This window comes from Prenolepis imparis, unplaced genomic scaffold, assembly GCF_030444845.1.
Source record: "Prenolepis imparis isolate NDT839.2.m4 unplaced genomic scaffold, iyPreImpa1.0 SCAF_13, whole genome shotgun sequence".
Taxonomy (NCBI): Eukaryota; Metazoa; Arthropoda; class Insecta; order Hymenoptera; family Formicidae; genus Prenolepis; species Prenolepis imparis.
In genome coordinates, this window is record NW_028141171.1 from 2,460,501 (window position 1) to 2,532,589 (window position 72,089).

The 72,089-nt window shown below is 32.4% G+C and overlaps 5 protein-coding genes and 1 long non-coding RNA gene across 6 annotated transcripts in view; 3 read left to right on the top strand and 3 right to left on the bottom strand.

Annotated features, from left to right (window-relative positions):
* Nucleotides 1–8,783: 8,783 nt before the first annotated feature.
* Nucleotides 8,784–36,032, bottom strand: LOC145944435 (uncharacterized). Its single transcript, XM_083052758.1, has 7 exons — nt 35,987–36,032; nt 35,471–35,573; nt 33,375–33,553; nt 32,106–32,228; nt 29,767–29,850; nt 24,707–24,749; nt 8,784–8,800 (listed from the first exon to the last, which is right to left on the bottom strand). The coding sequence occupies exons 2-5, from the start codon at nt 35,476–35,478 to the stop codon at nt 29,843–29,845; spliced, it is 318 nt and encodes a 105-aa protein (XP_082908884.1). The 5' UTR covers nt 35,479–35,573; nt 35,987–36,032; the 3' UTR covers nt 8,784–8,800; nt 24,707–24,749; nt 29,767–29,842.
* A 4,020-nt stretch (nt 36,033–40,052) lies between these two features.
* On the bottom strand, nt 40,053–40,616 carry LOC145944317 (uncharacterized). Its single transcript, XM_083052583.1, has one exon. The coding sequence runs from the start codon at nt 40,614–40,616 to the stop codon at nt 40,053–40,055; it is 564 nt and encodes a 187-aa protein (XP_082908709.1).
* Nucleotides 40,617–46,385: 5,769 nt separating this feature from the next.
* Nucleotides 46,386–48,801, top strand: LOC145944319 (uncharacterized). The gene is made up of 5 exons (XM_083052584.1): nt 46,386–46,779; nt 46,837–46,964; nt 47,080–47,961; nt 48,078–48,260; nt 48,415–48,801. Exons 1-5 carry the CDS (start codon nt 46,386–46,388, stop codon nt 48,799–48,801), a joined length of 1,974 nt encoding a protein of 657 aa, XP_082908710.1.
* Nucleotides 48,802–48,837: 36 nt separating this feature from the next.
* LOC145944320 (uncharacterized) lies at nt 48,838–50,475 on the top strand. The gene has a single exon (XM_083052585.1). It carries the CDS (start codon nt 48,838–48,840, stop codon nt 50,473–50,475), a length of 1,638 nt encoding a protein of 545 aa, XP_082908711.1.
* A 48-nt stretch (nt 50,476–50,523) lies between these two features.
* Nucleotides 50,524–52,146, top strand: LOC145944321 (uncharacterized). Its single transcript, XM_083052586.1, has 4 exons — nt 50,524–50,648; nt 50,701–51,020; nt 51,130–51,631; nt 52,026–52,146. Exons 1-4 carry the CDS (start codon nt 50,524–50,526, stop codon nt 52,144–52,146), a joined length of 1,068 nt encoding a protein of 355 aa, XP_082908712.1.
* An 11,486-nt stretch (nt 52,147–63,632) lies between these two features.
* Nucleotides 63,633–72,089, bottom strand: part of LOC145944437 (uncharacterized) — a 22,660-nt gene continuing 14,203 nt past the window's right edge. The window contains exons 2-3 of the long non-coding RNA XR_014426675.1: nt 65,498–65,557; nt 63,633–64,122 (exon numbers count right to left, since the gene is read on the bottom strand). This is a non-coding gene — a long non-coding RNA (uncharacterized LOC145944437). The remainder of the gene's footprint in view (nt 64,123–65,497; nt 65,558–72,089) is intronic.

Below are 72,089 nucleotides of genomic sequence, written 5' to 3' on the forward strand. Positions count from 1 at the left end.
TCACACAATAAAATTAGGAGAAAATCAGACTCAATCAATCAAAGAGTTCTATGTGTAGCTCAAAAATACGTAGCAGCAAAAAAAAATATAAATAAAAAAATTATTGTTCAACATCAGAAAATTGTGTGCAGGCATGAAAGAACATAAATATGAAATATGATCTAAATGTGCGAAACATAATAATTTGCCTAAAAAGCTTACAGTTTTTACAAATTTTTTTCCAAAATGAAATACAAATATCAATAAAATATGTATAAAGGGTGTCCTGCAATAATTGCACACTTCTCGTGTGCAAGTAGAGCAGGTTAAACCGAGTAGGAAAGTCCTCTACTGTTTTGCGAACTTTAAAATAATTAATGAAAAATTAATTTAAAATATCGGCCAATTCGCGCGAGTACAAACGCGAGGCGAGAAGTAATGGCGAGAAGTAATAGCGAGAAGTAAAGGTATACGGCTAATAGGCGCGCGAGGCTCTATTGCATTCATGAAGAGAACAACCGCGGTCCGCGCAACTTTGGACAGAGTGGGGATCAGGTGAAGGGACTTCAGGGGACTCGAGCGCACTACTTATGTCAGTGCGTTATCATCGTACTCTTGTGTCCCGGCACACAATTTACTCTTTGTAAATAAGTTAATTAAAGTCACTAGATTTATAAAGCACCGCAATTGTAACAAAATTACGCCATTTTGGCTCCACGCTAAACGGCAATTTCGAACTATATATTTGTTTGAAATGTATTTTATAATATAATTTTTTATGAATGAAGAAGAATAGAATCGTAAATCGGAAAAAATTGCGTAAATAACTTACACAAAGTGTGCATTATTTATATCATCCGACGCCATTTTGGCTCCAATGTACGAGTAACAATGGATTGCGGTACTTTATATATTTGCACTTTATAAATATAGAGAGTGACTTTAAAGTTAATGAGCGGGCTCCCTCTGCCGGCGTTGTCGGATTTGGCCTGCAAGATGACCGCCCATTTTGCCCCCTCCTGTCATTTGGCGGCATGGAGGGGGCAAAATGGGCGGTCACTCGGGTGGGATCTGTGTGCGCGAACCGGACTAAATGTATGATCGTTCTCTCCGTGAACGCAACATAGCATTACGCGCCATTCAGGTCATTGCCAATTGTAGAATGCTCCTTCCACCGCTTCGTCGTGCAATCGCGTAACATCGAGCGCGGATTAGCCAATCTTTTTAAATTAATTTCTCATTAATTATTGCAGATTGCAAAATGGTAGAAGACTTTTCTATTCATTTTAAGCTGCTCTACCTGCACAAAAAAGAGAAGTACAGCGATTATTAATTGACACTCTATATATGTATATAGATAAGTCGAAAAAGCTGCCAATTTCTAAAGCTATTTGTAGTCGATTCGATATTCGTAATATGATAATATAATGGAACTTAAAGATCTTTTGTTCGGTGATGTAAATGTCAATTGTGGAAAAACATAATAGCGAAAAAATCAAGATTTTTCCTGTGCTAATTGCAATTCTAAGAAACAAGGGAAAAGGGTGAATATGCTGAAACAGAAGATGCAAGCGGAAGCAGCATAAGCCGAAGCAATCGCGGTTATTGATTGAAAAATTGACATGAAATAGAGAATAAATAAGTGTTGAAGAGAATAGAGAAACATCAAAACTAATAATATTAGAAAAATACATGTGATAATATACTGGATAATCGCCATAATCGTGCGCAGACTTAATTTATGAAAAATTACAACCTTTTCAGTTTGTCTACAGCGTATGAAGAAATTCTTTATATCTATATAGTTTTAACTTTCACATTAGGTTCACAAGAACAATATAACTATTTAATCATTAATTGCTTACAATTCGTTCATCCAAAACTTGATGCTGAAAAATACTATTATATTACTACTATTTATAGCATTAATCTTGAAAGACTATTTCTCTTGCAAATGGGTGTTTTATAATTCTTTTATAATTCTTCTGTAACAATAGTTCTGTTACAATAGTTCGAATGTTATATGTTACAAGATTTAAGTATATATAAGGCTTGAATGAGAAAATAAGGTTATGTCGCAACGAATTATTCAAGAGTTGCGATATATAGAGTTTAGCCATTCAAGATTAACTTATCGCAGCTATTTCTACTTGATTCGCAACTATTTCTATTCTATGAATCTATTTTTTTTCAATATATTAATAACAAGACAAAATATAAATAGAGAATTGCATTTAAATTTGCAAACTACATCTATTAAATTGCATGTTCACGATCGTCAATTATCTCTTTATGTTAGATCGCATTACGAGAAAGCGCTTTCTAATTACAATCATTTTACTTATCGATTAATGATCATCTATAGAATTATTACTAAAAAGAGATGCATTACGATAACAAGAAAACTATGATAATGGTTGCAGATAGTGGTAGATTTTTTATATCGGCATGTATATACCTACAGATTTGATTCATATTGCACATAGTCAATGAATTACTCTCGAAGAGAAAATGTAGGCAGAAAAGAATTACACGACATAACAAAAGCTCCAGATCGATGCGAAAGCTCGATGGAAAAGTGACTGTAGATACGAAATCAATGAACGTTAGATTTAATTTATGAATGCGAAGGAACAGAATCTGTGTCATAAACCAGAGCGACTTTTTTTTCTTTCACAAAATAATATGCACGTATATGTATATATCCAACACACTAAAATGTGTTATGAATAGATAATATAAACGTAAGCCAATAATTTTTAATTATATAATATTAAATTTTTCTCTGTAATTTTATTGAAGTGTGAATAATAAAATTTTAAACGTGACACACACACACACACACACACACACACACACAGAGTTATTCAAAATAATTCATCCGATTTTAAATGATCATATTTTTGAAGTTTACCAATACATAGTAATTAGTGATACATCGACTGAAAAAAAAAAATTATTACGATGAGAGACAAAACGTGAACAGTTTTTCTTTTGATTGATGTATCATTAAACTTCTAAAAATATATTTGAAATCGGATAAATCATTTTAAATAATCTTGTATATATAAATTGAAAAATTAAAAGTGCTGTATATATGTATACAAAGTGTTAAAAAATTAGACCGACAAATTTTAAAAAGAAATAGAAGACTTTAAAATAAACATTTTTTGTTAATATTATTTTTTTACGACATTTAGTTTTATACTACATGATATGAAATAGAAGTTTGTGACTTAAACAATAAACAAACATATAAGTGAAAAAATTAAATTGTATCTTAATCTTAAACAAAACACGGAACAAATACATAAAAGTAATTTTCAAAAATTCTCCTCCATTAACCTTAATACAAAAGTGACAAATTGAAAAATCACAAACTCATATCTCATATCATATAGTTTAAATTAAACGTTATAGAGAAAATTAATATAAACAACAAATATTTTGAAGTCTTCTTTTTCCCTTCAAAGTTTGTCGGTCTAATTTTTAATACCCTGTATACAGCGTACTTTCAACATTCTTCAATTTCTATTTATCAAATTTTCATCATCCTTTTATTATACAGATCCTCAAAATATCAATTTTTATTTCAAATGGAAAAATAAGTGAAATTATCAGGCGGTTATCAGGCCGTGTGTGTTCAAATTGCTCAATAAATGAGTGTCGATTAATTATGTAATGTGTTTCAATTGCACGGTCTTTACATTACAACGCAATTATTTGTCCTTTATTTATTATTTAATTGTTTATGAAAATATTTTGTGTACACACACACGGACTTCGTCTCTAAATATTCGAACATCAAAACTATTAGTTATTTGAGGAACAGCAAAATAACGCTGTCCAAAATGATATAAAATTATCAAAACAATTATTCTGTTACTAATTTTTTAATTAATTAATTTTTTTTAAATTAATTTTTAAATTAAAATAAATATTTTTAATTAATAAAATAAATAATTAATCATTATTATAAATTATTGTTTGTTTCTAGAATAACTAACTGTTATAATGTACATAAATATTTAGAAGCAAATTATATGTGCCCAATGCTCCCATACGCGTGCAAATTCATGTGTTAAGGCATTGCTGACCCCGTGTGTATGTACACTCGAATACGCGTGCAAATTTATGTGTAAGGCATTACTGACCCCGTGTACATTCGTCGCGAATACCTTTACATTCTAAGATGGCGGTCAACCAAACAATTAGAAAATAAGGGTCATACAAAAATAAAAAAAAACGCTTTCACGTTTATAACATATGTCGTCATCACGAATCATGCCCAGTGATGCCAGATTTTAGACGCGCAGTTAAGTTAAGTCGTTGTGCTGGGGGTATGGTGGGGACTCGGCAAGCTCACACGTACGCCGCGACCCCCACCATATCCCCACCACTTAACTTGATGCGTGTCTCAAATCTGGCATCACTGATCATACCTTCGCACCTGAAAAAATTACTTTCGGGTAGAATGTATTATGTACGTTTTACATTCAAGCATCATGACTATTAAAATTCTAAGATAAATTGAGAATGTATCGTCACAACTGGCAGATAAAAAAATTATACTACATTCTATTAATCTTATATTTTTCTTAATCTTACATCTTATTATAATAGGTGTTAAGCAGTTAAGCAGCTATCAAATTAATAGTTAAAAAATGCATTTGATCTGGGAGTAATTTTATAATCGAATGACAAGACATTCGTGACGCCGATATGTATTATAAACGTATAAGTGTTTTTCTTATAATGATCACATTTCCGGTCAAATGATATAAAATATGTCTCCAAAAGAGAGAGAGAGAAAGAGAATTGCGCATAATTTGTGGTGTTTATAATCCAATTACATTGTGTATTTGTTTTATTTACTATCACAATACGCGTGCGTACATTTTTTATGTCTACATATGTGTGTTATGGATTTGTGAGCATTGCTACAGGGACACAAAACAACAGTATTATTACTTCTCATATAATTGTTCAAAATACATATTTGGTGCTTTGCGTTTACGATATCTGACTATGGGAAACAAATATGGAACCATATGGAACAGATTCGTAAATATAGAACCACGCGAATTTGTATGTATATGTATTTGTGCATCAAAATTATATTTATGGAATAATATAAGCATTGAGCAAAATTCAAAAAATTAAATTTTATCATCGATAATCGTGTAAGAATATATAGGCCTAAAAATAAACGTTCATCAATTAATATATTATATCTCTATAAATATTTATGTAGTAACATATTATATATGAGTTATATATGAGAAGTATGTACTTGCGTGATACTGATGCATAAGTTTCTTTGTGTCATGTAAAGTGTCGTATAAAGTATTTTAAATTCGAAAGCCAATGTTTTGTTCTCGGATGTCTGGCAAATATTATATACCATGAAGAAAGAGGAAATGCAGATACATGCAAAGTTAATATTTAGAATGTACTTTCTTAATTTGTAAGCAAACAAATTTTTACTATATTGTTATAATTATAATTTAGTAATTATGGATTTAATTAACTATCATTTATAAAAATATATTTATTTTAAAGCTAAAACTATATATCCGAAAAAATACATGTATATAGTTAAAATTTTAAATTAGAGAATATATTTAGGATAAACTTCCGAATACGACCCACGCCCGATTGCCATATATTTTTGTAGAAACACTGTAAATGATGTCAAATGATTGTCCTTAAGCGGATTTTCACCGATACAAACATTTAATGCTAAAAATATTAAAATAACTTTCTATATAAATTATTGTCGGTAATTATATAGAATAGGGCCTTTTCACATGGGTACACACACACACACACACGGGGGGGTGCAAGGGGGCCTTCGGCCCCCCTCCCGCACCCTCCCCGCCGGTAGCCAGGGTGGACCTCGCTTCACGTTGTAAAGTATATGCCTAAACACAGTGAATTCCAATAGACAATCAAGAAAGATATATTCAAATAACATAACACATTTAATACCAAATATACCGGGTGTCCCATTTTAAAGGATCCACTCAAATATCTCAGAAACACTGCGTTAAATCAAAAAATGTTTCCTACAAAAGTTGTAGGGTTTCGAGGGGGACATAACATAGTAATATTCATATGACCTTGGGCGGCGTCTCCAAGGTCAAGTGAAGGTGAGAATACATTTTTTAAATAGAAACCCATATTTTTTATTATAACATCTTTGTCTACTAATTAATTTGAACAACTTTTATCTGAAGCATTTTTTTATTTTCTTCAAAATTCACCTTCTCACCTTCAAATTCTCACCTTCACTTGATCTTGGAGATGCCGCCCAAGGTCAAATGAATATTACTATGTTATGTCCCCCTCGAAACCCTACAACTTTTGTAGGAAACATTTTTCGATTTAACGCAGTGTTTCTGACAATGAGATATTTAAGTGGGTCCTTTAAAATGGGACACCTGGTATATAAAGCGTCCTAAGATATACAATATACATATATAAAGAATCCTAAGAAATACAAAAATAGAATATCAGAACGAAAACGTCAACAAGAAACAATTTATATTATTCTTTTTTTAGCCAGAATATACATCTTTAATGTCTTCAATTAATTTTTTAAATGGATCTATTTTATGTTTTTTTACATCTCGCCTCCACAGAAACTCACACAAATGATCAGCCATATTGTCTTTCGTAATTCGTAAATCGTAAATAGACAATAATTTATACAGAACATTATTTTAATAAAAAGTAATAAATATTAGGCCTTTTCTCGAGCAGGAAATAAATAAATATACTCGACATAGATATAAGTATACCACCGCTAGAAATTGATATCATTGTCAGACATACTAAGCTTCGGTCAAGTTAAAAAACATGTTATTCGTACCAATAGTCTTTTTACTTCTGTTTCCGTATTTATATTTTACTGATTGACATACTCGAAGAAAAATAAGGACTGAGAAAATGTGATCGTACACATGGGTAACATATACACATTAATAGTTTGTAAGATTAATAAGAATTTATATATAAAAAAATTTTTTTAAATTTGTATCATACTTGTAGATTGAATTGCGGCTGAAGAAGTCATAAATAAATGCACGAAACGTTCCGCATTAAATAAATTAAGTTACAATACTAGACATTAACATCGTCACTTTATTTATTTATTTCCTGCTCGAGAAAAGGCCTAATATTTATTACTTTTTAATTTCTAATTATCGAGCCAATTAATAATTGTATTATTTTAATATTTTTAGCATTAAATGTTTGTATCGGTGAAAATCCACTTAAGGACATTCATTTGATATCATTTACAATGTTTCTACAAAAATTCATAGCAATCGGGCGTGGGTCGTATTCGGAAGTCCATCCTATATTTAAACTTATCAAATTGTATGAATCGATAATTATCTGTCTTTTGTTAATTATCTCTATTTTGTTTTATAGTACCCATTTGGAAAATAAGCAATGATACTTAAATATTATTAATAATCGACTTACAAGACATGAGAACGAATGGAATCTCTTTAATCTTTATTTAATCTTATTTATAATTTATTTAATCTTATTTTTGATGAAAAATCAATATATGTGTTTCTTCCATTTATGTGCAGTAAAAATGAATTCATCTCTTGAAGTAACTGCGATAAACGTAGTATCTATACGTTACAATATATAAAAAAGATAAAAAAATAGTTGACTTATTGTTAATTGAATCAAACACTCTTCGTGCAGACACGCAAGAAATTTGATGATTTCTTACATTTGCATAAAATTATGATACTCTTAGTTTGACTTGTTAATAAAAGTGTTCGATGTCTTAATAATTTTTAGTAGTTTTAATAATTTTTGCCTTTATTAAATTAATTATTTTAATACCATCTCACAAAATTAAATTAAACATTTTATTAAATATAAACAATAACATCCAAAAGTAATAAAAATAATAAAACGCAGCTTGATCTTCGTGATAGAGTTCAAGTATGACATAAATAGAGAAATTAATTTCTAATTAAGTAAATATATCTTCAGATTTACGAACATCTATATATTATTCATTATACGCTACTGTGCAAATACCAAACTGCTCCGTACTTGGGTTTCTTATTCTCCTCTTAACGAATTTGTAATAAAGAGAGTGTATATGTCGCGAATCGGTATCAAGAACTTGTTACTCAGATTATCATTTCGCTTTGCTTGATGACCATTCTGCGACGACAACATCAATGTGAGATCGCTATCATAATTCAAGTCTGAGTTTTCAAACACAAAGATGACATGTTAACACTAAATGCCAAACGGCTCTAAATAAGTGCTCGTTACAGCAACCGAAATTGGGAAACGTCAACGATATTATGTGGGTAATAATTCGCCTACTCTGCACAAATGTTTCCAAATATCTCTGTGTATGTGAAAGGATTTTATGTATTTATTCGATACGAAAGTCGGCTCATCCGGTTTTAATCACACTTTAAGATTATAAACGAGCGTGCGATCTTTAAGATCGAGTTATGCTCCTGTTTTCTGTGTTGCTAAATTATAATAGTTAATAAGTACATATGAAAATAATTGCCGCTAAGAAAGTTCGGCGCAATTTCTGATCACGAAGATAAAGAGAGAGAGAGAGAGAGAGAGAGAGAGAGAGAGAGAGAGAGAGAGAGAGAGAGAGAGAGAGAGAGAGAAAGAGAGAGAGAGAGAGAGAGACAGACGTGACGCATAAAAAAAGGCGAGACTTTCCTACCTTTAACGTCATCGTCCTCGATCGTTGTGCTGCTATCGGTGGATTCCTTCACTTGAGAGCCATCACCCTTCTTCGTGATGATGCTTCGACCTGGAGTGCGCAGAGTGTTTCAGTAAATCAGCATCGGAAAAACAAAAATGGAAAAAAGATGTTGATATATGTATATATATAAATATATTTATTAAAAAAATTTTTTTTTCTCTCTTTAATACCTACTTTATCTCTCTTTAACAGTGTTCTATTCTTAAAACATACGTCAATAGAAGGAGAATTGCCATATCTCCCGTAGAACAAGCCTGTCAAAGATCAATACGAGATCAGAGAAAGAAAAGTAGTGCTGAACAATCATTCGCAATCCGGACCGCTGTGAAGTTAGCCCCTCATTATTTAAAAAATTAATTTTTTTCAGAGTTCTGTGTAGATCTCCGATAATTCCAGAGTTCTTGATAGTTTTAAGAAATAGTTCTGGCCATTAAAGACATGAAAAAGCATTTCAAAGATATGGGGGGCTAACTTCACGCAGCCCCCCATTTTTGAAAAAAATTATTTTCTATTAGAGTTCCGGATAGATTTCACATAGTTCCAGAGTTCTTGATACATTTCAGAAATAGTTCCGCTCGAGAAAATTTAAAAAATCGAGGTTGAATATTCAAAAGTAGTACAACAAAAATAGTCATAACTTTAAAAGTATCAGTTTAATGCAATTTTCTTATTAAGATTTTTGATAGAACTCCGCGGGGGCTATCCAGAACTCTTAACAGAACTCTCAGAAATCTTCAAAAAATTTTTTTGTACTTTGAACTACAAATTCGACACATAATCGTTCGTAACTTTTTCGCTATCAATTCTACAGACTTTTGCCATTAAGATTTCAAATAAAACTCTGCGGGGGCTATCCAGAACTCTTAACAGAACTCTCAGAACTCTTCAAAAATTCTTTTTGTACTTTGAACTACAAATTCGACACATATAATCGTTCGTAACTTTTTCGCTATCAATTCTACAGACTTTTACCATTAATATTTCAGATAGAACTCTGCGGGGGCTATCTAGAACTCTTAACAGAACTCTCAGAACTCTTTTTAAAAAATTTTTGTACTTTGAACTACAAATTCGACACATATAATCGTTCGTAACATTTTCGCTATCAATTCTACAGACTTTTGCCATTAATATTTCAGATAGAACTCTGCGGGGGCTATCCAGAACTCTTAACAGAACTCTCAGAACTCTTCAAAAATTCTTTTTGTACTTTGAACTGCAAATTCGACACATATAATCGTTCGTAACTTTTTCGCTATCAATTCTACAGACTTTTGCCATTAAGATTTCTGATAGAACTCTGCGGGGCTATCCAGAACTCTTAACAGAACTCTCAGAACTCTTCAAAAAAAATTTTTGTACTTTGAACTAGAAATTCGACACATATAATCGTTCGTAACTTTTTCGCTATCAATTCTACAGACTTTTGCCATTAAGATTTCTGATAGAACTCCGCGGGGGCTATGCAGAACTCTTAACAGAACTCTCAGAACTCTTTAAAAAAATTTTTTGTACTTTGAACTACAAATTCGACACATATAATCGTTCGTAACTTTTTCGCTATCAATTCTACAGACTTTTGCCATTAAGATTTCTAATAGAACTCTGCGGGGGCTATCCAGAACTCTTAACAGAACTTTCAGAACTTTTCAAAAATTCTTTTTGTACTTTGAACTACAAATTTGACACTTATAATCGTTTGTAACTTTTTTGCTATCTGAATTCTACAGACTTTTGCTATTAAGATTTCTGATAGAACTCTGCAGGGACTATCCAGAACTCTTAACAGAACGCCCAGGATTCTTAAGAAAATATATTCAGACTTCAACTCTCTCGTCCCTGTTTTTCTAGGAATAATTTGTATATAATTCGCATCTTACTAGAGGTTATTAGGATCGCTGATTATGAATTTGCAGTCAAAATTTCAAACTTAAAATAGCAGATCTATTATGATGGACCAATTTATATATAATTCTTAAAAGATATGACATTTTAAAGAACGGAGACATATAATGTTGCACCAAGCATTAAAGATAAAAATTCCATTCGTGTAATTCGCACTTTCGAGTATGATTTAAATAATGCGACGTATTTTGATATTTACGTTTCGTTGTTAAACATGGGCAGCGAGCTACTAACGCAACAACATGACTAACGTCTACTCGGATAAAACAGTCGAAAAATATGTACATTTAGAACATGTAGTTAGAACGATATACGTTTAGAAAATACTATTATAGCAAATTGTCTCCGTTATCACAAATATGTCTCCGTTCTTTAAAAATTCATATCTTTTAAGAATTATAAATTGGTCTGTCATAATAGATCTGCTATTTTAAAGTTTGAAATTTTGACTGCAAATTCATAATCAGCGATCCTAATAACCTCTAGTAAGATGTGAATTATATACAAATTATTCCTAGAAAAATGTCAGGCACGAGAGAGTTGAAGTCTGAATATATTTTCTTAAGAATCCTGGGCGTTCTGTTAAGAGTTCTGGATAGCCCCCGCAGAGTTCTATCAGAAATCTTAATGGCAAAAGTCTGTAGAATTGATAGCGAAAAAGTTACTAACGATTATGTGTCGAATTTGTAGTTCAAAGTACAAAAAAAATTTTTGAAGAGTTCTGAGAGTTCTGTTAAGAGTTCTGGATAGCCCTCGCGGAGTTCTATCAAAAATCTTAATAAGAAAATTGCATTAAACTGATACTTTTAAAGTTATGACTATTTTTGTTGTACTACTTTTGAATATTCAACCTCGATTTTTTAAATTTTCTCGAGCGGAACTATTTCTGAAATGTATCAAGAACTCTGGAACTATGTGAAATCTATCCGGAACTCTAATAAAAAATAATTTTTTTCAAAAATGGGGGGCTGCGTGAAGTTAACCCCCCATATCTTTGAAATGCTTTTTCATGTCTTTAATGGCCAGAACTATTTCTTAAAACTATCAAGAACTCTGGAACTATCGGAGATCTACACAGAACTCTGGAAAAAAATTAATTTTTTAAATAATGAGGGGCTAACTTCACAGCGGTGCAATGGGATATCGTCGTTGATCACTAACAAAGTATCAACGTGGTCAAACTCAAGCAAAGCATGCAATCCCTCCCAACCATAAAAAAAACCATAGCAACGACGATATCAACGCATTAAAGACGATTGTACTACCAGTGATGTCAGATTCGGTCATGCATCAAGCCAAATTGTAGGAAAGGGGATATGGTAGGGGTAGTAGTATGGTTGAGCTCGGCGAGCTCATACGTACGCCATGTACCCCCACCATATTCCCTCCCTTACGATTTGGCTTGATGTGCGACTCGAATCTGGCATCACTGCTCACTACCTTCCTCTTCCGTACCGATTTTGGATACAGTACTCAGTGCTCAATTTCATTCCATTTCACTCAATTCTATTTCTTCCATTGATGATATGTTCTAAGGTTCAAGAAAGACTCAACTAAAAAACCTTAAATATTTTTTACCTCGTAATTTATTGAATACAAAAGGTACCTGAGACTTGCCTCCCATCGCCTCTTTTAAGTTTCTTCTACATCCGCCGTATTCGCCACATACACACATACATACAGATCTTGCCTCCACTGATTTTCACGTCTTTGGACTGTTCAAATTGGAGGCAAGTCTCAGGCACTGATGCCAGATTTGAGACGCCAAGTCGTAATGGATGGGGAATACAAGCGAAAACCGCGTACATGTAAACGGCGGCACACGTACATCATTTTCGCTTGTGTTGTATCCCATCCATTATGGCATCTCGAATCTGGCATCACTAATTTTAGGTCCAACAAAGAGGAGTAGATAGTGCATGAATGGCTATGCTCTCAGCTAAAAGACTTTTTTTCTAAAGGTATCCATGTACGTCCGATACGTTGAACACTTGTATTGCACACTATAGAGACTATGTAGAAAAATGATGTGTATACCTTTTATTCAATAAATTACGAGATAAAAAATATTTAAGGTTTTCAGTTGATTCTCCCTTGTACATTACGCGCGCGCACGTATATGTGCGTGTGTTTGTCTAAGTGTGTTTGTATATGTAACAATAATAAGTATAAAATAGGAATTGGAGAGAAAAAAGGCAAAAACGAGGCAGAAAGAAAAGAAAATCCAACATTGTAGAACAGATTGATATAAGGAATCCGGGTCAAAATAAACGAAAGATGGATTAAGTAAATCCATTCGGAATTCTTGGATGTTTATTTAGATCCGTTTTTGAATGCGTTCCCACAATTGAAACAATTTTTGAAGCATTTCTCGATTTGGAAAGCATATTATCACTAATATCAAATACTGCAATACTAAAAGAATATTGCAGCAGATATTCCTTCTTAATGCTTAAAAAGTAAGTTCAGAAAAGTAAAAAAGCAAGCTTCTTTAAGATCGCAAATATTAATTTAAAACTACATAGCTTTTTTTCAAAAAGAAAAAAATAGAAAAGAGAGAGAGAGAGAGAGAGAGAGAGAAAGAGGATGAAAAAAGAAAAGGAAAAAAAAGAGAAAATGTATAATTGCTTTTAAAATTTATATGTAAAAAAAAGTATGGAAAATTATTCTAATTATTTTGATATTGTGTATGAATATTGAATAAATATATTCTTTTCTAATCCTAGCTATAATAAGTTTGATTGTGACTTGTATAATTAATTAATAACCTAATCAACACTATTTCGAATATATTAAAATATTTCTTTTCAATATTATGATGCAACGTACTAATTAGTAATTAATAAATAGTAATCTTTTGTGTTCTCAACATGCGGGATTAATGTATTGATAGTGTATATTTTGCATATACATTAATAAGTTCCTAAGCAAATCTAAATAATTTTATAAACAACACACAACAATGATGGAGTCATTCAAGGTCATCAAAAATTGAAACAAGTACATTGATCATCAGATGAGATGTGATGAATAACCATTTCATAGAAAGAACAATGAATAATAAAGAAAAAGAAAGAGAAAAAAAAGATTTTGAAGCGAATGCATTCATGCTACAGCAAAATGTGTTTATTTTCTATTTTCATAACTTCTATATATATATTAATGCAATTGCACTTTATTATTAATATCTCTAATCTATCGTAAAAATACATATTTCATCTTCGTTCATTAAATAAAATCTCGATATTTTTAAACTCCAAAGAGAGATATGTATGTATTAGTTTAAGCAGATATTATTTTCAGGAAGCAATTTTACATTTCTTATATTAAAAATCGCCTTTTAAATATATTTCAATAGGTAAAAACATGCAAGAAAAAATATAAACACATGCCGAATACGTGCAACAAAATAAATTATTTAAATATTGTTTATATCGATTTGTTAGATGTACGTTTTTTTAGATATTTAAAAATAAATTGATAAAGGTTTTCATATACATATCATTCAAGTTAAGGATTATGTTTGTGATACAAACTATATTCGCAGAAAGAATAAGGAAAGAAACAAGATTTGCAAGAATGTAAAATTAAATTTAACTTTAATTTCAAATACGAAAAAGTTGATGTACATATTATTGATACAACGAGAAAATATTGAACATTAATTCACTCAAATAAAATTTAATTTAAAAAATGTATAGCAAGAAAAGGAAAGAAAAAAAGAGAAAGAGAGAGAGAGAAAGAGAGAGAGAGAGAGAGAGAGAGAGAGAGAGAGAGAGAGAGAGAGAGAGAGAGAGAGAGAGAGAGAGAGAGAGAGAGAGAGAGAGAGAGAGAGAGAGAAAGAGGCATATACATATACATACTTAGTTAGTGCAAAATTACTCTGATGGAAATATTGTGTTAAAATCACTGAATCTATTTCAATATAAATCAAAATTTTTACAGAATAAAATATAATTAAATTCTATGAATTTTAATAGAAATTAGCGAATACTTAAACTGTATCTTTGGAGCGCAAACTCGAGAAGTAATGATGGGAATTCAAACATTGAAATACTATTGTATTATATGTATAGGGTGGGGCATTTATAGTGACGCGGGCATATTTTTCGGAAACGAAGCGAGATATCAAAAAATGTTTCAGACAAAAGTTGTAGGGTTCCAAGGGAGGCATAACACCGTGACCAGGATGTGGTATCAACACGATGGTTGTCCATCTCATTATGTAGCTGAAGCTCGAGAAATATTAGACAGAAATCCTGGTCCATGGATAGGACGTAGAGGACCTGTTAATTGGCCTGCCCGCTCTCCGGATCTCACTTCTCTAGACTTTTTCTTATGGGGATTCATAAAAGATAAGGTTTATCAAGAAGTACTGATTACACCTGAGAATATGCGTCAACGGATTATCAATGCCTGTGCGAGTATCGATGAAGACACTTTAATAAAAGTTCAGCATTCTTTTGAAAAACGTTTTCGAAAATGTATCGAAGTTAATGGCCATCATTTCAAACATTTACTGCAATAAAATTGTTTGAATTTTGAATAATCGGATATCTGTTGTCTTAGTTTTGAAATATCTCATCACCTATCAATTTTAGGTCATAAATATACTAGTACTTTTAGACTCAAAATTGAACATTCTTTTTATTTCCGGAAGGAAAAGTACACCCTCCCATTTAAAAAAATCAAATTGACCTCGAAATGACCTTCAAAATTGCATTCCAAAAATAATCTAAGGTCACGGTGTTATGCCCCCCTTGGAACCCTACAACTTTTGTCTGAAACATTTTTTGATATCTCGCTTCGTTTCCGAAAAATATGCCCGCGTCACTATATATAAATGCCCCACCCTGTATATTGTATATAGGTATAATATTGTATTATATATTACTATTGTATTATATATTGTATATATATGTATATGTTATATATATATACATATATATATACAATATACAGGATGTTCCAATGAAAAGTGTCCACCAGCATTATTATGAAATTTAGTGATTTTTTCGAAAAACGCCGAGACAGATTAATTTTGGTTTCGAGGAGAACAGATTCTTGTCATAAATTCATCCACCTTAGGCTAACCCCCTAAGGAGAGTGATAATCCCCTCAAAAATTTTAAATGGCAACAGGGGTCAAGTGTGGCATATCATTAATCATTATAAAGATCTTTTAATTCTTTTTACAATGGTTTTTTTTTTAATTTAAGTCAATTAATTTTCGAGAAAATGCTTTCGAAGTTTCAGGTACAATCAATGCAAATTCAGTTTTGAAAACAACTTTTATTTTATTAAATGTTCAAAATGTGTGCAAACAAACCCCCCCCCCCTTCGCCGACCTCCATACAGTAATAAAGTCTTTGCGTAGTTATATCGACCATTTTGCAGTACAACTTGTAATTCACGATTTTTCATTTTAAGCTACAAAAATAATTTTCAGTATATTGCAGAAAAAGTCGAAATTGTTACACTCTATTTCAAGAATAATGATTGTGCTAGAGCTGCAGCCCGAATATTCTGTACTGCAAAATGTTCGACGTAACACTGAGCAAAGACTTTATTATTGCATGGAGGTAGTACACATATTGAACATTTAATCAAATGAAAGTTGTTTTCAAAACTGAATTTGCATTGATTGTACCTGAAACTTCGAACGCATTTTCTCGAAAACTATTGACTAAAATTTAAAAAAAAACCATTGTAGAGAATTAAAAGACCTTTATAATAAAATAATATGCCACACTTGACCCCTGTGCCATTTAAAATTTTTGAGGAAATTGTCACCTCCCTTAAGAGGTTAGCCCAAAATGGATGAATTTATAACAAGGATCTGTCCTCCTCGAAACTAAAATTAACCTGTCTCGGCGTTTTTTAAAAAAATCATTAGATTTCATAATAATCCTGGTGGACATTTTTTGTTGAGACACCCTGTATAAAATAAATTTGTATAACTACAGATGTTAATTAGATTTAAAAATGTGTAAATGTTAAAATAAATGTTAAGATAAAAGATCTGTATAACTGCATTATTTTAAATATGTTGCATTATATTGTTTCTTTAAAATTTGCTGAATTAACTTAATTTTTAATGAATTTTTCTTTTTAACTTTTATTTAAATTTTAATAAAAATCGCAATGAAAAGAGATCAATTAATTTGATTGAAATTTCAATATGTAATTCACTACTATTACAATATGGTTTCATTATAAATTCAATAAAATATTTTCATCAGAATAGGTAGGCAAAAAATCAGAACATGCTAAATGCCGAAAAAAATGAATTTGTAGAAAGTTTTAGTGTTTTCAAACTAAATTATATAAATTTAAAGTTCGAAGATTTTCGCGTAAAGGAAGCGCATCGGATAAAAGAACATCCAATTTTTTCGTTATGTCTTTTCTTCAATTGTAGACTATTCTTACCAGTTGCCAAACTATTTTTTGGTTTTGGCAACCATTAAGATTTTGTTATTATAAGAATGTAGAAATAAATAGAATAATTGTTTGTACATAAATTGCAACTAGAAATTAGATATTTTTTCTTAAAAACAACTATGTATTTTTTGTACACCAAATTGATTTCTCTTATTATTTTGTGCATAAAAATTGAAATAAGATTATCAAAAAAATGAATATTTTACGAGATTTCATAGTTCATGTAAGATAATGTCAAACTAAAGTATAAAATATATTGTAAACACACAATTCACTTTTTGGCCATTTTATCCTTATAACTTCTTATGCCGAATAAAAATATTACGAGGAATCAATTTATGTAAAAAAAATAATGTGGTTTCGTTTAAAAAAACTGTGTTGACCTCTAAATGACTGTAATCCAAAAACAATTCTGGGCCTTGATGTTATGCTCCTCTCGAAACTCTATAACTTTATATGGAACATTTTACCCAAAAACGTTTAATTTTTAAGATAATCGACTGTATCGCTTAAAATAAAATACCCTGTGTATATACATATATGTATATACACACACATACATATATGGGGCATTATTCATGAAGTAATCCATCCAAATTTTTAAAGTTTTCCAATCACGCTGAAATTTTCAGAAATTATTGTCTTATCAAAAGTAAAATTCTTGCTGAAATCTTTTGGCCCACGCCCAACAAACTATTTATTAACAGGGACTTGAATTTTTATCATTTGGGCCGTCGCGTTCAACTTCAAACGCTGATAAATTTCAGTAGACTACTCCAATTTTAAAAAATAAGATGTGGTTTTCAAAGGTCTTTTTACGTACTTTAATCTTGTAAAATCAGATTTTCAAAAAAGTAAAAATTTATTTAAGATTTTTAAAAAACAAAATAAAAATCAATTTTTTCTCAAAAGACATCTTCGATTTCCTTCGAAAAAATCTTTAAAAAAGAAGAAATCTTCCCCTTTAAAACGAGTCCAAGATCAAAATAGACAGGCTTTTAGTTTTCAAGATACAGTCCGTTTTAGGACCGATCGCGTCACTTACAAGCAGTGGGTGCACACTCGCGCTCGAACGTCATAGTTATTTTCTGATTTGATTATTATATTTTCTTTATTATCATATTTATTTGAGCCTGTTGGACGTAGGTCAAAAGATTTCAGCAACAATTTTATTTTTGATAGGACTACAATTTCTGCAAATTTCAGCGTGATTGGAAAACTTTGAAATTTTGGGTGAATCACTTCATAAATAATGCCCCATATATTGTATATATTTTATATACATATAATATCTATATATATATTATATATTTTTACATAATATATTATTTATATTTATTAAGTATTAATATATATTTTCTAAACAATTATAATATATAAGAGAGATATTTTAACTTTTGTAAATACAATCTTTTCACTTCTACATATTAAAAAAAACAATTAATGTTAACTTTAGTGTGATATCAGTAAATTTCTTTGATATATTATCAATGTTATTTAAGGTCAAAATGCAGATGTTACACTAAAATAAACATTCACCAAAATGGATTACATTAAAAAAATATAATAATAAAATACATAATAAAAGTTAGAATTGTTGAGATAAACATTTACTAAGTATTAGATATTACTACTACATTAAAAAAATACATAATACTTAAAAAACTACATAATAAAAATTAAAACCGTAGAGATAAATAGCACTTTTTTATCCAATATTATGCTTCTTTGGCAAAACAAAATTTTATTTTAACCGGAAGCTGTCACAAGTCAATCGTTTCTCCTGATTCAATATCATCGACTGTATCGTATATCGATTGTTGTATACTTGTCAATACGCGGCATATCATTCATCACTCGATTATCGAATGCTCTATTATAAAATTAATCAACAGCAAAAAATTCATCGTACGAATAAAGTACGTCGAATTTGCACCTCCGACCCACTACGCACGCTGCGGTCTTCCTTTGTCAAAAAAAAATAGTCATAGATAATAGATTAATTAAGAAGAGGAATATATATACACGAGAGAGAGGGGAAAAAGGAGAAAGAGAGGAGGGAGAGGAAGGGGGGAGAGAGAGAGGAGGGGTGAGAGAGAGAGAGTGTGAGAGGGGGGAGAGAGGGGGAGGGGGAGATAGAGAGAGAGAGAGAGAAACACATAATTCCTTACATATAAAAGTCATAATATTTCACACACCGTGTGATGGACGTAAGATTGCAATTGTCTCACCATGAAGGTAATTTTCTTTAAAATATGTTCAAGGAAAAGAGATTGGCATATGTAGCTATCGCTTTTGAAAAAATATAAGCAATTAGGATGTATAGGTATATAGTAATCAGAGAATAATGAATATGAGTCTGCCTTGCTCAATGATCGTTTGCGAAGAGAATCCGTAATCTATGATTACACGTCCAAATATGCGTTGTGATATCTATAGTGTACAACGGGATTATTGTTAACTATCATTAAACTTTCATAGAAAAACATGAGCATCGTAATTTCCACAAAGTAATAATTATCGGTCGCAGATACCAAGTAGAATGACGTAATAAGTAAAAGGGATCCTAAAGTCGTCCTGTTTTACTGACAAAACGATCATTTTTGTGTACGCTTTTCTTTTTATTAGTTGAATAGAATAATAAATGCTTTTCCACGATTAAAGTACATATAGAAACAAAGCGGAGACCTACCAATTTTATATTAAAAAATTAAAAATTTTTAATAAAAATTGTTTTGTTTTTAACATAAACTCGGTAGATCCCTGTTCTATTCAAACAATAAAAAGAAAAGCGTGCACAAAAATGATTGTTTTGTCGGTAAAACAGGACGGCTTTAGGATCACCTTAAATTAGAACGTATCTTATCGAAAGATATAATGTTGTAAATAAAATGAAGTTCGTAACCACAAATATTCCGCAACTATAATCAATTTATAAAAATACAGAAAAAATAAAATAATGCGTACATCTTAAAAGTATATAAAAGTACTATAAAACATCGAGAGTTTCATTAAAGTAATCATAAACATCTCTAATTGTAATTTTACATAATAAATTTTATAAATAAACTATATAATTTTACCGCAAATGTGCGTGACAACGTACGTTTTTACGTGCTTTGTTGTAGATACCACTATGATTAAAAGGTTATGATCACGATCGTGTATGAAAGCGGGAAACTACATATATGAAATCTATCTAATGATTCATTTTGGGAAAGTTGTATGTCAGTTCCGTATATTTTCACAATCAAGTCATAGTCGATGCAAGCGAACAACCCTGAGATTCAAATAGAATTTAGGTTATGTAGTATATACATGAATTTAGGTTATGTATATGTATATTCGATAACGTAATATTTTTAATCTTATTTAATTTTCAGGCTATTAAAATATAATTAAAAGTTTTTCGCATCACATCGCGCGTTTTTCTTTTTCTTTTTTTTTATTAAAGCGAAGTTGAATCATAATATTATTTTTCCGTGATATAAAATATGTATGTCGATACTTTTAAGGATTATTAATCTTTCAAGAGTAACTATTTTGCGAGATTTTCTCAATCGAGATGGCTAATAAAAATGAAGTCGGGCTAAACAAATCAATCAATGTTTTCGATTTGTTGTTCACGAGGTTTTCAAAATATTTCTCTAATAACCATGTGTTAATGAGTCTCGAAGATAATCTTTATCCCGAAAACAAAAAATGAATTCAAAGCAAGAAATAGAGTCACGGATCAAGGAAAGAGGAAAAATTGAAAGAGTTTTAAGACTCAAAGTGTTGAAATAAATTTAATTAAAATCAAAATTCTTATCAAACTTTGATAAGAAAGAGAAGAGAAGAGAACAAAGTAGGAAAGCTTAAAATGTGAGGACTAAGAGTTAATTGTTTCGCAGTTTTACTCGAACAAAAGATTCGGACGGAATATACAACGGGACGAAAAAGAACAGCCATTATGTAGATAAAAACAATATTATTCCACTTGACAATTTTCTATCATGAGATATAGTTGAATTGATTTCGTTTGTATTAAATTTTTTTGCGTTTTCAATTCGCTTTTCCGATAAATAAAAAATGACAATAAGTTTTTCCTTAATAAAGAATTTTACATTTTTCTTATGTTGATATCGCGGCACAAATCTATATATCTGCTACAGAAATCTCGATTATTCGCATCAAAATGAATTATCCAAAGTATTTCGGAAATGTGTGAGCATGTCTTTGCAACGTAATTAAAAGTACAAAAAAAGAAATATACAAATATATGTATATAAATACTTTAACACTGATTGTAGTAAAAGGTAAATCACACGTGTTATATACAGATATATGATATATTGTAGTATGATAAATGTGTAGCGTCGAAAATCTACAAAATGCAAGATGCTTAGCTACTTGTCAATCTAAAAAAGGGAAGGGAGTGGATGGGAATCAACATATATTCTAAAAATATTATTTTAGACGATAATATCACATAAGCAAATATATATGTGTATAGATGCATATGCCATATACATAATGTGGCATATTATCTGCCAAACATTTATTACGAATTAAGAACGAGCCCGTATTTACTTATACTAGTCGAACAAATAACAGCGAGATGTGTGCTTATGCGTGTATATCTGTGTAAATGTCTATAATAATCCATATTCGCACTCATCTTTTCAAATGGCAGTTTCATTTTTATATTTTTAAAGAATTCTAAAGCGACTATATGCTGCACAAACTTCAAACTGCTGTTCTTTTACTTTATTATTTTATAATAATTTAACAAAACTTAACTATTTTTTATAATAATGTGCCCAATTTTTTATATATGAAATTTTTATATTTGGTTATATAAAAATATTGTAAAACAAATTGTTGAAATAATTTCTCTATTAATATTTTTCTAGTAATTCATATACATATAATTTCATTTATTAATCTCTATTTGTACGTTTCTTTAATAGCAATATAATTTATTTCAGTCTCTAAGTAATAGAACAAAAGACATTCTACATAATATTAAAATATTATTGCATAAATTAATAGTAGATATATCTAATAAATAATTTCATTACGAAAAATATACATTTTTTTAAATACCATTTATTTTTATTATGCTGATTAGGTTGAATTTGATTAGGCTAAGTAAAATCCGAAAACGTAATTTTTTGCTCTTAATTTAGAGCTACGCCTAATATCATTTTTCTAAAATGCTATTATTACAAGGTTCAAAGAAAAATATTGACATAATTAAATAAACTCTTATATAAATAAATAATATAATTTCTTGAAGGAATGATAAAATTTTTTGATAAATACATTTAGATGTATGCGCGGATTCTATAATGATTTGAATGTTATTAAAGCTCTCAGAAATCGACTCTAATGTTGACTCTAATGTTGACTCTAAAAATTTTTACAATATCCACGATATAATGAATGATCAAATACATACGATGAGTAAGAAAATATTCCGAAGGCAATGATAATTTATTTAATTTGTACTGAACGATTGTTTGCCTGGTTTGTATCGAATGACGGCATGATAACAATGATTAAATGAAAGGGAAAACTGCTTGAGTGCATTGTGACGACAATTTAAATTACCCAGAATCTTCGTCTTGCAATAAATATGCACATAAGGAAAAAAGTTTCGATATACTTGCTCAATCGCAAAATATATATTTTTTTAAATCCTTTCGCTATTCTAGACATGCATATAGATTTGGAGGCAAGAAACAAATTTATGAAACATTTATTTTCTTACTTCTTCTTCTTTTTTGTGACACTACAGACCCCTCTACATATATATATATATATATACATATCTGCAGTGTGCACCTTTTTATAGTTTTTCCATAGACATACAGTTTTGGAACCTACAGTTTTATATCGGTTCCAAACACTGAGCTATATACTATACTGGAGTGCTCACTCCATGTTAAGCAGCCGGTCACCGAAGACAGAGAGGGGTTGATGGCAAACATATCTATCCTTGTCTAAAACGTCTTCTGATTGGTATTTTAGCTTGAGTAGTACTACGTTAGAAAAGGACGGACTGGTAGCAATTTTCTATCTCTCTTTTCTCGTTTCTTCTCATTGGAGTAAGCATTCCAGTATAGTATATAGCTCATTGTCAGTGGTTCCAAACGACCAGATTAGAGGGGTAGCAAAAGACTTGCGGTAATTTGCTATAATGCCCTATCTACACCTAAGGATGATCCTACTCGTGGCTCATCCGACTGCTTTCGCCCGTCTATGGTATTTCGTATGGTTTTTGACCGTCTACACTACTCTACAAGCTGCAAGCAAGATTATCCTTTGGTGTAGACCCAGCATTATCTGCCGAGAGATGACGATTGAATAGATCCAAGATTAGAGTCTCTATAATTGGCCAGATGGCGCGGTCTTACTTCTCTTATACTGAAGAAAAAAAAGTCTATAATCAGAGTTTAGTCAACTGCCAGTTTTACTAAAATATACGCCGTCTTACTCAAACGTATGTGTATATTTCTCTTTCTCTCGCAGAATTTTACCAAAACTGGCAGTTGATAACCAGATATATTTTTGGTCGGATTTAAACTCAGGCCCTCGGGCATTAGAAAAAAAACGCACATTCTCTGTGCCACGGTCAAACACTTCATTTTTTTATTATAAATTTATAATATTGTTATTTTGTGCACTACATAGATATAAAAAGTGTGTGATATGTCATAATTATAATATTATTTTTTCATCAGTAACTTTAATAAGATTCAGCATAACGAAAGGATTCAAAATTATTTGTCTTTATAACAAGAGTCACGAGAATATATTTAATATAAATGTCTAATAATAAGATTCAGTTTTCTGGGTAACACAGTCTTTGCAGGACATGAAGTGCGAGTCATATGCATCGACTATATGAGATAGATAGGGGTATACGAAATATGTAGATGGGAAACATCATATCATGATAACCAATGTGCCGAACGAGCGAAGATGAAACGCGATTGTTTGCTTGATAAGCGCCTAATTAACTATGAACTTGCATCGACGAATTATTTTCAGAGAATTGACATGACATGTTGATTAAAGCATCGTTATGATTTTCTGATTTCTTGTTCAACCTCGCTCCTTCGATAATCTAACGTCAACGAAAGGACTTTAATATCTCTGTACTGAGCAAAAATATATATACCAGTGCTTCATTCTGCAATCATTTCCATGAAAGAAAATATTGCTCAGACACAATTTGGTAATGCATAAAATTTTTTATATTTATTTTAATTTTCGTAACTACCAAAATAAGGTTGACAACTTGTTCTTAACAATGACAAATTTAACAGTAAAAATATTGTGTACACGACTGCATGATGAAGCATTTCTTTAAAAAAAAAAATAAGCGAAAAGGTAGATAAACAGATCCTCTACAAAAGAATGCAAGAGAATGCAAGAGAAATCAAGATTGGAAGGAAGTTTTGTTGCATGGCTCGGATTATTAAAGGGATTGTTGAATTCGTATATATAGATACACGGGGAAACGTCAAATTTAACAGGAAAATATAAAAGTACTGTCTGTCGTGGACCGTATAGAGCGCTGAAGAGGGCCGGAGGTACTTACCCTGTGTATCATACTTACTGGAAAAATTTCGCGTTGCCAGCATGGTCGTCAATATAGCGCCCTGCAAATGAAAAAAAAAGATGATTACTATCAGTCATGCAACATCAAACAAAAAAGTAATAAGTCCGTGATAACGGCGCAAAGTACCCCGCATTAATCTTATGTGAAATAAATTTCGATTAAATCAGCTGGTTTTTTCATATATTGTAGCTTATGACCTACTGAACAAAAGATAGCCTCAAATAATGGACAATTATTGAGTTACAACCAGTCAAACAGCTCGCAAAGCCCGAGTTTTTCATGTTTGACTGATTGTAAATCAGTAACTGTCTATTATTTAGCTTCAAGCCTATTATATATTTTGTTCAATAGATCATAAGCTACAACATATGAGAACCCCTCCCCCCAGCTGATTTTATCGGGATTCAATTTCATTTAGGATTTTATATAAATTCAAAAATCCCACACTAATCCTATATAAAATTGAATCTTAAAATCTGCTGGTTTTCTCATATATTATAGCTTATGACCTGCTAAACAAAAGGGATAGGCTTAAAGCTAAATAATAGACAGTTACTGATTTATATAAACACGAAAAACTCAGATTCTGCGAGTTGTTTGACTTGCTGTGGCTCAGTAACTGTCCATTATTTAGCTTTAAGGCTATTATATACATTTTTTGTTCAGCAGGTCATAAGCTACACATATAAAAAACCAGCTGATTTAACCTAAATCTATTTTACATAAGATTAGTGCGAGGTGCTTTGTTTTTCCTTGCCAAACAAATATAAAATATTTTGATTTCCATTTAAGAAAAGTAGTAATTAGTGAATTTTTCGAATGTGACGCCATCTGTAAAACAAATTATGGAACATAATTAAATTGTACAGGACGGACTAGTTTAATGAACAGGATGGACTAGTTACTGTAAATATTTATTTTCTTAAAAAAATAAATAATACGCCTTTTAGTACTGTAAATATTTATTTTCTTAAAAAAATTAATAATTACGCCTTTTTAAAAAAAATGTTTCCCACTGTGCGCTTCGCGATTTTGATTTTATTGAACGCGCAAGATTGCCGAGACCGCCCAGCGCTGAGCGATGAGTGTGCGTAGCGTGACTCCAAGGAGCCACTAAAAGGACGAACAAGAGCACTCACACAAAAAAATAAATATATATGATACTTAATGCAGTCACTTTAATTTCATAAATTTACAAAAGTCAAAAGGAAACAGCGAACACACAAGTTTAATTCACGCGCAAACTATATCAAGATTGCACAATAAAATCAATTGAACAAAAAAGGTCCTTAGGCTGAATGTCACACAGGTAACAATGAACTGCACCAAGAATAATCTTGATTGTCAGAGTCTTAATTAAAGTATTTAGTACTCACTCACGAATTACTTTGACAAAGTTCGTCGCGTTCTTCTGAGCGAACGGCGACCGTGAGTATCGAAACACCGCAAAATGAAGTGAACTTTTGTTTGCAACAATCGCACGAATGATTTCGTGACGAGCGAATCGGAATATGATCCGACGGATCAATGATATCAGAACGCGAACTATTTGGCGAAACTGAAATCGCGACGATGTGAGAGCTGAGTTGTCGTAGAGAGACGAGTGCTTAGCGGGCGATAGCAGGCGCAAGACTGATTCGCAACCGAAAATACGGAATTTAGAAATAACAAAAAAGGACGAAGTCTTATTGGGTCAAATTTCTATCGAGAAATCGGCGTTTTCCGAAAAAGCGACGAAAGAAAGATAAAGGCATTCTTGTACAAGCAAGCAAAAATAACAAAAAAGGCAAATAAAACGATTCGCGGTGATCACGTGACAAACGCGAGATTATCGTTCGTTCGAGGATCAACTCGATTTCCGAACACCCACAAAAGTTGTTTGAGATAGACATCGATGTCAATCTTCGTTGCATTCAGAAAAAATTCTAACCTATTTCTGATTTGAAATTAAGGTAAATATTACAAAAAGATTATCCCTCACTGATCACTTTGATTTTCATATATTATAGTAAATAGAACTCTGTGATTCACATGTGCACTTTGCAATCATTACGAACTTTTGTAATTTCTGATAATAAAATACACTTTAAAGTGTTACATTTTTATTTTTCTAGTTATATTAAACTTTTTGTACTCTGTTATTTGTCTCTTTATTGACATTTTTTGTTTGTATACGCTATATCTTTTTTGTCTTCAATATGAGTTACACTGTCGTCAACAGATTTCATCTTTTTCTATCAGTTCTTAAACATACGACTACATCAAAGAATAAAGAATAAAGGAAGGAGCATTTGCCCGAAAAAGTGAAGTCAGAACCATACAAACTATGACGTCATAACTGTTTGTGTTTTGCACTCGCTTTACGCACTATTTTACACCATCATCATTCTTATATTCATGAGATGACGTGAAGTCCACTATCTATCACGAACAAAGTATGACGTAGTCGGCATCACCCCTCACTCTCAAAAATTCAGCAAATGCTCCTTCCTTTACTCTTTATTCAGAGTGGACTACATATATTAATCTAACCTAACCCTACCCTGAAAAAATTCTAACTTAATCCAACTAATTTCTGTTTTTTTAATTAAAATTAGAACCTGAAATTTTCTTTTTGTTTTTTATATACTCTCAAGTATATACTTAAATTATATATATTCTCGTAAATTTAAAAATTATCGAACTAATATTAAACCTACGAATTCTAACCTAAAATATCTCAAAAACTACAACAAAGCGTTGCGATTGATTTCAAGTGCACTCAAAAATAAACCCGCTAATATATAATTTATATATATATATATATACATATATATATACATATATGTATATATATAATATTGTATTTATACAGGGTGTTAAAAAATCAAACCGACAAATTTTGAAAGAAAATATAAAAGACTTCAAAATATATAAATTTGATACTATTTTTCTCTACGACAGACCACGAAATAAACTGTTAATGTCCATATTTAACAAAGAGAACGAAAAGCTAATTTAAGTATCGAAGTCCCGTTAAAAAATGGAGAGCAATATATGTATCTGTAATCGCTAAGTAAGTAGATTTGATAAGTTAAAAATCAGGCATATTAATAACGGTGGACATTTTTTTAATGTCTACGTAATTAAAGGACATTCAAACAACGTCTTTGGGACATATTTTAAACATCCAATAAATGGAGACATAAATGAAACTTCCCAGGACATATTTTGAATGTTCAAGGATGTCGAATTGTTGCGTGGATAGCCTCAAAGATTCATAAAAATTGAATAATTAATATATATATTAATAATTTCTTAATAAATAAATTTAAAATAGCATTTTTGAGAAAGATAACAGATAAAGTTCACGTTTGTATAATTAAAAATTAAGAAAGCATACGAACTATTATAATTATTGCCACAAAAATTTCAATTAATAATATTGAAAAATATATATATAATTGTATTATTAAATTATATATGTATAGTAGTCCTCCTTATATAAAAATCAAGTGAAAGCACAATTTAAAAAAAAACTAATAAAAAATTTTACGCTGTTTAGCCATCAAATGCGCTCGATTTTGGATCTCACACTCTTAGCTTTATAATCAATTGAATTGAAACTCTAACAGCATAATAACATGTAAAATCGTACTGCTTCGATTGTTTAATCCTCGATGACTTATCAAATGACAGGGTTGTAAGTAAAATAGCGCTCTATAGATAAAGAGACATTATCGGTTTCTAACAGAAGCTGTTGTTATTAACCAAAGCTGCAAGAGTTTATCTGCATTATAAACCGGCCGTTTAAAAATAATTTTTCTTGGTAACTTTTACAAGAGCTATATTTATATATCATATATATATATTTTTTATAAATTTATTAGAAAGTCCGTAATCATCTAAATCATAGATATTAAAGCTTCACTAGTTTAACTAAAACAAATGTTGATTGTTTTACATTAATATGTTTATTACTTTTTGACTCCTAAATCATCGAAAATAATTTTTTTTTTCTCATATATAACAATTGAAAAATATATTAAAATAAAAAGTACGCAATTTTTATTTAAAATGTTTTTCGACTTAAACAACATAATTACGAAAAATTTAACAAATTTTTTTCTTAAATATTATATACATATACTGATGTATATTTTTGAGAACTGATTTTCTCTCATTCAATAATGACTCTCGAGATAGATCGATAAGTGAAAATTAATTATCACTGCTGGCGAACACGCGTTGTATTGTTCTAATTTCATAGATGTTAGTAACACGCACAGATTGTGCCGCACGAACGATATCTAAATCGTAAAGCGAATAAATAGTACGTGATAAGCGACCATAATGGATTTTGCATCTGTAAAGTCGAGGATAATATATAAGATTTTGCGGTCGCAGTTAGAATGAGAATTTGCACGATTACAATCATATCTTTCTATATAATCGTATCGTATTCTTTAAAATTAGTAATCGACTGATATTCGCGAATCAAACAAATTTCAATCTTTTGACAACATCAAAAGCTATGCAATATATATTTTCCAAATGAGTCACTCGTGAAATTAAATTCAATTTTTTTTGTAATTATAACGATTGATCGAGATATTTAGCTTAACTGTAATCTCTTTCGATACAAATTAAAATAAATGATAATATATAAATCAGCAATATTTTTTAAAATAGAAAATACAACAAATTTATTTCTTTGAAGAAATAAAACAACATTTATTATATTTTAAACATTTCAAATAATTCTTGATGTTTTGGTTTTTATTTAAAATTTTATTTTGCAATATCTATGAACAAAAAAAATTATTGTGTATATATATATTTGTAATTATAAAATATTTTTATTTGTTGCGCAGTAATTAGATTTTTCGAAAAAATTTTTCAAAAAAAGTTATTTAAATAATAATCTAATTATTTAAATAAAAAAAAACAAACTGCGAAATCTCATGTCTTGAAATCGTAAATTTGTGTAACTTTTAAATAACGTACTTTAAGCAAAGATATGCAAATACATATAAATGAATATGAATGAAAAAACTTTCCAAAAGAAAGAAACTTACCTTTAATTTGCGCCTTGCATTGAATTTCTTCAAGCAGTCCACGGTCTCTTGTCTGTGCACAACAGACGCAACACGTTCACGTTGCTAAAACACAAAACAAATGGAAAACATATTAGACATATCGTCCTGAGAAAACAATTGGATTAAATCACCTAAAATTAGATCTTATTATCTATTAAAAATATTATATATATTGTATATAATATATCTAATACATAAAAACATTTATATTTTATCGGTATATTTTTCATCTATTATTGATTTTAGACAGATAAGAAAAATTAATTTCTATGTATAAATACTTTCCCGATCAAAATAAAATGGAATCTCGTTTTTTAATGTGTAAACATATTAGATTTATAATTCTATTTAAATGTAATAATTAATCAACTATTTGAATTATTAATTAATTTATTTAAATATAACAGAGTTATAACTCGTTATATTTATTAATTACTACCATACGTAGTTACTTAATACACATACATAAGAAATAAAATCAGTTGGACGATAAAACTTAATATCATCTAATTTATAAAAATCATTAACATATGACTGATCGGTACGTGTAGCCTCGATATTTTTGTACAGAGTTTTTACTTCATTTTCCAATTTTACTCCATTCTAGAATAACTATTAAAATATTGTAGTTGTGAGACGCTTGGTATATAGGATATTCCAATTTATATTAAAGATCCCAATAACTTGGAAGAGTTGGAAGTTACGTATTATGAAGAAAAGTATTTCATACAAATGTTTTTTAGGATTTCAAGCGTACTTTTAATAATGCTATTAGTTTGACTTTGAGGTGGACGCACTATGATCTTTTCAAAGTTAACTGGAATTTTTTAAATGTAAACTCCCCCATTACATTATTGCATAATTCTTATAACTGATATCAAGGAATTTTTAAAATGATATAAATAAAGTCTTTTCGGTTAATAACTCCCTGAGTTATAAATTTGCAAACTTCAAATATTGCTAACATTAGCTTTATCTAACAATACGATGTACCACGTGAAAGTTACCCGGTTGGATTTACACCTCTTTTTGTGTGTATGTCTATCACAGCAAAAATAAAGTTCTCGTACACACGCATGGTTCATCACATCCATAGTACTTAATAACTCCAAACCTTTATTATTATGTTGCGCAGAAAATTTTTTATCTATATATTCTATTATATCCAATATTATATATCTATATCCATTTTTATTAACATTCAGCTGTATCATTTGTATCATTCTATGAAATTCTCAATTGTTGCTACCAGAAGAGGAACATTACGACAAGTTTCGTTCATATTTTTACGCATTGTTGATCGCTGTTCATGAACAATATTTTTTAGTTCCATAAAGATATAAAAAGTCTATCGAAATAAGTGGTCTAGTGATTTTTAAGGACCATGAAACGTGACTTCCTCTATCAATCCAGCGACGGAAATAATGTCTATTTAAGTAGTTCCAAAATAATATGAGTGTTTTGTGTGTGAAAGCATCATCATACTGCAATCACAGCAACCTCTGCCTCTGCTTTGTATACAAATCGATATTTTCTAAGAGCGTCGGTAGTTAATATTCAAGAAAATGTAAATAGGCTTGGGCCATTAACATTTCCTTCCAAGAATGAATGGATTTATGATACTGCCATTGATAATGTCATATCGTAAATTAAAATTCCAACGATATTAATGGTCAGTTTGTTGAAATCAATAAGAGTTTTGGACAATAATAAGAATTAATAACGAGAATTTTGATTTAATGTTCTAGTATTACGGACAATTACTTCATTGCTGAAGAGCATATAATTAAAAAAAAACAATTGGCGTTGGTTTGTTTAAAACTTGTACAAATACCACATTTATATTGATGGAAGAAAGACACCATTTAAAAAATCCCCAATATCAACTATAAGAATATATGATAAAAAATGAAAGTTTCCAATTAAAAATTTCAACTAATCTTGCCAATGGGCCATAGCACATTTACCTCATATCAATAGCGCTTTTATATATTCTCCTTGAAATCCTAAAAAATTCTCTAAAACATTCTCGATAACATATTTCCGAGTTATTAGTATGTTTAATTTAAAATGGGACATCCTGTATATATAGAAAATGTCTCGAAAAAAGGCCTATAAAAATTGTAAAATTGTAATTTGTACATTACTTTATCTAGATGTTATAGAAATATTTATAATACTTGCAGTCAGATTTCTATATGAGGATTAAATGAAAACTAATCATATAAAAAAAAGAATAATGTTTTACTTTCCACAGATTATTCTTTTCTTCTATAGTATAATATAAATCTATATTATGATGATAAAGACAAACTTACGCAAATCCATGGATGCTTCAATGCCTCGCTGGCAGTAATTCTTTTTCCTGGATTTACTGTTAGCATCTGATTGATAAGATTCTTGGCTTCTGGCGTGACGGTGTCCCATTCTGGACTCGGATACTGCATAAAATAAGCATAAAAGCAATGTTAATACGAAAAAATTTTACATAATTATTAAAATAATTACAAGAAAATTATATAGACTAGGTAGTCCAACAATGAACCATTGGTACACTATGAACCATTGCGATATTTCGTAAATGTGACTTTGCCAGATTGTGCTGTTGTCATGTAACGACTTGCATTTGAACCCCTTCTCGACTCCCCAAACGGTTGGTAAATCGCGTGAAGAACGACCATGAGAGGCCACATTTTGTGAATTTTGGGTAACAAACTAAATTTATTTTGTAAGTTTTACGCATTTTTCATATTTTTGTTGTAATATCTATCATTTTTTTCATTATTCTATAGTTTTGTACGTATATTTAGTTTTATAATTTTATAAGCAATTTTTCTCTATTTTATTATTTTATCATATTATTTTAGAGATTATCGTAAAAAAGGTTATATAGTCTACAATGAACTATTTTTATGTGGTAAACAATGAACCATGGTTTCCATTGTTAACAACAATTTATTTTCTTTTTTAACTGACTAGTTGCTACAATAAATAATAATTTTAAAAATCTGAGAAAAAGTCTGATTAAAAATAATAAGAATATTAAAAATTTGATTGTAAGCTTCAAATAATAAAAACAACATAATTAAGTTAGCTTTAAATTTATACTATCCTAATCTTATTTATCATGTCTTATAATTACCTCTTCACTAAATAAACATTTTAAAACATAATGAAACTGAAATAACTCTAACAATTCACAGTATAACATATGTGGTTCATTGTTTACACACCCCTGTATACACAATGAACTATTTCACATTTTTTAAAATAAATTGAAATTGCGGTTAAATTTAAAAAATAACTTATAAGTTATCTTCTACATCATGTAGCCAACTAAATTCATAAACTGTATGCAAAAATACAGATCTCCAACTCAATAATTGAAAAAGATATAAGCCTCTGCATGGTTCATTGTTGGACTACCTATACCTTATAGTATCAATTAATTTAGTATATATTGAGCTTCTTTCGCACAATACATTTTTTTTCTTTTTTCTTAACATAGCACTTCTTATCAAGCTTTCAGATAAGATGTTCTAGTCTAGAAATTTTAAAAAATTGATGATAATTATACAGATACGTACATCGTATGATCCAGCCTTGATCTGCCCATAAAGTCGATGCTGGTCCTCGTCCCAAAACGGCGGATAGCCAACAAGAAGAATGTACAGGATAACACCGCACGCCCATATATCGACTGCTTTCCCATAAGGTTCCTTCTTTAGCACTTCCGGACTGAGGTAACCGGGTGTTCCAGCAAAACCTTTTTTACCAATTGTTCGGATTCATTTACTCTCCAAAAACATACGGTACATACAAAGGATTGAAAGGATCAGGGCGTTACGTGCGCGAAATCACGTTTTAGGTATTACTACTTCTTGTCTAAACTAACTTCCTCATATTTAAAAGACAAACATAACTGTCCGAAAACTTTTATCGCAATTAAAATATTTAAAAATTAATAATAAACTTGATTTATTAATATAAAATATGATTTTTTCCGATTACATCTAATTTATTAATAAATGCGACAAAAGCTGATAACTATTACTTCTGCAATTAATAATAACTTCTGCAATACGCGATTTTATCTCAAAATTTTTGTAAGACAACATATTGAAAAATGCAATATAACACAATAACAATGACGGAAGAAGAGTAAAAAGAGAATAAATATTTCGTAATTAATAGCCACACAAAAAACTAAATTATATACAGTCATCAGCATTATAAAAATTTTTTTTATTTTAGCCATTTTTATGACTTTCTGTCGTACGTATAATTAATTGTAGATACCACGCGCTATTACGTAAGCATTATGATTGCAATCGAAACGCGGTCGCTTTGGTGCAGCAGAAGTACTGGCTGAGTAATTAAATGTCTATGATTGTTCCTTCGGAAGTATTATACCAGCAGTTACATTAGAGATATCTCGGCCATTTTGCCATTTATTCGTTTCATATACCGTTTCCATAAATATATATTAAATCGAGCTCCAAAAATAAATTTTATACATATATGTGTGTATACATATACAATATTCCCTTAATTTAAAAAATAAGTTAAATTCAGGTAGCTGTAACTTCAGTAAAAATTAACAAAATTTAAAAAAGAATTTTAAAGCTTGAAATTTTTACTTTCGAAAGGTTACTACTTTTTTCTTAGTTTCTCTATAAGTTTGATAATTTTAACATAAAAAAAATCACGAGTTGGAAAATGGGAATTTTTCATTTTACTTTGTTTATCACGTGCCCAAAAAAATCTGTGACAATTTTCGATTTCGTAATCTGAAAGCTTTTTCCTTACAAAATCGTTTTTCAAAAATGTTTCTAAAATTTTTTGTTTTGTGGGTTATCGCTGATTAAGTAAAAAAATGAGCATTTTGACTTTGATTGCTCATAACTCCGTTAAAAATCACCGTACCGCAATTCGAAAAACAGATTCTTAAAGTTGAAACTTTGCTCTATCGAATAGTATAATTGCCAAGTTTTTAAAAAGAATATAAAAATATGATTCAAATAAATAAAAATAAAAATTAACGATTTTTGCATTTTTTATTTTGATTGAGGAAACAATTATAAACAACAACAACAAAATTTATTCTTTACGTTTTTTTTTGTACTCTTAGTATCTTGTATTTAAAAAGAAATTTGCAGAATAGCTATAAATTTTTTTTCATAGTGGCCATTATGATTTTTTGAAGCAAAACAAACAAAAAATGATAAAATTTCTTAATTTCAGTGAAAAATAAAATTTAATTAACGTTAAAAAAATTGATTTTCAGTACACTGATACTATATTGAACTTGATTAATTAATGCAAAGAATTTGAGATATTCAACAATTTTGCGTCCTAACAAATCTAACACGAAACACTAACAATAAGAAGCTAAAATAGGGATTGTTCAGCCATTTTCAAGTTATTACATTCTCAAACAAATAGTCAGTATTATTACATCGCGTAATTATTTGCCACGATAACTAATCTTTCATAATAGCTCTTATCTGTGGAAAGGAACGATCGAATCTTAATTAAGGTTCAAATATCACCGTGTATCAAAGCATCATCAACACACGCTCCTCTGTTCACAGGAATCGTCCGCAGTAGCATTACGTCGTCATCAACAATAAAAACTGAAATTTCGATTATTAATTCATTAGGAAAATCGGATCCCACTTACCATACCATGCTTGTGCTTCACCCTGCACCTCGATTGCCAGACCAAAGTCCGCTAATTTCACAGCCGCCCCTTTCGCCTTGCTCGCGAGAAGTAAATTTTCGGGCTGCAATAAGAAAAAAACAGATTTATCGTCATTGTCGAATGCACCTTTCCTCTCTTCTTATCCTCTTGTGACTTTTTGGATCTTTTTATGCAGCTTAAAATTAAAATCAAATATGAGAATTTATTATGTGATTTTTCTGACGTTGAAATTGATGTAATGTTGTATGTAATTTTTTTCTTTCGTCGAGATTGAAAATGCGAACTATCAAATTATTTAATTCTGAAAATAGAGTTGTCGGCAAATTTTTTTTAGGTTTTGAGCATGAGATATCCTATAAAAATCATAAAAAATAAACGAAACATCATACAGAGGTGGAAAAATAAATTACGCGAACGCTTGCATGATCTATTTCGACGTCAGCTCTGCAAGCGCATAGTTCCCGTTCACCAAATTCCATCTTTTTCTCTACTTACTTTCAGATCTCGGTGCACGACTCCGTTATGATGGCAGTGGTGAACGCTTTCCAAAATTTGTTGAATACAGTGCGAGGCATCGGCTTCGCTGTAGAATTCCCGGGCGACGATGTCCTCAAACAGTTCTCCGCCGGTGACTCTGTAAAAGTATTTTACGTTTCAATTATATTCTGCTAACATGTTGCGTGGAAAATTGTGGAGTAGCAGAAGAACGTTTAACTTCGGAAAATAAAGAAAAAAATTTCGTAAATATGTAGTAACGAAAGCTTGTTTTTTAAAAACCGTTTATATTCTAATCATCATATAAAAAGAATAAATATTTTCTGTAATATAATATATGTATGTAAATAAAAGTAGTGTAATAAAATATCTGACTTCATAACACACACATATAAAGATAATTATTATATCAAAATACAATTTAAATATTGCGCAACCAAATAGAATATCTCGAAGGATCTGCGTTAGAACTCGCGTATCTATACTATTGATATTCTTATACATATATGAGGATTTAGTGATTATGTGAAGTTCTTAAATATAGTTATTTATTTGTTTAATGATAAATATCCTGCTCGTACTTCAATTTCGAAGTCTGTCGAACGTTTCCAAAGAACGGATCAGTTAAGGATGAATTGAAATATAAGAGATCAAACTACTACAACTAACAATAAACCTCTAGCAATTTTGCAAATTGTTATAGAAAACCTTTATAAATGCCTTTCAAAAATAGTTCAATAAAATAATATTAACAAAATTTCGATTTGGAAAATCCTAAAAAAAATAGTCAAGTATAAAATTCGCTTTATTCGAGAATTGTCAGAGAATGATTTTGATAGAAAAATTGAATTTTCTGATGAAATAATGACACGCTTTAATAACAATTTATTGATAATATTATAATAGTCAATTTTTTAATTTGTTTTTCTGAAGCTACTTTTGAGTTAAATGAATGTGTTAATCGTCATAATTGCAGATATTAAATTGATAAAAATCTTCACTGACAAATGAGACTGTCATACGCAGCATTTTTAAAAGGTGAATGTTGGGCTGGCTTATTGGTTTTTATACTGTTAAGTCTATTAAACTCCATGATTCTTTTTTTCACTCAATACTATATCCCGATACTATAAAATCTATAAATTTTAAGAAACCAAGAAATCTAAAAAGCAAGTTTCAACAATTTTGAACCTATAACTTCAATGCAAGATGTTAGTTCTAACTAATAAATAAACAGTTTTTGTCACAAAACGACGATGTCAGAATTGAATCCTTTTGAAACTAAAATCACTTTATGATTTGACTTGATTATATAGTTTATATATATATACCCAGATAGCCAAATCTGTCAAGAGCATGTATTAAAACTGTGTGCTATATATTTTTGCCAGCAAAAAAACTGCAGATTTTATACAAAACTTGTTATATCAGATAATGATAGCAGAACGTTGGCAGAAATGTTATAAAATCTGCTGACATAATTTGGCAGCAAGTCAGTAGCAGAAATCAAGCAGGATTTGTATAGAATTATCATAGCAGATTGGTAGTAGAAACCGAGCAGGATTTGCGCAACGCAGTTTGGTGTCAGATTGACGGCAGAAATCGAGCAAGATTTGCGCGCGCACAATCTGATGGCAAATTGACAACAGGATCTGCATTTTGCAGTTATTTAATAGTTCCTTCACCTACCGCTATGTGATGTATTTTCTCGCAATCAAATTTCTGTTAAAAATAGATATAAAGTCTGCAAGTCGTGACTATTAATAAAAGATCAAAAGTATATTTTTCTATCAGTTTAATTTTTGATATCTGACAAGTCTAACATGAGAATATTAAACTTATTAGAATCAATAGGATATACATGAAAAATTATCCATTTACTTTCTATTTAAAGCATAAAGCAGAATTTAATTCTCATATAAATTATATCTTAAATTTTATAAATTATATAAATTTAATTATTTTTACAATTTATTTTATTAATTTAATTAATAGATTAAATTGAACATTTAATTGCTATGTGAGATATAACTACATACAATATAATATGTTATACATTAAATATCATATTTATGAAAAAAAAAATTATAAGTAGCGGATAACACGTCTTATGCATCTGTTATATTCATCGAAAAATATTGAATTTTATTATACTTATATATTCAAATGGCAAGGAACTGTGCAGATCCTGCTCGATTTCTGCCGCCAATCTGCTATTAGATTGCGTTTGACAGATCTGTTCGGTTTCTGCCGCCAATCTGCCATCAAACTATATGTGCAGATCTGCTCGGTTTCTGCCGCCAATCTGCTGTCAGATTTTGCTTACTAACTATGCTAGCAGAATATCATCAATTGCGGACACAGTGGATAGGAATCTGCTGTAAAGTCATGATTAGATCTGCTGTCATACTGCCGATATGCTGCTAACATTTTGCTATCTGGGTATATATATATATATATATATATATATATAAAATACAAAACTGAAAAACGATGAAACTAAATATAATCATCATTCAGATAAAAATGCCGCTGACATTCAGATTCTAAACTCTTAAGTCGATCGCCTGATAAGCGCTCTTCGAATATCTAAACAGAAACTGATATTTTCCCAATAAAATGTCATAGAGACCAAACAGTAATAAACCAGTAATAAAAAGACAAATGTGTCTCTCAATGGAAAATAAATTTTAATCCGACACATACATACATTTGCCTTACAAATCAATCTTTATATATCTGCGTTGCGATGAAATTTAGAGAATATTAAAAGTGTCAATCCTATATAATCCTATATGACTGCACCCTATAACTCTTCATTGGCTAAAGACTATTTTATTAAATAAGTTTCCAAAAATATTCAAACCATCCATTTCTTAAAGATGCCTCCCGATTTACAGAAAGTTCTTATTAGAAATATTAATTCGTTGAACCTTTTTAAGTATTCAATGGAAGAGCCGCATGCAATGACCAAAGATATATGCAAAAGTACCCCTTCAAAACAGAGATTCAAACAATAATCACAGTCGAATATGCATTATCATTATTATTAGACGCAACAGTCTTTTCATTACTATACCGCACTTCTGAGCATCCAGTCTATTTCGCGATCTGACTTAAAATACTATATAGTCTCTCTTGGGAATCCTGTCTCGTGTCATGCAATAGTGCTATTAATTCAAAATTTATGTTCCAATGAAAATGTTCTCAAATCTTATTTGTACATTGTGAGTTAAAAATATTTATTCAATTTCCTTATTCACCACCAAGCTCTCAACAAGATAATTGTAAATAGAGATGCGCACGAGACGAGATAAATCTCGATCTCGTCTCGATCTCGTCTCAAAATCGGGACGAGATTCAAGATTGAGATTACTTGTAACCTTCGAGATTGATATCGAGATTCAGCATATCAAGATCTTGACGAGATCAAGATTATTTAAAATTCTCGTCGAGATTTGGACAAAATATTTTATTATTTTATCGATCGACGACACATATGGCGCCGTGACTGCTTTGCCGTAAAATTGGCTTATGTGTCGCGTAACATAAGGTTCTCACGTAAGGTGGCGTAAGACGCTACGGGCCTACGGCAATGTACGTGTTTTGTTAAATTTTGTTAAACACATTTATTTACTTTTGTATTTTTACTTACTACATTACCTTTGTCTAGAATTTTAATATAAAATTGCTTATTGAAAACTTATTGTTCATATTATTTTAGGAGTTACATTTACAAAATTATAAAATGTAAATATGCAAACATATACAGGGTGTTCCATGTAACATAGGAAAGCTACAAGACATCCAGTATAGATTCGAATTATTAATAACTTTAGAAGATGCGCAAAATAATTGACAATAACTTTTGTAACTAATTTTTTGGTCTAAAATATTTATTTTATTTATGTACAGGTAAACGGGAGATATCCCTTTAAAACAAATTAAAATAAAATAAGTTGAGAACATAGAAAATGTACAAAGTTATCGCTATATGATTACGCACAATTTATAACATTAAGAGCCTATCGCAATAAAACTAAAACACAGGAAGGAAATAACAAGTCTATCGTAGACAATGGGATAACGTTCGTCTGAAGGTGCAGAGTGATGATTGAAAGAAATCTACACGATCAGAGAACTCATTCGCCAGCATGCAGATTCGATTCAGGGGCTTGTATCTTCCATAAGAGGTACGGTGAGACTCGACATTAAATATGACGCCCTTCCTGAGAGGCCTAGCCGGAGCACGCAGCCCCACATACTCTAGGAGCTCCGAACATGTAATACTCCCATTAATCAATTTGAAAAAAAACAGTAGATCTAGAAAAGTGCGTCTATTTGCTAAAGTAATTAGCCGCAAGTTATTCAGCATATCATCATAAGAGTGATCGAAAAAGCGCATTGGATTATCCGTTATGAAGCTCACTCTACGCAAAAAGCGGTGTTGGATTCCCTCAATCTGAATATCATATTTGGCATAAAACGGAGCCCAGACAATGGAGGCGTACTCCAAATGAGGTCGTACTAGCGCACAGTATAACAATCTTAAGGTGTGCACATTATTAAAGTATTTGCCAGTCCGCAAGACAAAACCCAGTTTTCTATACGCGCAGTTCGTGATACTCATTATATGCTTCTCAAACGATAGATCAGGGCAAAAGGTGACCCCAAGATCGCGTACAGAATCTACCTCAGAGAGACGCACCCCGTTTATCGAGTACTCATGCATGCAAACGCTTCTCCTCCGACTAAAGCGGATTACATGACATTTCGCTATATTAAACTGTAGTTTATTAACATTACACCAACGCTCGAGCCGAAACAGATCAAGCTGCAACAGATCCGCGTCCTCAAGGTTATTTACTCGTCGAAAAACTTTTAAATCGTCCGCATATAGTAGAAATTTACAGTGATTAAAGACCTTGTTAATGTCATTAATAAATAGATTGAAAAGAAGCGGGCCCAGGTGAGAACCCTGGGGCACGAGACGCAGAGACAGCAGAGACGCTATATCTTTTAAGTCTTTTAAGAAAGGTTAAGGTAGGAATACCAAGTATATATAGTATACAGTATACATATTTTTCTGCTAAAATTATAACAGATACATTCATTTATACTCACAAACAAACTATTTTTTGTATTGCCAATCTCGTCAAGATCTCGTCGAGATCGAGATCAAGATCGAGATCATATATTTGAGATTCTCGAAAATTCGAGATCGATATCATGTATTTTAGATTTTTCGAGATCAAGATTGAGATCGCAGAAATCTCGTCTCGTCTCGTCTCGTGCGCACCTCTAATTGTAAATCAGCATTTGCTGACTCCAGTCACTGTCGTTTCATCTGTGCTCGCATTAAATATATATTCTATTATAATATAATCTTTGATTTCTATCAGTCTTCACTGACGTTAAATTTCCTGCTTTTACAATTAATTGCTGCGCTTCTGTTGCTCTTATTCCTTTAATTTCCCCTATATTACTGTAGAGTTAAATTGTTTATATTTATAACTAGTAGATCCATGGGATTTTTCCATTAATTTCCTCTTCGCTACTTGCCAGGTTATTTACAGTACAGTAATACTAGTAGACCCGTGAGCATTTTCTTTTTAAATTTTTGCTCTACTGTTTCACCTTTCACCTTTTTATTATGTATTTTTTTATTATTTATTTGCAGAATACTACAAAAGAATAAAGAATCACGTTCGCAAAATATACGAAGAATTGTCGAAATAGACGAATAAAATTTGTAGTTTATGCTTGGCAAATTCAACTATTAAATTTTAACTTATTGTTAAACGCATGCTTTGGCAATTAAACCTACACCTACACAATTTAAATTTAAATCTACAACTTCAATTTTAATTTTAATTTAATATATGTATATGTGAGCGGCGACTTTTACATTTTTGATCGTCCTTGGTCCTATGTAATAAAAAATTAAATTTTTTTACCAGGAAGGAATCGCTTTCGTTAGTAGACACAACCTTAGCTGCATTAGGGATAACAATATCCCAACCTTTGTCGGAACCAGGGGAGATATAAATAAAAACATCTTATTAAAATTTTTGTCGAAGGCAAGAAAAATTTTGACAGAATGACATCATACGTATCGGATACCAGGAAAAAATACATACTCCCAGACAAGAATATGCGAAAAACATTACACAGAAGGTCGGCACAGATACCTTACTTTCGACAAAAAAGTAGAAGATTTCGAACATAAAAATATGCGTAAAAATTGGAAAAAACTAAAAGATGCAATTTATCAAAAATCATTGATCTTTAAGAGTTTGAGATCTTTAAAACTCCAAGAAGCCATCAATGAAGACCACAGAAATCTTACAGCCAAAAAAGACACCAAAAAATCAGACATCGCAGAATTCCAAACAACCATCCTTTAGGATAAAATATCAATGAAAAGAGAAAAATTCCCTTGGCAAGCTAGACTAAGTAAACAACTAGAAAGGCAACAATAAGGATAAATTTATTATTATCAAGATCATAGAGTTATAAAATTCTTTTTTGTCTACTCCAATTGAATCCCTGATCAAACAGTTAGATTCAATATCAATATAGGAAATAGAGTCACTTAGAAAAGAATTGAAAAGCCTCCGGACACCAAGATTGATTAGAATATGCATTCCAACAGAGGAATAATATATGTCTCTTCAATCTTTCAAGTTAATAAATCAGAAGAAACTAAGAGATTTATAATTAATTCAAATCGGCTAAATTAATCTAAATAAATTCATAGACACACCACACTTCAAACTGAAAAATCTAAGCGTGGCAGCTAACTTACTAACATCAAATTATTTGATGCATGTTACATGAGCCATGTTGACTTAAAAGACACATACTTTACGATATCAACTCACGAAAGTCATAGAAAATACTTTCGTTTTGATCTGAAGGGAAAGCTCTACAAGTTCACCTGCTTACCATTTAGACTCAACTCGAGTCTCTTTATCTTTACAAAAATTATGCGCTCGGTCGTGAGCTATCTCCGGGAACGAAGGGTTACGCGATGTTGTATATTTTGATGCCTTCCTGATTTTAGGCAATTCCTATGAAGTCTGTAAAAATTCAATACGAGAATAGTAATAGACAGTATAATACAGTAATTGGATCTTACAATTAATTTCGAGAATAGTACAATAAAAATTTCAGCAGAAGATGTGAATTTCTAGGCCTCACTTTGTTTTTTCTACTTAAATGAACATCGAATATCGTGAGATAAGCGAGCAAAACGATGAATATTCAGGAATATATCTAGAAGACTTAAGATGATGAGCAAAACGCTATCTATAACATATAAATTGATCAGACGTGACTACTACGTGAGAACTATCTTCTCGGATGCCTCAGATTCAGACTGGGACACTTTTTTGCAACAAAGAGAAAGCACAAGCTTTGGAGCTTTAAAGAGAAGTTTCATCATATTAACGAGATAGAACATAACTGCTTTATAACTGCTTTCTCAGCACTAAAATTTACTTAAATATCGACAACTATCAGGTTCTATATGTAAACAACGAAAGCGATATTGTATAAAAACAAAATGGGAGGCATACAATATGTGCAATATAAAATTGGTATGAAGATAGATGTATCTGGATTTATGCAGAGTATATTGCATCCAAGGAGAATGTAGAGACTGATCAAGAATGTTAATGCAGAAATATTGACACTGATTGGGAATGAGCGTCAGATGCCTTTGAGGAAAAAATACGTCGATTTGGCAAATTAGAAATAGATCTTTTTGTCTTACGTTATAATGCTAAATGCGATAGATTGCTCATAAGACAAAGATCCAAGCACAATCACGATAGATGCGTTTACGGTAAAATGGAATATATTTTTTTTACGTCTTTTCCCCATTCTCAATGATTCTTAGGACACTAAAGATTTCTTACGATCGGACACAAGAAATCGTTGTCCCCTTATGAGACTTACATCATTCACTTGTTCGAAAGTTTATCATGATCATAGGAATGATATCAGGGTGGCGTACGAAACGATTTATTCGATTCAATGATCGATATTATGCTGACGTTGGTAGAGGCACCATAAGAAGCCAACGTTGCACTGTGCATTCGTTTACACTTGCTTGACCCCAAGCATTATTGATTTTGCGAGCTGTGTTTGGGCTGCACTTACACCATTTCTAAACTCATACAAATAAATTTCACGAAAATTGCGTTTTTGCATGTTGACTTCAATCAACTTAAAACTAAAATTAAATTAAATTTATATTTAAAATGAAAGCATAAGAATGAAGAGTAAAACCTAACTGCAAGATCTCATATCATGTTACAACTCTCACGCAATTCTCTCTTAAGAGAAACAAAGTTAAAGATAGATAATGTAGAAACCTGCATTATTTTTCGAACAACCTAATATTACACTAAAAAAACTGGGAAGATTATGATTTCCGTGGCGCCGAGATTTGACTATGAATTCTTGTTAAATGGATCATCTGAAACAAAAGTTCAAGATTGGTCAAAGTCGCTATCGCTCATAGTTTCGGAGATATCGACCTTTATTTATCGTAATTATATGGACCCATGTAAAACTTCGCTTTGCGTTGCAAAGTATATGCGTGGGCACAGTGGGTTCCGCCCCGCCCCTCCTACGGGGGGGCTCCACTACCAAAAACCTAGACACACAGGTTCGGGTTGAACCTCGCTTCGCATGGAAAGTTGCAAACCCATGTGGAACCTCGCTTTGCGTGGAAAAGTGTATGCGTGGACACAGTGGGTTCCGCCCCCTTGCGGGGGGCTCCACTACCAAAAAACTAGACACCTTCGCGTGGAAAGTTGCAAACCCATGTGGAACCTCGCTTCACGTGGAAAAATGTATGCGTGGACAAAGTGAGTTCCGCCCCCCTGCGGGGAGCTCCACTACCAAAAATTTAGACACATAAGTTCGGGTTGAACCGCGCTTCGCGTGGAAAGTTGCAAATCCATGTGGAACCTCGCTTCGCGTGGAAAAGTGTATGCGTGGACACAGTGGGTTCCCCCCCCCCTACGGGGGGCTCTACTATCAAGAAACTAGACACATAAGTTTGGGTTGAACTTCGCTTCGCGTTTCTTTGGGTTTATGCGTTTGTTTGGGTTTCTCTGTTTCAACCTTCAACATCATATAATACTATGATTCTTCCAAAAATTTACTTACGCGAGTTATTTCGTTTTTCGAATATTGCGATAATAAAAGATGGATATCTCTAACATTATGACCAATAGCGACTTCGACCACTCTTAAACTTTTGTTCCAAATGATCCATTTAACAAGAATTCATAGTCAAATCTCGACGCCACGAAAATCGTAATCTCCCCAAAAAAACTGATAGCACTTTTCCGAAAAAAAATTTAATACCAATCTATACAAAAAAGAGTTAAAGGTGTTTTAAAATTCTTAACTCAAATCTTAAACCCGAGAGAGTAAAACTACGGAATGCTGAACACAGCTCGATCAGCTCTGATCTTAATTCTTGACTGTGATATCACGGAGGAGAATTACATTAAGCATTTCTTTAAAGGTATTTATAAAATATAAAAAACCAAATATACCGACCAAAATATACTCTAATGCTTAGAATGTATCATGAACATTGGACTAAGTAAAAGACTGGTATCCTTTGGAATAACTCAGTTTCTGACAAATGTCTAATAAACTGTTAATATTAATAACGCTAACAACAGCAGTTACAAAATACAAACTCTATCCTTGATTAGTAAAGACAACATATAGTTTAAACCGAAAAAAACAGAGGTAAAGATCCAGGATCTAAAAAAAAGAAAAACATCAAAAGTTAGCTTCAAACAGCCTTTCTTTGATCTACCTGTTCATGATATACAAATAACTAAATTCATTACATTATTAATTTAGACATACACATTTTTGTTTTGATAAATTTATGCGATAAAGATCTCATTATTTCTTTTTATGTATTTTATATTTCGCGCCTCGTAGAGATGGCGCCTAGTGTGTAAAGAAGAGAGATCTCTCTCTCTCTCTCTATCTGCGCGCAGCCGATTAATTGTAAGCCAGTATAGTATCGTAATCTCAGTGTAAAGGATATATTCAATAAATAGATATAAAGGTAAACGAATTCACAAATTCAATCCATACGTGCATAACACCGGTCTCCACTTGGAGACACAAACATATTGGTCCTTCGAGCCGGATTCTACGGCAGCAAGTCGTGCATATAACCTAAAAATTCGTGTGTGAGTTGATCACGCGGTCAAGCAGCATATCGAAAATCATAAAGCGAATGTTTGCAATTCGATATTATCGCTGCATTATTAACTAAGATTGGCATTTTTTGGTGTCCATTCACGCTGGTACAATCGTTAGTCTCAAAGAGTCTACATAAAATCTATCGAAAATGACCGACGTTGCCAGTCTCAAAGTGCATAAGGCCAAGCGCGGGCAAATAAAATCAAGTCTCACGAGATCCCATACATACCTGACCGATCTAAACGTGCCAGAAGTAGCTATAATTGAATTACGTCAACGTCTACAAAAAGTGAGCGAGCTTTGGAACGTTTTCGATGAGACACAGGCGGCAATTGAAGAGCTTGAGCCTGGGGAGGAGAATGAGCCAATTCATTATGACGAGAGAGCAGTATTCGAAAACAAATATTTTGCAGTTACTGTTCAACTAGAAACATTGATTAATCGCAAAGTCGAAGCAGCATTGCCTACTCAGCACTCTCGTCACCATAACGCTACTCAAAATGTGCCAAATAGCAGAGAGGGAACTCCGTTATCTCAGGCAAGTAACTTTCCAAATGAACACCTAAAACTACCACGTATTAATTTACCCACTTTTTCAGGGAATTATGAACAATGGATCCCATTCCGTAATATGTTCCAAAGTATGATCCACGAAAATCCGATGCTTCCAAGTGTACAAAAGATGCAATATCTTATTTCTGCATTGACGGACGAGACTAAGGACGTTGTTAGTTCTCTGGAGGCTTCCGAGGAGAATTATATTGAGGCTTGGAGAATGCTGAAGGAGAGATACGACGATGACTAATAATTCTAAAAGTCTAATAATTCAAAAACATGTCAAGGCATTATTCGAGCAACCTGTTCTGCCCAAGGAGAATCATCTCGCATTACGACGTTTACTAGATAACGTATTAAAACATATACGAGCTCTTAAAGCTCTGAAAAGACCCACAGGTCAATGGGACAATTTATTAATTCATCTGGTAACTAGTAGACTTGATCAAACGACGAGTAAAGAATGGGAAATTACAATAAAAAGAGGTGAAATACCTACTTTCACTCAATTGCTGGATTTTCTAACGCAACGCTGCAGAGCTTTGGAAGCGTCATCTCGCATTTATCGGGACACGCCCATTAATCCAAAGGGTGTCAAATCCGATAAAATCAAGGGGACAGCCGTCCACGTAGTCACGTCGAATATTATGTGCGTATATTGTGGACAGGAAGATCATTTTATTTACAAATGCGCTAGATATTTGGGACTAGATATGGAGCATCGCATAAAGGAGGCAAGATCGCGCAAATTATACTTAAATTGCTTAAAGGCCGCGACTCATCAGGCGAAGCAATGCGGATCTGGATCATGCCGGAGATGTAACAAGCGTCACAACACACTGCTTCATCTGGATCAGACATCTAAACAGCAAGAATCTACCATTACAAAGTCGACGCCCCCTTCTTCGGACAAGGAAGCAATAGTCGCTACGAGTGTAAACCACGCCGCAATCAAGCAGGAGCGGCAAGTAATCTTAGCAACAGCTATAATCAATGTTCTCGATGCGGAAGGCAGTTTGAAGGCTTGCCGTGTTCTGTTGGACAATGGCTCACAATCCTGTTTCATCACGTCTGGTTGTGTCAGGAGATTAGGTCTTAAATCACGAGCTACAAATATACCGATATACGGCCTAAGCGAATTGTCCACACAAACGCGTGCCATCGTTAAGGTAAAATTACAATCTAGAATTAATGCCTTTCAAGCTGAGCTCGATTGTTTAGTAATTGAAAAAATTACTCAAGCCCTTCCAATTAATCGAGTTAATCTACATTGAAAATTCCGGAGGGTATAACATTGGCGGATCCTGAGTTCAACCATCCATCAGACGTGGATTTACTACTGGGAGCAGAGATTTTCCTAGATCTATTGTGCATCGGAAGAATTAAACTTTCGAGCCGCCAACCAATTTGGCAGAAAACATTACTTGGATGGATCGTTTCTGGCAGTTTTATGACGCAAGATCAATCGGTGAGAAACACGATTTGTAACTTGACGGTTAGCGAGCAGTTCAAGCCTTGTCCGTTTCTGGCAAATTGAACATGTTGAACGACAAAATACTCGAACTCCTGAAGAAAGGATTTGTGAAAAACATTTTGCACAAACCTACAAACGCAATGCTGAGGGTCGATTCATCGTCACACTGCCCACGAGGCAGGAGAAACTTCAAGATTTAGGAGACTCAAGAGACATTGCCATTAATAGATTCAAGATTCTGGAGCGTAAATTGGAGCGAAAACCTAAACTGAAAAAGGAATATGTTGATTTTGTACACGAGTATCTGAACTTGCAGCATATGAGACAACTTCAATTTGACGATTCAACGAGTGAGGTGAGTCCACACTATTATTTGCCGCATCACTGTGTGTTGAAAGAAACGAGCACCACCACTCGAGTGAGAGTTGTCTTTGACGCATCTAGCAAGACAACAAGCGGATTGTCCTTAAACGACGTGTTAATGGTCGGCCCTGTTTTGCACCAGGATTTGTTCTCAATATTGCTACGTTTTTGAAGTTTTGAATATGTCTTGACAGCAGATACAGCCAAAATGTACAGGCAGATTTTGGTAAACGATGATCAAATTCCTCTACAACGTATTGTCTGGCGCGATCAGCCTTCTGATGACCTTAAAACCTATGAACTAGTGACGCTAACGTACGGAACAGCACCAGCTTCCTTCCTAGCTACTAAAGTCATCCATCAGCTAGCGGATTTGGAGGAGAGTCAGTTTCCTAAAGGGGCCATGATAGCGCGCAGAGACTTTTACGTTGATGACCTAATAACAGGGGCGAATACCAAGGAAGAAGCTCTGATTATTCGTAAGCAAATCATAGAATTACTTCGAAAGGGAGGTTTCACACTTAGGAAATGGGCTTCAAACAGCCAAGAGTTGTTAAAGGATATCTCTGAACCTTCCATTAGTAACGCCATATTAGAACTGGACAAGGACGGAACCTCGAAAACTCTAGGAGTCAAGTGGAATCCTTCAAAGGACGTACTGCAGTACGTAATCACCATGGATGCGCCGGAATCGAGATCTTACACAAAACGGTCAATTCTATCTAGTATTTCTCAGATATTCGATCCTCTCGGGTTATTGGGACCTGTAATAGTAACCGCCAAAATCATACTTCAAAAGCTTTGGAAATTGCAGATTGAATGGGACGAATCATTGCCCACGGATGTCTATACGGAGTGGTCAGATTATATCATGAGGATACAAGAACTCAACAAATTCAGTGTACAGCGAAAAGTCATAAGTGCTGGCCCTGATAAACAGCTGGATCTTCACGGATTTTGTAACGCAAGCGAGCAAGCATATGGAGCCTGCATTTATATATGTAGCAAAAATTCGCACGAATTTCTTCAATCGCAGCTGCTGTGCTCCAAGTCTCGTGTCGCCCCACTCAAAACAATTTCGATTCCTAGATTGGAATTATGCGGTGCACAATTGCTGGCTCAATTGATGAACAAAGTCAAAGGCACCTTGGAGCTTAACATTCACAAAGAATACTACTGGACAGATTCATCAATAGTTCTTCATTGGATCAAGGCCACTAACAAAAAGTTGCCCGTATTTGTGGTACATAGGATCGGCGAGATTCAAGAATTGAGTTCCGTCGGAGACTGGAATCACGTAGGTACGAAGGAAAACCCAGCTGATATAATTTCACGAGGGGTTACTCCAAAGGAATTAGCAGATTCAATATTATGGTGGAAGGGGCCTGCGTGGTTGCAGACTGGCGACTACATCGGATACCCTTCGAAGATCATAGATATAAAAGAGAGCCAACAGTACGAGTTTGATAAATCGGTAATCACAATGTCCGTACAAGAAGATATCGACCCTTTCGCTAAATTTTCAACGTATAACAAGCTTATCCGAGTGACAGCTACTTGCATACGTTTCGCTCGTGTCTGCCGGAAAGAGAAAGATTTCAATTCCATAGGACCCTTATCAGTAAACGAAATTGAGTACGCAAGAAGGAGCCTCATCAAGAGGGAACAGCGATTAATTTTTCATTGCGAAATAAATGCCTTACAGAATAGTGCAGTGATGTCGCGCACAAGCTTACTGAGAGATTTGAACCCATTTTTGGATAAGGACGGCATTCTGCGCGTTGGGGGCAGATTGAGGCATTCAGCACTTCATCGTGATGCCAAGCATCCCATATTGCTTCCTTAGCGTTCAAGATTAACTGAACTCATCATCAAACATAAGCACGAGAAGAACATGCATGTCGGAGTCGAAGCAACTCTCGCTACAGTACGATTGCGGTATTGGCCAATCAGGGCGCGCGGCACAATCAAGAAAATACTTCGTCAATGCATCATTTGCTTCAAGTCCAAGCCACGAAAGTCAGAACAATTAATAGGAAATTTACCGAGTAACATATGCGAGACCATTTAGCATCATAGGAGTGGACTTCTGCGGTCCAATTTATGTTCGTGAAGGAAAACGTAAAAACAGCAAACATATTAAGACTTACGTGGCGGTTTTCGTGTATATGGTCATAAAGGCTGTGCATTTAGAGGTGGTTTCTGACCTAACAACGGATGCTTTTCTCAATGCCTTTAAGCGATTCATTGCTCGACGAGGAAAACCAATGGAGGTTTTCTCAGACAATGGCATTAACTTCGTCGGAGCTAATCGGGAGTTAGAAAATCTAAGGAAATTGTTTGCACAAGAAGAGCATCAGCACAAAATTATCAATACAATGTCATCGGAAGGTATTAAATGGCATTTTATACCACCTCGAGCCCCGCATTTTGGAGGTTTATGGGAGGCGAACGTCAAATCTTTTAAGAATAATTTTTAGTAAGGTGGCCTCAAACGCAGCATTAACCTTTCAGGAAACGTCTACACTTACAACGCAAATAGAAGCAATTCTTAACTCACGCCCACTAATCGCCCTTTCATCAGATCCAAACGATTTGAGCTATCTTTCCCCTGGTCACTTCCTTATTGGCGATTCATTAGTATCCTATCCTGAACCAGATGTCATGCAACTCAAATTAAATCGATTATCAAGATGGCAGCGATTGGAGCAGATTCGACAACACTTTTGGAAACGCTGGTCGTCTGAATACTTATTGCAACTACAACAACGTACCAAGTGGCAAACGAGCCATGGTGCACAACTTCAAATCGGCCAATTGATTCTTTGTCGAGAAGATGGACTGCCCCCTTTAAAATGGGCACTAGGAAGAGTGCAAGAAGTCTATCCCGATGATGATCAAATTGTCAGAGCAGCCGTTATTAGAACGGCCACTGGAACTTTCAAAAGACCCGCTGTTAAATTAAGTATACTTCCTTTAGAATCATTTTCGAGTGTAGAAAAGTAATGTGCTGTCATTTACAAGAAAACACTACTATTATTTTAGCTATGATTGTTCGTCTTAGTTTCATGTTTATTTGTATCTCTGTTACTGTTAACATATTCTATCTTATTATTGATAATCAAAGATTATCAAGGCGCGCGGTATGTTCATGATATACAAATAACTAAATTCATTACATTATTAATTTAGACATACACATTTTTGTTTTGATAAATTTATGCGATAAAGATCTCATTATTTCTTTTTATGTATTTTATATTTCGCGCCTCGTAGAGATGGCGCCTAGTGTGTAAAGAAGAGAGATCTCTCTCTCTCTCTATCTGCGCGCAGCAGATTAATTGTAAGCCAGTATAGTATCGTAATCTCAGTGTAAAGGATATATTCAATAAATAGATATAAAGGTAAACGAATTCACAAATTCAATCCATACGTGCATAACACCGGTCTCCACTTGGAGACACAAACACTACCGTTTCTCGAAAAAAAATCAAAGCTGGGTGTGACGCTCACCTGAAAGAGATATCTAGAAATTATTTTAAAAAATAGCAAAAAAAGACTCATCATCATCATAGAGTCCTCAGTCCGAAGACTGCTTGGACGCGTATCTCCACCCTTTCTTATCCTGGGCCAACCTACGCATCTCCCTAAAAGTGGAGTATCCCATGTCTCTGACAATTTGCGAGCAGTAATCTAGTCTGAGCCTACTCCTGCCTCTCTTTATTCCTATCTCCGCTTCCAATATGTCACGAACTAATCCTTCATGTCTCAATAAGTGTCCTATCATCCTATCTCTCTTATTTCTTATCGCACTTCATATATTCCTTCACTGTTCACTCTTTCTAATACTTCCCCTGCTGACCCTATCCAAAGTTCGTAGATTAACGGGCGGAACAGGAAAAGTCTTCCCACTCGTTTCACATATGTGGAACCAAAATGGCGGCCGCTAGATACCAGATATTCAAACTATAGTTTTATTGCTCCCTGTCAATTTAAAAAGAGGTTAAGGATAAACAGGAGTTCTTCAAAAAGTTAATATGATTGAAATTACATCGAAAAATAATAAAATAAAAGGAATGAAATGTATTGGAACTAACCTAACCTAACCTAATCTAACCTAACCTAACCTGAATTACTCATAGCCCACTACCACTCTTTACTCTTCTCATACGACACACACTCACACATACTTCGTGGATCCAAAATGGCAGCTCATACGAAGACATTCCCTGTTCCGCCCGTCAATCTACGGACCTTGACCCTATCTATCCACGGTATTTTTATCATGCGTTTGTAACGGGTATTTCAAATGCTTCCAATTTTTTCTTATCCGCTTTTGCCACAGTCCATGTTTCGCAACCGAACAATGTCGTCCACACATATGTCACATCTTTAAAAGTCTTTTACGAGTTTCCATCGCCTCCGGAACTAGTGCTTTCTTTCTGTTAGGTGCGATTCGGCCCTGTGCTAATCTTTGTTTTATGTCCCTACTGCTTCTATCATCCTAGGTTATTTGACTTCTCAGAATAGCAGAAGTTCGCTACCTCTTCGAATTCCTCCCTTCCAATTTGTATTTTAATTTTAGTCCTGTCTTCGCGTCCCTTATATATTAAGATTTTGGTTTTTTTTTATTGATTTTTATACAGTAGTCCTCTGTCAGGACCGTTTCCATTTCGTTCAATGCCACTTCCAATTCCTTTTTGCTAGATGCTAATACCACTATATCATCCGCGAATCTAAGCATATTTATTGTTTGCCCTTATATGTTAATTTCAAAGTCTGCTCTATCTTTAATATTACCAATCGCTTCTTCGATATATAAGTTAAAAATTAGTGGAGATAACGCATCTCTGTCTCACTCCCTTCCTAATATTCTCTTCTCTATGTGCTTTCTGCTCAATTTCATCTTTGTATAAATTACCTATTATTCTTCTATCTTTATATTTCATTCCTACATTTTTAAGTATTTCATTTTTTATTTTACATTGTCGAAAGCTTTTTCCAGATCTACGAATTCTATATAGATCTTCCTTTTCTGTCTTGTTTTTTCTATTTTCTATTACCCGTAGAACTAGAATAGTCTTGCGCGTTTCCCTGTTTCATCTGAACCCGAATAGGTTTTCTCCTAATATTCCTTCTGTTCTTTCTCTTCATCTTTTCGATTCTTTATCTCAACAAAAAAAAAGAATCAAATGAATAAATTTCTTCACAAACTATCAGCAAATGGATAAAAAAAAACATTCTATTCAAATGCTGAACAGACGAAGACTTTACTGCGCATAGCATGTTGCGACTTCGACAGTCTTTAAAAGACACTAGATATTAATAATATCAGAAACGTAGCAAGATCGTTAAATTCAGCAGAAATACTTGCCCATTATTATAATAGACTAATAATTGACAATGATAAAAATTTTGCATCGACTGTTTTATGTGGTGATTAGTAATATAAATTGAAGAAATTGGAAAATGATAAAAAGGAAAGAAAGCAGAGAGAATGTTGTGTCCCTAAATGTGTACATTGTTATCTTGAAAACAAGGTACAAAATGCAATTAACCGATCAAACGAACTGAAAGTGAAGTTAGATCAAAATTATATGATCGCCTCGTTCGAAGGAATTAGGTCCCGCCCCAAAAAAAGCAATGCTTAACCCTAAAAGGTTAGATAATAAAAGAGAAACAGAGGAGGCTTAGAAAGTATCACCACTCGAATCTTTTATCTCTGAAATTTGCTAACGCTGAATGGCAAAAAATAGCAATATTACATTGTTATCCCGAACGAGGTAGGAAAATATAATTTCGATCAAACTTCACTTTCAATTCGTTTGATCGGTTAATTTTTTCTTCTCTTGTGTGTGTGTGTGTGTGTGTGTGTGTGTGTGTGTGTGTGTGTGTGTGTGTGTGTGTGTGTGTGTGTGTGTGTGTGTGTGTGTGTGTGTGTGTGTGTGTGTGTGTGTGTGTGTGTGTGTGTGTGTGTGTGTGTGTGTGTGTGTGTGTGTGTGTGTGTGTGTGTGTGTGTGTGTGTGTGTGTGTGAGAGAGAGAGAGAGAGAGAGAGAGAGAGAGAGAGAGAGAGAGAGAGAGAGAGAGAGAGAGAGAGAGAGAGAGAGAGGAAAAATATTTAATAAACACATTATGTTTATACATGAATTATGCATTTTCTATAATCATTCAAAATTGGAATCACTAATATTTAATAAATAAATAATAATAATAATTCTAGCATACTTACAGATCAAAGACGAGATAATGAAAATTCTCTTCTTGTATACTATCGTGCAATCTCACTGTAACAGAAAGAATGATAAGACATAAAATTACTTGTCACAATAACTTCTTATTGCAAATGGTTCCTATATTCAAACATATTTTAAAAAGTACATAGTAGGCATGATATTACTATTATTAAGAACTGTTCCATTCTTTAGTTATATTAGTGTTTGTTATAAATTCTCTGTTTTCTTCAATAAAATCAAATAGCATCCAATGTAAATTTTGTAAAAAGATAACGACAAATTAATTTCACAAAGGATGCACAAAAAACAGAACTACTTTCTTTATCATAAAGAACACACACGTGTAGTAATGAAAAAGCGCGGGAAAGAGATAAAAAAAGAGGGCGCGGTAATAGTACTAAAAAAAAAAAAAACTAAGCGACTTATCTACAAGAGTAATGCGGGGTCTACAATAGAGTCGTAAAGTCGTAAGTCATAAGAAATTGACCAATCACAGTTAAATGTGAGGAGAATAATCGACTGTGATTGGTTAATTTCTTACGACTTATGACTTTACGACTCTATTATAGACCCCGCATAAAGGCCATTGCACGTCATAGAGAAAAATTATCATAACGTAATAAGAATGCTTGACTGTGATTGGACGATTTGCTTACGGCCTTACGATTACGACTAAAATTTTTGTACGTGCAATGGCCTTAATAAAGAAAAGAATTATACTAGTCGATAAAAACAATTTCTTCAATACTCCCGCTTTGGTTTTATCGATGTTATTCTAATTATTATTCTTGTTTAAGATGATATTTTCCCTTAATCCCAAACGCCTCTCGATAATGTTGAAATTGCTGTTGACGTAGTAGATTTGTCAAAATGTCTGCATCCTGTTCCTTCGATGCTACGTATTCCAAGCAGGAACTTCTTTTCTGCTTACTGCTCCTATATATAATGAAAACGTATATCGATGTGTTTAATCCTCTTGTAAAACACAGAGTTTTTTATCAGGTTTATGGCGCTCTGATTATGTATGTATAATGTTGTGGATAAGTCGTTGATTGTGAGCAATTCATTATTGAAGGTTTCTATCCAAGTTATTTCTTTAGCCGTTGGCACGCGGCCATGTACTCCGCGTCTGTGGTTGATAACGCAACAACATATTGTTTCTGCGAGTTCCACGAAATCGTTCCCGCAGTTAGTTTTAGGACATAATCCGTTGTCGATTTTTGTGTTTCTAGGTTTCCAGCATAGTCTGCGTCGCTATATATGTATAAGTAGCTCTTTCCTTTGGTCACACATGAACTCGAATCCATGGTTGATCGTTTCTTTTAAATATTTTAGTATTCGTTTCACAACCTTTCAATGGACTGTTAAGGGTTTTTCCAAGTAACGGTTGATCTGATGAACAGCGAACGTAATATCTGGTCTGGTTACCACCCACAGATACATGAGGCTTCCGAGTGCTTTGCAATGGAGCGCTGTCGTGGCATTTTCATCTTCGAAGAATGGCCACGGGATTGACTTCTTCCATTTTGAATCACAGGATCCTTTTTGCATAAGCCTCTTGATGCAGAAAGATTGATCCATCGGATGTTTGCTCTATGTGAATGCGTAGGAATATGTTTGCGTTGTGGTGTATTATTTCGAATTCGGTCTTGAGTCCGTTAACAAGCTTGTCTAAATAAATCTTGATTCCACGCTTCCACGCCACTATCAATCCATCGTCTATGTAGATCGCCAAAATTAATTTTTGGTTTTGGTTTTGGTTTGTAAATATGCATGGGTCTGCTCTTGTTGCATGCAGATCGAATTTTTCTAGGAATTCAGTGAAGCGTCTGTTCCAGCAACAAAAGGATTACTTTAGACCGTACAGACTACGTTTCAATTTGCATACTCTATCAGTCCCATTGTCGTATTCTTCCGGTTGTTGCATGTAAATAGTTTCTTTGATGTCTCTGTACAGAAAAGTCATCTTTGCGTCAAATTGCTTTATCTGCATGCTTTCATAAGAAGTTACGGCAAGAACAGTTCGAATTGAATCGAACCAAACTACAGGACTATATATTTTCTGATGGAACAAGTCTCTGTACAGTCTAAAGCAATCCTTTTGTTGTGCTAGAACAAACGCTTCACCGAATTACTAATCGATCGCCGCTCGCTGCCTGAATCCTCGCACGACAAATCTCGCCTTGTACCGTTGAATGTTACTGTTGGTATCTCTTTTAGCTTGTACATCTATTTGCAATTATTCTCGAGTTCTTTGGTGCCTCCATGAGTTCCCATACGTAATTTTGAGTAAATTATTTATATTCCTCGTCCATTGCTTTCTTCCACTGTACCACTTCTTCACTTTAGATGGCTTCTTGATATGAGAGGGGCTTCCCAATTTCGGCTAGTAATAGATCATCTTGATACCTTGCAGGAGATTGCAGCGTCGCTCTATTTCAGAGTTAGCATCCTTCATGCTGAATTTGATTTTCCTCGTTCTTGGCGTTTATTTCTCTCACTGCATCTTCAGGCTGGGTTTCAGCATTTAGTCCATCGGGTTCATTCAGCCTTGTATCACGTCTGTATCAACCTGTGGTTCAGGCTATGGTTTCCTATCGTCTTCGATAGACCCATCATTATTCTCTAAGTCTTCGTTCTCGCTTGTATTGCTTTCCTTATCGACCCATAGACAGTCGTGTTCTTTCTGCACGATTGCTTCATTTAATCTTCTCGTAAAGACATCTCTGACGAACGCGATGTTGTTATCACCAGGATACCATATTTTCCGATATCCTTTAGTTTCTTCGCTATAACTAATGAAGTATTCCCTTTTTGCCTTTGCATCCAGTGCTAGACGTCTCTCCTTTGACACATGCATATATACTTCTTTACCAAAAATGTGCATATCTTTTATGTCTTCCTTTGAAACCACAGTTCCGATGACGTTGTTCCTTTGATGCTGCTCTGGTGCGATATAAAGTAGTTACAGTCATGTTAATTGCCTCGGCCCAGAATTTTTCCTCAAATCTTCTAGCGAGCACAGGCCCGTAACCAGCCTGTTATGTTAGAGGGGGCAAATAAAATCCTAGGTGGGGCAGTCTCAAAAACTCTTTTTCAATGCACAAAATACATTATTTTTTATTATTTAAATATAAATATATTTTATAAAAATATCAGTAATATAAAATAACAATATCAAGTAAATGTTAAAATGTTAAAATAATTGTAATTTTTGATTTGTCTCGTTATTAAAAATTCTTAAGAAAACATTTTGATCGATTGATTGTTTTTTTTTTTTTTTTTTTTTTTAAGGTAATATTGTCGGATTGGCCTCCCGACCAAACAGCATAACTTGTCTGTGTAGCGTCAGTACTCTATTTAGAATACTAAACGAGGCTTCACAAGTGGCTGAACTACAACCAAAGACTGTAATTGCAGCCAGCAAATTGTACGTGTCTTTAAAAGCAACTTTTTGGTGAAATAATTTTGAAAAATAATCTTTTTTAATATTATTTTCTTGGAAAAACTTTTTTACACAGACAAGCTCTTCTTTGCACGGAATTTTAATATTCAATTTTGTAAGTTCCTGTATCTGTAGTTCATTTATATTGTTGGGGGGGGAGCAAATGAACTCACTAGGGGCAATGCCTCCCCCCCTGGTTACGGGCCTGAGCGAGCATAAGTGTACGCCCTGCTTCCTTCAATGTGCGGTTGTTCCTTTTCAGAACCATTTTTTGTCGGGGTGTACGTTACTCTCCGCTGATGTCTTATTCCAAATCTGTTCATCAATCTTTCATTTTACTATTGACGAATTCGAGTCCATTGTCCGTGCGAAGAACTCGAACGCCTCTCGAGCATTGTTTTTCAGCCTTGAGGAAATTTTCGATGCAATCCGTCATTTCTGCTTTGCTCCCGATGAAGTATACCTCGCGTTAATGCAAATAGTCATCTTTCAATAAAAAATAATACCTCGATCCTCCGAAGGATATCGTCGACATAGACCCACAGAAATCAGCGTGCATTATTTCGCCGATGCATCTTGTTTTCGAGATGTCATGTGGAAATGAATGTCTGTGTAATTTTCCCTTGATTCATGCCTAGCAGAATAGATCTTTTTCGTTCTTCACAGATATCTGAAATCTGTTAAAAATTTATCTTATGTATTTGAAGTTTTGATGAACTAGTCTCTCGTGCTAGTTCTTTAGTGTATCGTTTGAGGTTATGTATGCTTGTGATAGATCCTTTCTTCGCTTTGATCCTTCTGGTTCGACGATCGCAAACTGCATTACATAGAATTTTTTTCGACGTATTCTCTCTCCCGTGGTCACCGTGCGTCTTTTTTCAGATCACAGATATCTTTTGTCGATTGCATCTCGAGGCCTTTGCCCAGCGCTGCGCCGACCGAAAACAAATTTTTTATTTAGATACATCAACAAGATGATTCTCGCTCTAACTTTTTCCATCAAACATGGTAAAGTTGATGCAGCCTTTTCCGTAAGCCCTGATGCAGCCACCGTCACCTGTGCATATCGTTATTGAAAAATCAAAAGCCTCGTATGTAAAGCTATGTCCTCACTGGAGCAACAACGAGCAACTTTTTATTGCTTATTGTTGCTAAATATTTCAAAATAATTCGACATATGTCAACTTGTGACAACATTTTGTCCATATTGAAACATAATTACAGGAACAATTGGGTTTTGTTTCTATTCCCATCTTAACCGCGATTCACTGATAATTGAAGGTCTACATTGAAGGAACATTTGTTCCTGTTGCGACTTGTTGATGCCAAGGTCTGTAGATTGACGGGCGGAACAGAGAAGGTCTTCGTATGAGCCATTTTGGATCCACGAAGTATGTGTGAGTGTGTGTGTACGAGAAGAACTCGAGTGGTAGTGGGCACCCGACTGTGAATAATTCAGATTAGGTTAGGTTAGATTCCAATACATTTCATTCCTTTTATTTTAACATTTTTCGATGTAATTTCAATCATATTAACGTTTTGAAGAACTCTTATTTATTCTTAACCTCTTTTTAAACTGACAGAGAGCAAAGAAACTATAGTTTGAGCATCTGGTATCTAGCGGCCGCCATTTTGGTCCCACATATGTAAAACGAGTGGGAAGACCTTCCTTTCCGCCCGTCAATCTACGGACTTTGGTTGACGCTTGTTGCTAATTTTTCTTTTATCTTTACCGCTTCGAATGAAAACACGCAACAAGCGCCAACTTTTGTCAACTTTTGAAACATGGAACAGCAACAAAAATAAGTTGTTCGTTGTTGTTCCATTGAGGACGCAGCTTGAGGACGCAGCTTAATAAACCAGCCTCTTCAATTAAACATATAATCGCTCCAGAATCCAGAATCCAGATTACATCCTTCATACGTTCTGAAGACACCGACGTGAGAGTCACTCACTAATTCTTCACTGTGAAGTTTTTTTTTAGGTATGCTGTTGCCTGTTTATTCTCCTTTATCGTCGTCTCCTTTTCTCTGCGAATACTCTCTAGCCCAGATTCTCCGTACACATAGCATTTACCTGGCTTCTTTGATGTGTTATTTCTATCTTTGATTTCCCACAGCTTTGGATGAGAGAGCATTTCTATTGTCCTCTCGCGTGGTATATCTAGATTCCTCAGTTATAAGCCTCGCCTTCAGGTTCTCTAGGTTCTGTGCGCTTTTTCGCTGGCGTTGATTCCTAGACGCTGATGAAATGTAACTTGCAATGTCATAAGGAGTTATTATATAGAATCTGCTATTATTTCATCTGTTAGTTTCAGTCTGTGCGCTATGTCTTCCAGTTTGATGATGTGCGTCGTAATGTCATCCGAGCTCTTCTTCGTGGCATTGCGTTCCAGTCTTGCTGCAGCATATGTATACTTGCATCTGATTTTTGTTCATAGATTGAGGTTAATTTTTGCCACATTTCTGCTGCTGTCATGTAGTTTATAATATGTAGCGTCGGTTGCTCTCCGACAGTCGTAACGATTACCTTTTGTGCTGTGACATTGGCTTTGTTCCATGTTGCAAGATTTTTCATGTAAATAATGTATGCGGCACGTGTGTTCATTCGCTGTGTCACGTGAATCCGCCGGTTTTAGTTCTGTTCCTAGCGCTGTGTCTAGTGCACCGTGGAAGTTCAGAATCACTTTATTTGCAATTTCCAGATTCCCCAGTTCTTGATGTTCTTGAGTTTGGTCACCCGTGCAAGTTCGCTTTCCATTTCGCTCAGTTATATTTTCCACTATCATACAAGACAAGGATATAACTTTAATATCCAGCACTCTTAGATTCTCCGTCAGTTAGGCTGGGTCTACAATAGGTGATTTAAGCCTTAAGCTTTAATAAATTGACAAATCGCGGTCAAGTACGATGAGAATACTCGATCGTGATTGGTCAATTTCTTAAAGCTTAGGGCTTAAATCACCTATTGTAGACCCAGCCTTACTCATCTTAATCAAGAAAATATTTTTCGGATAATTTATCTGGGCTCATAACCTATTGGGATTTAGGTAGCGACAAATTAATTTCACAAAGAGAATACCCAAAAAACAAAACTATTTTCTTTATTATAAAGAACATACACATGTAGTAATGGAAAAAGCGCGGGAGATAAAAAGGGGGGGGCGTGATAATAGTTAATACTAAAAAATACAAAAAATAAGTAACTTATCGACAAAGTTAATAAAGAAAAGAATTATACTAGTCGATAAAAACAATTTCTTCAACACAAATAATACGCGAAAAGCTTAATTTGTACATTGTAAAGCAACCGTAATTTGTACAGTTTCTATGGTTTAGATGATTTTAAAAAAGTCGTTTCCAATTTTTAGCCAAAAATTTTGACCAATGACAAATATATAGCCAGTTATAAATTACATCCTTTTTCTTAAAAACAACTGTGTTTTCTTTACACCAATCGATTTCTCTCATTATTTTGTGTATAAAAGTATTGAGGTAAAATCATCGAAAAATAAATATTTTACGAGATATTTCATAGTTCATGTAAGATTATATCAAAACATTTACAGTTGCTCTGCAATACGCCTATATGAATCATACCAAAAAAGAAGATTTGAAGAGAAACAAGTGCTGGAAAATAGTCCTCGATTTTTGAAGAACAATTAGTGAAGCAGATTATAAATCCTTAATTTAAAAATGTGATTTAAAACCGCACAAGACGCAAATATGCGAATACTTTGTTGAAGATTAAAACTAGCGAAATATGATTATAACGTTGTATACAAAGCTAAAAAATTAATATAAATACAGATCCATTATTGAGAAATCCTTTAAATATCGAAGTAATAAACTGCAAAATTATAAAAGAACAAGAAATTTTTTAGCAAAACAATCCAGAAAACGTTGACGAAATTTATAAAATGCTAAAGGTATCATAAAAAGAAGAAGAGAAAGAAGATTACGATTTTTATTTACATCTTTCAAATACGGAAAAAATCGAAAATATATAGTATCTGAAAATAACCCATCCGACAACAATGCTAATACCTTACTCTTTACACTTGAAGAATTAAACTAACTGAAGAGACAATGTAGCATATTTCGTCAATACTTATGATCAGAGAAAATTTTTTAAATCTTTAAATATATATTTTTTAATTCTGTTTCTCAAAAATTTTTTGAATGAAGCAAACTTCCGAACCTTAGGACTTGTCTTAAGTAAAGCTAAAGCCATAAAATACAAAAATCATTATCATGTGGCTCTGCTCATTAGAACAACGGGATTTATTAAAATCATAACAACTGGTGTCATACAACTGAAGACGTAAACTTAGAAATACTATTGTGAAAAGATAAGGCCAAGCGCGAAAATAGATCAACATAGCATTGTTGAGTACGCTCATTCTAGCAGAGAATCTTCCATTGTTTCTTTGGATAGAGGCTGAATACTGGGATGTATATTACACTGTTCAACAAAAAATGACTTTTTTCGAACACCGGAACGAGACTAGTCATTTCTTATAGGTTTTTGGACGCTGAACACGAATCTGGTTTCCAAATTGCTCTATCACGTCACAATTTTGAGAAATTTGCAATTAAAGTTGCAAAAAAGACTATTTTCACGAACTTTGTCATATTATAGCTACAATATGTGACGTGCTGGAGAAGTTTTCTTACAATCAAAATAAAGTATACTGTTAGGACGTTTAACCCCAAAGGAATTTTCGGTGTCGGTTATGGTTAATAAGATATCCATAGTTAAATATAAGGTGTATTGCGGAAGTTAGCTGTGACTCGTCATTAACGATTTATCAAGTAGCTTTTAAGTACGTTTATTTAAACTTAAAGTTCTTTTAGATCGCTGAATACGTATCCAATGTCAAAATTGTCAATTTAAAATGATGAATTCAATATGACAAATGACAAAACTTAAAAAATATTTAGATTGCAAACTAAACATTTTTTAACATATTATATTAAGTTCTGCGTTTGAATTTGACAATTTTGACATTGGATTCGTATACAGCGACTTAAAAAAACCTTAAGTTTAAATAAACATACTTAAAAGCTACTTGATAAATCGTTAATGACGAGTTAACAGCTAACTTCCGCAATACACTTCATATTTAACCACAGATATCTTATTAACCATAACTAATACTAAAAATTCCTTTTGAGGGTCGAAAGTCCTAATAATATACTTTATTTTGATTGCAAGAAAACTTTTCCAGCACGTCACATATTGTAGCTATAATATGACAAAGTTCGTGAAAATAGCCCTTTTTTGCAACTTTAATTGCAAATTTCTCAAAATTGTAACGTGATGGAACAATTTGGAAATCAGATTCGTGATTAGTGTCCAAAAAAACTATACCGGTGTTTTTTTTTTGTTGAATAGTGTTACCAATCGAACCATCTCTCCACGAGGTAGAATCACACTATACGAAAAGTAGATTGGCAAGAAATAAAGTGTCGAACATCTGCGAATTTTGGATCAGAGGTATTCATTCATGTGCCAGAGCAGTTTACAAAAAAGTTTAATGTCCATGTGAAGAAAATGATTGTTGTCTGGGACTCAACAAACTACAGAGTTTTGATCCAGAAATTAGAAAAGTGAAAGTATCGCGGGACATGACATTTCATAAAATGATTTAAAAACCAATCACGCTAAAGCAGGAAACTCAGGAGAACATTATTTATTTTCCGAAATATCAATAGAAGTCGACGCAGGAAGCTGAGAAAAAACTAGACGTTGAGATGCATCAATCAGTGGTAGTGCAATCAAAACTTCCACCAGTCGTTCGAATCAAAGAATCTGAAAAATTATGAGCATATCAAACATCGTACACGATGAGATTGACATAAGAGTATGTCACTGTTAGTACGTACCAAGAAGCAATAAGCAGTAAAAACAGTGAAAAATGGACATAAGTAATTAAGGAAGAACTACAAGTTCATAAAAGCAACTGTCAATTCTAAGCATGGTCAATTCCAAGAATTCCAAATCTAAAAATTATTGATTCATTGACCAACGTTATCAGTACTATCTTGTATGTATATCGTTAAGGTAAGGACAATCCTCGTTTTTCTTATTCTTTATTTCATCTTCGCTTGAGCATTTATCAAAGACATAAGCCGGGAATGTGAATCAAAATATGTAAATTTTTTTGTCAATTAATGTGCTGAATGATTTTAAAAAATGGTTTAAAGAATCAAAGAAAGGATCGAAACGTTCAAATTAAATAAAAAAGAATTTAAAAATAAGTTTATATTGCCTAATTTCTGCGCCTAGCTCTTATCAGCCTGTTCCTGCTTGAATTGTATTGATAGGTCAGAATCTGTTTATTTATTATAAAATTAAAATTAAAAATTATTTTAAAAATAAAACAGAAAAATTAATGTAAAATATAAAATATAAAAAATATATAAAACAGAAGCGTTTCCAAAAAAATCGTTTTGCAGCGTATAAAACAATTATTTATTGCCATATCGAGTAATATGTGTAAATATATTCAACCCGGGGCGCGATTCATGAACGTATATCTGTCTAAAGAACGGAGTTGATAAAAATAACATTTATGTAATTATTTCTCTTTTGTTAAGCATCACAGAAAAAAGGGTTTAAAACTTTTTGAGACATTTTTATTAAGAAATAATGCTATGTAAATCGTGGGCATAAATTATGATACATGCTATATGTGCGTTTGTACACACACACACACACGCACACACGCACGCACACACGCACGCACGCACACACGCACGCACACACGCACGCACACACGCACGCACACACACGCACGTACACACGCACGCACACACGCACGCACACACACACGCAAGCACGCACATACACATACACGATATTCATTATAATATATAAATTTATTTCTGAAAGTGGCAAACAAAAAAGTAATTAACAGAACCGAATATTAATATTTCAATTTTATAATTTTATAATAATATTATAATTTTTATAATTTTATCATTGAATATAAATAATAAATGCAGAGGGTGTATTTCTGAAGCGAAAGATATCTTCTCATGCCGGCTGTGTATATACTCTGCATGTGAAAATCATTTCTTTTTTTCGAAATATGACGTAAAATTCTATAAATGGTGAGAGCTTCTTGCCACCTATGTACGATCATAATATGCATAAAAAGTTGACAGACATGAAATTAACTTACCAATATTTGGATGTTGCAGTTTTCTACATATTCGCGCCTCACGCTCAAGTTTTTGAAAATCTGCACAATAAAGAAACATTTGTTTAATATATATAAAAGGTATATTAATAATTTAAAGGCAACCATATATATATATATATCCATATAGCATAGAAAGATTGTAGACATAATGCAGAATAATTTCACTAAACTAATGAAGGTTTAAAGAGCCAAATATGTTTGTCATTATATAATTTGAAAAATCAATCAAAAAATTACAATATCTATATACATACATATATTTCGGTTCTTATCTAAACACTCTTAAGTGTGTATGATATAATAGAATTTAAAAAATTAAAACTAAATCGAGAAAAACCTGGATAAGTTATATGCAGTCGTAAATGGTGTTGTTCGTAGACAATAAATTAAAAGTGCTCTAATTGAAGGAAATTCTTCTAGCTTATCATCAATGTAATATTGATCAAAATCTTCCATCACTATGCCATTTTTCCAAAAACATGTACGAAGTAGAGACAGGCTCTTTTTCATTTTTGGTAATGAGTGTGGTGTTAAAATTAGAATAGGCAAAAAGATAAAAAAGTAAATAAAAATTATTTAATCACTCACCAGCTGATAATCACTAACAAGAAGGATCAAAGCAAATATTATATTAAAAGATTTAAGTTGTTTTTTTATAAGATTTTAACGCTAAGACGGACTTGCTTGTAATAAAACAATGAGAAATGATATATAACCAAAAGGATTATGTCCAGTTTCTTATTCAAACTGGGCCCGAATTAACAGCAACAAAAAATTTTTTATTTTTTTTTTCTATTTTTAACATAAAATCGGTATGTTTCCGCTTTGTTTCTATATCTACTTTAATCGTGGAAAAGTATTTATTATTCTATTTAATCAATAAAAAGAAAAGCGTACAAAATAAATCATTTTGTCGGTAAAACAGATAGACTTTAGAATTCCTTTAGTAATGGATGTGAATCAGCAACGGAATCAACAATATGGATCTTAAGCGTTCACATTGTGCCAAGAAAATATTTTGAAGTAATAAAAATTAGTAATGATATGTGCCTTGCTCATACAGCTGTCAATCACCAAAGATTTCCTATTCCTATATCAGAGGAACTATTAGCAAAAATAAATAAAACTCTAATGATATTTTCTAAATTGAATTTCTTCAATATATTCCATCAAATAATATTGACCGAAAATTCAAGGAATATAATCACTTTCAGAACTTATCTAGGCTTATTCAAACATAAGAGACAAATGAGTCGTTCGCTCGAAGAACGACTTAAGTCGACTTAAGTTTTACACAAAAAAATTAAAGATTCAACTAAATGATTCAAGTTATTAAATATTTTGCTACTCAGCAAAATAGGAACGTGTATATTAAAAAATATAAAAGGTGAATAACATAATGATTAATAACTAGAATCACACAGTTGAATCTTTAATTCAATTTTTTATGCAAAAACTTAAGTCGACTTAAGTCGTTCTTCGAGCGAACGACTCAAATGTATGATCTCATATGTCCACCTGAGAACTTTTAAGAAAGAATGAAAACTCAAGTTACATGTGAAAGAAAGAATGTTAGTATGTTTTAATAACTAGATGATCTGAGGTTCCTGTAAATTAGAACCTGATCAGCGATTCCTAGCTGCTTTTTTACTAGTCGTATCCAAGACTGTCGAATATGACTTAATTTAAAGAAATCTATCTTTGATGCTCACTAACAATAAGTGACATTTGACGACCATGTTTTAAGTCCTTCGACTATTGAACCTGTTGATGACATCAAAATTGCCATCACTAATTTTACAACACCCCAAAAATTAGAAATACAAAGTTTATTAGGATTTGTTACCTTTGTTTCCACATATATACCCTACTGGTGATAAATGAACTCCTACAAATCTGACAAGAAAGAACATTGATTTCAAATGGTTCAGCTCAACAAGTATTTGATATCTTAAGGCAACACATTCTCCAAATATTTTAAGTTTTTTCTAGAAAAATGTTCCAACGATTCTCATCTATGACACATCATCAATGGTGCAGTTTTGCTACAGATCATCAAGAATGAGCCAAAAATCATCAGGTATACAAGTCAATGTCAAGTATATAACACCATTAGGCACAAACAGAGAAGAAAGAACTTGCTTGAGGCTGTGACAAATTTGAATGGAAATCGACTTCAAACTCACAACTAATACAAATAATTACTTATATCATTTCTATTTTGTATGATCATGACATTTAGATATCAGTACACAATGAATTATATAATAAAAAATTCTGTTGAATAGGTTTTCACGCATTCATCGAAAATCCTTTACTGAAATTTACCGCACAAATAAAATTTTATAAAATTTGCTTAATAGAATCAGGTTGTAATAAACTTTTATAAAGTTTTATTAAATTTTTAATAAAATCACGCGTAACATACAAAAAAGGAATCAATTGATAGAGATTCCAATATGTTATTCTGTATTATTTCAAAATAATTTTATTTAAAATGATTTAATTTCCGTAAAATATTTTCACCAGGATATATGTCTCATTGTCGGGACAAATTAAGCAGCCATGTTCACATTTCACTTTACCTTGTAGGATTTTTTTTATAATTCTTTGTCATATTTTAAAATTTCTCCATTTTTATCTTTTAAAAGCAAAAATAGATTAAACAAAATAATGACGTGACTAAAACTGGAACAGCAATAAGAAAACACATACACATTCACGAATTTTGAAATAAAACATAATTAAAGAATTGTTTTTTTAAAATAACTATGTGTTTTTTTTACACCAATTAATTGGTCTTATTATTCTGTGCATAAAAGTATTACAGTAAGATTTCAAAAAACTAAATGTTTAAACAAGATATTTTATATTTTATGTCAAAACACTGTAAACTTCAAGTCTCATAACTCGAAAAGTACTTAATAAAAAAAAACTTAATTATAGTGTTTTGAAAAGCTCTCGAAGTAAGTTACAAGAATATGCAATAAAAAATAGGGGGTTCCATTTGAGAAATTATAGGTGACCTTCACGTGACCTTCAAACGACTATCCAAGGTCAAACCGATGACACCATCTTATGTCCCCCTCGAAGTCAAAAAACTTTTGTATGAAACATTTTTCTCAAATGTATTGTTCAAAAGATATTCGCGTGGATTGATTAAAATGGCCCACCCTGTATATATGTATATATGTATATATATATATATATATATATATATATATTTAAATAACAAATTATTTGTTACTCATGAATAATATTTATTTCCTACAGTTAAAGAAAATGTATTTGAATAATTCTACGCCCGTAAAAGCGTTCCATAAAAACATTTAATCGAAATATTGACCGCGAATTTGAGATTACTATAACTTTTTTTTTTCATTATAGCGATCTGTTATAGTTGTTTTCATAGAATAACGAAGCAAAAAAACTAAAAACGCCGAAAGCAACAAACAAAAAATATGAAAAATGCCAAACAGAAACTAGTAAACAAACTCTCGTATGACTTTCTGTTCTCCGCTCACACAGGAAAACTGATTTTTCGATTTCAAATCGAACAGAATCGAATTTTCCCTTTGCTAAAGAGTTTCGTGCTCGTAATTTATAAGCCAAGCAAAAAATAATAATTATTTATTAAGAGGATTAAGGGGATCCTAAACACGTCTTGTTTTACCAAAAAAAAAGAATGCAGAAAACTGATCGTTCTGTCAAAAAAACACGCGTTTAGAATTCCCTTAAGAAAAAAAAAAAAATTCCGCATATCTATGCACGTACATGCACGCCCCCATTTTCACACGTACACAGAAATACTGTCTATTATTTCTTCTCTTTCTAGTCGACATAAAAAGTCGACAGAAATGATTAACATCGATACGCCCAATACTTCACGATTCTGCAACAATAGTCGTTTAATAGGCTCACATCGCTTGATTGCGGACAAGCGTACGACTATTGAATGCTGTTTTTATTGTACTATTTTATTGTGAATTTTTTTCACGTGGTCGATAAAACATCTCTAAATGATTGCGAGCAAATGTATTAATCGTATTGCGTACCGAATTGTTTAAATTATTTTAACACATTTCAACGTAAAATATTAATTATATTAATGTAAATTTATTAATCTCGTATTGCGTACCGAATTGTTTAAACAATTTTAACACATTTTAACGTAAAATATTAATTGTATACAATGAATCAATATACATATATGTACTTATATATACATATATACATACACATTTAATATAGTATTGTAATTTTAATAGCCAGTAATGTACATGTAGACTTATTACAATATGATCCTGTTTTAAGTTCTCTAAATTATCTTTTCTTTGCGCAAAAATATAATTTTTAAATTATTATTTTTGTAAATAAATTAAATGGTATACAATAACTTTACAATATATGTATATAAGAGAAAAAATACTGTACACATAAACATTGCTTCAGGAAAGATAAATGATAAATGTTGACTTAATACACAACGATTGACATAATATATTAAATAGTCGACCTATTTGGAAAAATGTTATTACCTATATTAAAAAATCATTTTTTACGTGAGAAAAATTTTCGTTTTTATGATTTCTTTGTTAAACACAAGCATACATAATCTTATGTCTTCTTTTATAATTTAACAGCACGAAGATAAGATAGTCCTATCACGCAAATAATTGCATTCAGGAAGCAATCGTTAACTTAACGACATATATAAAGTGGCCGACAAATTCTAGCAATGTTTCAAGGTTGAGCGGAATAACGTTGCATATAGCAACGATATAGGCACATATTGCACAATTCAATATGCAGATCAATCAGAACACTGACGAAATACGTCATCGCTGTTGAAATTTCACTTTCGTCCTATCAATTTTTTCTGCCAGATTTCTCGCAACAGAAGCAATTTCAATTATATTCTATACAAATAGAACCAAGCTTGCACATACACACAAATTCTGATATATAATTCTAAATTATTTGAAACCAAATAAAGTATTTCTTATAGATTTTTGGATGCTAAAAACAATGTCGCAAGCTAATTTTCACCAGCACATCAAGTGTTTCCGATCATCACAGTTTCCGAAATAATTGAAGTTTAATATGCAAAAAATAGCTTTTTTGCGATATTTAAATTTTTTATGTAAAAAGGGTCAACATTATTTTGAAATTCTGATCAGAAGTCATGAATGTATTGTTCATCCCTTAAAATGCATTTTTTTATTTCGATATTTTACTTTTTAGACATGTTAGAAAGGATTTAAATACAGAGTTTTGCTGAGATAGCAAATATTCTGCCTATGATAATGAAATCATATAACTATACTCATAATTTGTAGTTTAGAGCTATCGATACACATATACAGTGTAACTTATCGTGATAGATTCCACTAAATGTATATTTATATATAGAGTGTCTCATTTTAATTGCCTACTTTGAATTTATCGAAAAAAATGTTCCAGACAAAAGTTGTATGATCTGAAAAGGGACAAATAATGGTAAAATCAATTATGGAAAAAATAATTTTTTTCTAAAAAAACCTTTTTTCTTCAGGAGCATTTCCATATGAGAAGTAGTTTCCAGCTTTAATCTTTCATACTATGGCTAAAAAGTTAAATATTGAAATAAAAAAAATACATTTTATAGAGGATGAACAATACATTCATGATATCTGATCAAATTTTCCAGATAACGTTAATCTTTTTTACAAAAAAATCTCAAATATCGCTAAAAAAGCCATTTTTACACATTAAACCTCAATTTTATTTTGAAAATCTGACGTGCTAGTGGTTTGCGCTATCGTTTTCAGCACTCAAAAATCTATAAGAAACACTTTATCAGTTTAAAATAATTTTTGGCTGTAAAAAAACTAATGTTATTTTTTCCTTTTGTTCATCTCTTCTCGAATTTATTCGAGTTATTATAATATCTTAAGTTAAACTCTCGAACGATCACATCTTACGTAAAAAAAGCAAATTGAGTAACAAAATCTAACGCGATCTTTTGAGTAATTCTTGCGAATTGTATCTCACGTTGCGTTTTATAAGATGTATTTCCACAACTGCATTCATTGTTAATTTTCGTTTATGATAAGATGTAAAGGATCGTCCCAATTTAATAAGCGAGGACAAATCCATTTTCTTTCGCTTAAAAATAATTAATGACCTGGTGACTCCTTTTGAGTGGTGGCAGTCCGCTAATCGATAGAATCGTGTCTGGATAACAGTTCTTACAAACATTTTTACTCACTTGATACTCGTAATTATAATGCGATCTATAAAAATATATATGTATAAAATATATAAAATATATATGTATAAAAAAAATACGAGAGAAAAATTAGACGATATATATACTATGTGCACACGAGCACGCGTACACGCACATGTGTATGTATATATTCGTGCTATTCAAGCGGATCATCTCCAATAGATTACGCAGCAAACAGGGGTTTATTAGAAAAAAAGTATTTTCTTATATTTTTATCTCGCTATAGAGTGCTCCGCAGCTCATGTCCTCAAGTATGTATGTGCATATGCATCTTTATAAGAATTATGTAGAATACAATAT

What these genes read in the sequence shown, in the direction of transcription:
- LOC145944435 (XM_083052758.1), bottom strand. An exon ending in TCAAGGCTGGATCATACGAT is followed by an intron (nt 32,229 to 33,374) that starts GTACGTATCTGT and finishes TATTTTATGCAG; the next exon opens with TATCCGAGTCCAGAATGGGA.
- LOC145944317 (XM_083052583.1), bottom strand. Translation starts at nt 40,616, where the DNA reads ATGAGTATCACGAACTGCGCGTATAGAAAACTGGGTTTTGTCTTGCGG.
- LOC145944319 (XM_083052584.1), top strand. Translation starts at nt 46,386, where the DNA reads ATGACCGACGTTGCCAGTCTCAAAGTGCATAAGGCCAAGCGCGGGCAA. An exon ending in AAACGCGTGCCATCGTTAAG is followed by an intron (nt 47,962 to 48,077) that starts GTAAAATTACAA and finishes AAAATTCCGGAG; the next exon opens with GGTATAACATTGGCGGATCC. An exon ending in TTATGACGCAAGATCAATCG is followed by an intron (nt 48,261 to 48,414) that starts GTGAGAAACACG and finishes CGCAATGCTGAG; the next exon opens with GGTCGATTCATCGTCACACT.
- LOC145944320 (XM_083052585.1), top strand. Translation starts at nt 48,838, where the DNA reads ATGTACAGGCAGATTTTGGTAAACGATGATCAAATTCCTCTACAACGT.
- LOC145944321 (XM_083052586.1), top strand. Translation starts at nt 50,524, where the DNA reads ATGCATGTCGGAGTCGAAGCAACTCTCGCTACAGTACGATTGCGGTAT. An exon ending in TTCAAGTCCAAGCCACGAAA is followed by an intron (nt 50,649 to 50,700) that starts GTCAGAACAATT and finishes GAGACCATTTAG; the next exon opens with CATCATAGGAGTGGACTTCT. An exon ending in TCATTTTCGAGTGTAGAAAA is followed by an intron (nt 51,632 to 52,025) that starts GTAATGTGCTGT and finishes TTCAATAAATAG; the next exon opens with ATATAAAGGTAAACGAATTC.